The 72,089-nt window shown below is 33.9% G+C and overlaps 2 protein-coding genes across 2 annotated transcripts in view; both read left to right on the forward strand.

The window, feature by feature from the left end:
* The first annotated feature begins 2,506 nt into the window (after positions 1-2,506).
* Positions 2,507-22,816, forward strand: LOC132551479 (homeobox protein Nkx-2.2a-like). The gene is made up of 3 exons (XM_060215624.1): positions 2,507-2,574; positions 13,590-13,842; positions 22,053-22,816. Exons 2-3 carry the CDS (start codon positions 13,590-13,592, stop codon positions 22,814-22,816), a joined length of 1,017 nt encoding a protein of 338 aa, XP_060071607.1. The 5' UTR covers positions 2,507-2,574.
* Positions 22,817-71,892: 49,076 nt separating this feature from the next.
* LOC132551467 (putative serine protease 42) overlaps positions 71,893-72,089 on the forward strand; it is a gene marked incomplete at its 3' end in the record, with an annotated part of 10,343 nt that continues 10,146 nt past the window's right edge. Inside the window, exon 1 of the mRNA XM_060215608.1 lies at positions 71,893-71,926. Coding sequence (XP_060071591.1) covers positions 71,893-71,926 — 34 coding nt within the window. The remainder of the gene's footprint in view (positions 71,927-72,089) is intronic.

The following is a 72,089-nucleotide window of genomic DNA, read 5'->3' on the forward strand; positions in this document are numbered from 1 at the left end:
TAAAAATAGCTGTGTAATACCGTCACGTGTCCGGTTTTACTTGAAATAGGTATAAAAATAGCTGTGTAATAGAAATACCGTCACGTGTCCGGATTTACTTGAAATAGGTATAAAAATAGCTGTGTAATACCGTCACGTGTCCGGATTTACTTGAAATAGGTATAAAAATAGCTGTGTAATAGAAATACCGTCACGTGTCCGGATTTACTTGAAATAGGTATAAAAATAGCTGTGTAATACCGTCACGTGTCCGGATTTACTTGAAATAGGTATAAAAATAGCTGTGTAATACCGTCACGTGTCCGGATTTACTTGAAATAGGTATAAAAATAGCTGTGTAATACCGTCACGTGTCCGGATTTACTTGAAATAGGTATAAAAATAGCTGTGTAATAGAAATACCGTCACGTGTCTGGATTTACTTGAAATGTCGTCATAATTCATATTTATCAATATGTGCCATAGCGTTTAGTACAAATATGCATTGAAATCTAATTTGATGACGTCATGTTGATAGGAAATTAAATAACTGCTTGTAAATTGAATGATATGCAATAACAAGTTTACAATAAAACTGATTGATCTACAGAAAAAATTGGAAATTAGTGAGAAATTATTAAATACAAAATAAATCATTATATAAAATATCACGAGTTTTAGATTTGTATGAAAACAGTACGTGTATTTGTGATATTATTTCTATACTTTTAATTTTCATTGTACAGGTATGAAGGTTAAATAAAACAAACAGTCTATCGACCACACAAGCATCAAAGTAATGTCTCTTTATCTGTAACAGAAATGGTAGCAAATATAACAGTTTACCCGTTTGTAATATAAATACATTGGTTTGGATGATATATAAATGTGCTGTTATGTAGATAATGCTATTGATAAATAGTGTAAGGGTAATGGTGAGAAATGATGTATTAGATAAGCACATGTTACAAATATTAATTATACTGTATTCACTGCATTTTCAGGATTTTTAACTACAAGGAGGCATATGCTTCTGCAATTTCGTTCCTTTTAGTGAGGAGTAATGAAGCAATTTACGTTATTCAACGAAGTATCATGATTTCATTTCTTGATTTCGTATTCTGTAAAATCATATCTTTTCCTGGGACTCAAATTTGATGGTTTCCGAAAATTATACGTTTTTGTTGATATTTTATTTTCTTATTAAATCTTGTTCATGAAACCGCAAGTATGAAAATCAATGTCAAATTTTATCGTTTTGTCGATATATAAATTCGTGAATAAATCCCTCACGAAAATTAACTATTTAACGGTAGTATTTTAAAGTGTTACCAAGCCCTTGGAAAATATATATATGATAATTAACTTGCATAACATATTTCACAAAATATACTCACAGTTACATTTAGTTCAGTCATCATCTTTGACCAGATCTAGTAGAAATCCCAGAAGTACATTATTAGTATTTGCATTTTTTGTTTGAGGTTTAAGTTGCTTACAAATCAAACTACGGTATTGACATGTGACTTTACAAAGCTGAACAAACCTAACCATTTTTTTTAAATGTTGATTGTAAATTGCTTCATTTTATGCAAAGTATATTTGCATGTCAGATTAAAAATCACGACTTCAGCACACAAAAATAGCCAATTGTCTTTAATGACAAATAGAAAAAAATTAAAAGGTTTCACATATACTAGTACGAGTGCAGGGAAATAATCTTTACAGCCCTTCCCTTATTGATTTGAATTTGAAATACCATTTTTTGTTGGTATTTCATTTTTGAAATGTGATATGACATACATATCATATAGACGTATAGCCATAAATGAGACTATCAAATTAAAATCCATCTTTTAAAAATGAAAAAAATATCCAGGATCAATTAGCACATTGTTTTTTGAGTGATATAACTTCCTTTAGATTTCAAATCCGTTCGAGGTATCGGCGAATACTACAAGATTGAAATGACAAAGGTTTACAGAAGACGCTTACTGTTCTGGAACACCTTGTATTACTAACCTTGTACATTTTCAGCGGTCTCCGTGTAGATATTTTTGTTCATATTTTGCTCTAGGTTAATGGAATTTGAGTTTGGATTATGATTATGTTGACCGGTTGTTATTTTCTTGATGTTTCATATCGGTACTATGGAATCACCATTAGAATTTGCAGTTCTGACTGGACAGTCGGCTTACTAAATGACTTTGCAATTTTGCACACACTTCTGTCGCTGTCTATCGACACACGAGCGATACCTTACGTTTGTGTAGACTTATAGACTATATTACCCATTGTAAATAAGCGTTATCATTCCGAGCTCTTTCTCCTTGTAAATCCGTATTTCTCTGTCAACATGTCATACATCAAAATGTCAACTGTATTCTGATCTATCCGGGGTGGACTGGGGCGTGTACTCTCTACTATCAGTAAAGTGAACTAAGGATGAAAACATTACACTACTCTTTGTAGGAAAGGACATCAAAGAGTACCGAAGAGTATATCTATTTCATTGATGATAAGAGAGGAAAACGTGCGAAGCCACGGCTTTATCACATAACTCGTGTCGATTTCATTTAAGCGGAATCTATCAAGGTAGGTGTTAAATTGTCAGCAAGTTCTCATTCGCTTTGTTTGCGGATGCCGTGAAATGAGATCGTCATAATTTGATGATATTGTAATGGAGTTTTGTACAATGAGTAACGATTTAGGAACGTTTTCAGTTGAAGCTAATCTAATACAGCCTGTAATGATTGTCTTCTTTCCAATTAACGCGCGTGTCAGAAATCCAAATGATATATTGCGCGTGTAATCATGATAAATTAAATTTATTAAGCATAAACCTAAAATTAAAATAATGACTGTTAAAATTTACATGTTTATTTATTGGAAATTTTGTTAACCTTTGATTTTTAAAATTATTATTTTTTTCTTGTTATGAATACTAATTAGCATTTTTCGGTTTAACTTCTTTACTGATGGTATTATCTACCACATATCACAAGTATTTACTCATCATCCACTGTTTATCTGCTGTTAATATTGGAAATGAATGTGACGCTTATCAGGAAGTATGTATCGATATATGGGCCTAATGTAACTCCCGATCTAGATTGTGACATTACTTTTTACCATTTTTGATTTCCCTTAGTTGTATAGGTCCTTAGCATCGCTGACTAGTCATAGAAGGACGAAACAGCTGTGTATTACAGTCCAATATTTAGCTTTTTTATGTCTAGTTCTTAGTTTGTATTGATAAGTGCTATTCACTTGTGTGTCTCTTGTGGAATTATTGTGATATACAAGATTTTACAATATAGCAGAGAAGGCCTTGCATGAGTTTCATATGACACTAGTGTAGACTTTCATCTATTGTTTGTCTCAGATTCGACTTGTTCGATAGGTTCGGATTTACTCTTTATCAGTGTTGTAACGCATTATTCCAATCATTACTGATGTCAATATCTCACAATCTGATGACGTGACATTCAATTTGGTGTCATTAACATTTGTTCATAAATTGAAATGTAACGTCATAATCTCACATTCTGATGACGTGACATTCAATTTGGTGTCATTAACATTTGTTCATAAATTGAAATGTAACGTCATAATCTCACATTCTGATGACGTGACATTCAATTTGGTGTCATTAATATTTGTTCATAAATTGAAATGTAACGTCGTCATCCCACATTCTGATGACATGACGTTCAATTTGGTGTCATATACATTTGTTGATAAACTGAAATGCTACATTAATACATATGTATTTTCGTAATATATACGGTAGAGTTTTGATAAAAGAAAATACTGCGATGTAAAAATATTACCATATAAGATTTTTTTATCTTGCAAAATCTGTCAGAACAGATCTTTTTGTTTGCGTTCAGTTATGTCAAGAATTTTTGTAATATTTTCTCTTATTTTCTTATAATGGGAACACACATGTTTTGTTCTAAAATCAATATAAAAATTAATGCATCATCTTATCAAAGGTGTTTGGTTATGTCTTATATAGTGGGTTAACAGTTCTCAAGAGAGTAAGAATAACAGATCAAGACAACACTTTAAAAAATTTAAATGAAATCGTCAGGAATAAGAATTATTGCCCTGAATTGGTACGGTAACTGGTAAATATGAAAATAAATGAGGTGTGTTACTTTATAATAATACACATTGTATGCTAGGTAATATTCATAGAGGATTGAATTTCGGGGGAAATACGATCGTTAAAGATGGTATGTTTTATATGTTTAAAAACGAATTTATCATCTACAAATGTATGTTGTATATCTTTGTACTTATGTATACTAATTAAAAGAGAAGGGCGAAATTTCTGTGAACTAAATAAATGTATTTATAATCGGGGCAACCACGAAATATTAGACCCGTTTAGTTAAGGAACCACAAAGTATTATTTTATGATAATTACATTAATGCTATGTTTCATTCTTAAGTTCTTTTTATCACTAATGTTCATTGTGTTTGTATCAGGTTAAATGTCCTAATGTTGAAAACTTTTGTATTTGTATCAAATAATTGTATCGATATCCATAACATCACAACTACAAAATCAGTATGAGTAAAACTAGGTAATCGATCGTATTGGTATCGATCGATAAAAAGTAAAGAAAAGAAGAGTAAATAGTCATTAAACCCTGCAGTGATATTACCAATTCAGGACTCAACATTGGTGCTAAATATAAGGAAAACTTGTGAATTACACGTTTCGAAATAACAGTCAAAGCAAAAATGGAGAAGCGCTTTCTACCCCTTTCATAATAACAGATATTAAACTTGTTTTTACAACTAATAAATGTTCATTAGATATTTTGATCAAGCTTGCAAAAAAAAAATGTTTATGACGTTACTACTTATCTCAGGGGTAAATACCTATAAATGCAATTGGATACTGATTAATATCGAGATCAAAGTTTCGGTCTGTACCCATCTGCAAACATTAATTCATATAGATGTAGAAAAAAACACGGACATATCAACATGTGAACAGAATCATAATACAAATTCCATAAAACTGGCGCAAAATATCATATAATTTAAGATTTTCACGGAGACCAATGAAAAAGTACAAGGAAAATAAGACCAGGTGTTTCGGAAGGGTAAACGTCTTCTGCTTAAACGACGTCAATCGCCATGTAATTTCTTGGCAATCCAAATAGGTATTGCTATATTCCCAAATGAGAACAAAATTTACAACAACGTAACCAACAGGCAAAGAACGAACACTAAACACCTGTAGCTTCTTATCGAACAAAGAAGTAAATCATATCTAAGTGATATCAATATAACAAATTATTTCATGTAAAAATGTCATTATATAACTTTTGCATATTTTGTACTATGTCATAAGGGTGAAAATTGAAATGATTAATGTTTGATATCAGAGATCGGGTGAATTTACCAACGGGTCAAAAAGGAACAATCCGGCAGAATTATTCCCTGCATATTATTTGTGAAGTGAAATATTATCACACTTTCTATAACTATCACAAATATTTGTTATTACACGAATTTGATGAATAATTGAATTCAAAACATGCATTATAACAGTCCAGGTGATTGTTTATAATATTTCAAACCACCTGGAACGACCAAAGTCTCAATGTTTATAATAAAGAAACAAACTGCAAATATTGACGTGACTTTAAATACCATCATGTGGAGAAGCCGTCCCACAAGCGGCAAGATACCACCCAATCAAATAAAGTGACAAATCCCACTAAATCACAAAGGCCAATGATTTGGAGGAGTTTGGAAAACATCTGCTCCTTAAATGGCACACTTGTAATGATTTTCGGTGGCGTCTACAATGTCACCACACTGATAAAACACTAAAAGATAAAAGTCTTTACGAAGTAGGGTATATGAGGTTATAGGTCAAGATTAAAGAGCTACAAACTACCCCAGAGAGCAGAAGATCCCTGTAGACATGAAATGCCGTGTTTTTGTATTGATCTTGGTCGTCGGGGAGCTTTGCCTGGTGTCTTGACCTTTGCCATCTAACCGTTAAACGATATAGACACATATGTTAGTTTCTAGAACTGAAATGGACGCAGTGGTATTCATTTATCTGTCTGTCATACCTAGGTGTCCGAAAGAGAAACCTATCTATCTGTAGTTTGGAATTTATTCAAATAGTTCTATATTTGTTTGAAAACTTTGGAATGATGATCACGTTAGTTAAGTTTCACTAAATCTGTATATATCGAGTTCCTGCTTCACAGTTTATATAAATATGTTCAGTGAATGTACTGGTTTGTGACTCCTATCAGATAAAATGAATTACATAAATCTTCAAATAGCAGCAAACATCTCGTGAAAGTGCGCGAGAAGTCTTGCTGTGGGAGGAAACCGGAGTATCCGGGAAAACCCATGCGTTCGGGGAGGTAACCCCATACCTTTAGACGTACAATTGGTGAATTGTACCCTAGTCGTTTTGGCGAAAGGCTACATGTTTATAGATACATGTATTTTATATTTCTTAACCTTCTTTCAGTAAACCAATTGATGTCAATGAAGACGATACTGGACTTCAAGATAAAATGATGGAACAGGTAGATAAATATCTTATGTCAATAAAGATGATTTATTGAATCAGAACTAGATAACTCCGATATTGAAATTCTTCATGTAGCAACTGTTTACTTTCTAATTAACCGTTCGGTGATTAACATTATAAACTTAGCTAGCATCTTCACGAATAAGTTGGCTTATAGCAAAAGAAAAAAATAACCATAAAAAGTGGTATTTTAAATCGAAAAGAGCAGTATCACGACAGACTTATTTTTACAAGTTATAAACTATTTGTTCGTACTTTTTTTAGTTTTGGTTTCGGCTAGTTTGGTCACCAAGTACACTTCACAAACATAATGTCTGCTTCAGTTTACATGTCGCCTTATTTGCCGACGATCGTTGCTTTATTTGTTTATAAATGACTCATGAGAGTTACAGTCGTCTAAACTTGACAGGTGCCCAACTGTAAACTCATGACAAACATGAAATGCACATGTCATTGTAAATTTTCCATTCGTCCTTTAATTGTCAACGCATAAGCCAATATTGCACAAGTAAAATCCCGGTACAAGATTGACGATTTCAATTTCGCCTTTTCAAAAGAAGGAATAACTATGATTTAATTCTATTTTACATTCAAATAATGGGTATTCCTTATCTCGAACATGCCGAAACTTGGATTTAGAAAAATATTTAGTCTAATAAGACAACGTATTAAATACTTTATAGAACATCAAAACATCTCTGTAATATAATTGTCCAATATAAGGCAATAAATTAGGTCTCGCGGTGATTCAATAATGGTAGACGTTATTTGGTCATTAGAGGCACACGTGATCAACATTTCTCAAATTCTTTGTTTTTATATCTTTAAAAAAAATCCCACAGTTTGCTACCAAATTATATATGACAAATATTACCATCCAGAATGAATCAATATATTTTTATTTATATTCTAAATTACCTACTTGGTATTATAATTTTTATGATTTTATCAAAGTGAAAGTATAGTTACGACAGAATATCATACAATTGTGTTAGAATAAAGGAGGTTAACTGTTAGATATTTAATACATTTATAATTTCACCAGTTTTTCAGGAGAATGATTCCATCTTTGGAATTACTGTGACCATCAGTGTTTCTACAACTTCATTTGATTGCTAGACTTAATTGATCACCTCTTTATTCCTGATTATAAGTTTTCGGCCACTTTGCCACTTCTCGCTCTTCCTTCCCACTTCCTATCGTATCATATGTCATTATATTTGCTCTCTTTATGCTGTACTTGGTACATGGACTTGCATTTTTCAGGAGTCTCCATGTAACTCTTTCTTTTGGTCATATTGAGCCCTAGTTTTATAGAATCTGAGTTTGGAGTATGCTTATGTTGCCATGTTGGTATTTAGTTTTTTTCTGTCCAAGTTTTGTTGAATTTGTGTTTGGACTATGATTATGTTGACATGTTGAGATTTGCTTCTTGTTTTTGTTCTCGCGCCTCCTTGGTTCATACTATTGACTTTTTTTTGTTCTAGTTCCTCTTCGGCTCACTTTGATTTTTTTTCTTGCACGTTGTCGTTTCTGTACTAGCGCATCTGAAGTTCATGTCCTAGCCCTTTATGTTTTAGTAGTATTTTCTCCTCGGTTAACGTTGTCGTCTTTTTTTTTTTGTTCCAGTGCCTCTTCAGTTCAGGTCGTCTTTTTCTTTAAACGTTAAGTTGCTAGTAACTACACAGGTTTTAAATTATCTGTAGGATGAATTGTCAAGTAACTACGTAGAGGGGTCTTATACAGATTACAAACCATATCTGCAGTTTTACAAACAAAAACTTTCTCAAGAAGACATCTCGACATGTGTGTGAAAAGTATCCTGGGAGGAGAAAATATTTGTAGGTGTTTTAGTAAACGTGTCAATAGCGGAACTGATAAACCAATATCCATTTGATAGCCCCACGTGTTTGTTCATCGTGAAGGTAAACGTTCCTGCTGAACAGATGGTGTCATATTCCAATTTCGGCGTCGTCTGCCGGTAAAGTTTATAATGAGATATTTGCTAATCATAAAACTATGGCATTACATCGTTGTAAATGGACGATAGATTTATAACAGACTGTGACGTTGGTTGGCTGTATCCTACTTTGTTTGTCACTTACCTGTAAAGGTTGTACCGTCTTTTAAACTCTGATAAAAACTTGATGGCGGAGCGTGCAGCCATGACCAAAACAAAAAAGTTACAACATACCTTGGTTACCAGCCATATAGGCAGAGGACACTTCAAAGGGGTGTCTATTGTAATGTAGTAGGTTCCTCGTGGAGCTTATCTATAATAGAAACGATTTAAAAGCTTAGTGTGGTTAAACGGTTGTATGAAGAAGATTTCACTAAGTTTGTGACGGATCAGTATGGGGTATATTTCTTAATCTAAGAGAATACAGTATAGCTTTCCTGGGTAAGCAATACTTTCTCATCCAACTATAGGTCACACTGGGGACTACAGGCAGGTGAAAACTGACTCACGAAAGCATGACATGGAATTTTTCCGAAACTTGTCCATAAAGATGACTTGAAATCTGTACTTTTGTTCGTTTTTTTTTTTTTTTTTAATTTTTGGTGATCATGATAAAATAGACACTATTTTTTTTGTCTTAAAGATTGCTAGCTTTATCAAATATTTGACACAGTACCTTAGTCCCACAGTACATTTGGTATGTCAAAAACCGGGAATCTTACTCGAAACGGTTCACAAAATGTATTGTAATGATTCTCATCTTCGAGAAGTAGTTTTTTCGCGGTGTTCAAGAATAAAAAAAGAGATATTTAAAAAACTATCTTGAAAATAAATCAAACAGAAAAATACCAAAATATCTTTCATCAAAATTAAAAAAAAAAAAAAAAAATAGAAAATGTAGACTTTAACATTCGTCTCTTATTTAGTATGTTATAAATATTGCCTAGTTCTAACTTCTTCCATAATGTAGCCAATGAAAACATGAAAAATTACATTAGAAGTAAATGTAATTTATCACATCATAATTTATCGTAAGCTGCGAGTTATATTTTTAAGAAAATAATTTGTTCATGTCTTAAAGATGAAATTACTGAAATATTGCATGTTGTTATTTGTTATTTAAAACTGGAAATCTCTACTTGAAAAAACACCCAGTTAAAGTTCAAAGACCACTAATAAAACGTTCTGGTTTTAAGTTCTGATTATTTTAATCAAATATATACCCAATTAAATCAGAAATCAGTTTTAACTCTACTACATCAAAAAGGCAACAAAAAGGGACAATTTTCTACTTAACAATGATAATTCCCCATTTCTACATAGTATATTCCTTCTCCTCGTTCCAATGATCACGATCCCACTATAACGTGTCAACATAAAGCTGATGAAAAAAACTTTCAGTACAAGGCTTCGGGAAATGCAGACTGGCGAAGACTATTGGAACAAAAAAAGGCATCACGATGATCTAACTTAATCAGATAATGTTAAGTAAGAGAATCGTTGATGTTTGTTGTAAATCTCATTTGATAATGTGACATAACTTAGTTGGATTTACATACATGTCGATTGAAATGTTGCAGTTCTTCAGTGAAAATCCCTTGTATTTTTTTTTGTTCGGTTTTTTTTTTCGTTTCACCAATTTTTGATCTAAATTATTGTTTGTATTTGGTTATTTTTATCAATTTGTGCTTAGACCTGGAATAGGAGACCACCTAACCAACTTTCTTAGGGTGATTTCTTGTCACAGGTTTTGTTTAAATGTTCATTGAAAATACTGGCATCGACCGCGTCGTTACCATAGCTTGATAATTGACATACATGACTATAATGAATTCATCCTCTGAGAGAGAACATTATTGAAGAGCTCAAATTATATATGATTACACTATAAATAATATTTTAAAACAAAGCTGTTTGAGTTACAGATTCTAAGATATCGCAACTTCTTGTTAGTATAACCAGGTATGCGAATATGTTGCCATTTAATGCAAAACTATCGTTGGCGGATTTTACCTTTGTTTGTTTACATTTTCTTGGTAGTAATATACCAGCATACGCTGTTTTATTTGATAAGCTGCCCAAACAACTACAATGTGAATAATATTCCTCTGCAAAAGGATTCGTTTTCTTAACGTCAGCAACTTACGTCGCCTAATTTCGCCACACTCCTGAAACGTTCCTTTGGATTTCAGGGTTAGGTAAAATATGAGTTGTTTCAATATCTCCCCATCACCCTTTTTTTTGGTCTTTAATTATCAATTTTTTTCCAATTTCGTTTTATTGCAGTGTTTCCAATTTTGGTCACGTCCTTTATCAATTAATTATATGTAATGTGTTTTTTTTCTTTTCTGTTTGCTGACGAGAATCCCTCCACGTTTGTGGTCTGAGTTACATTTGTTTCATACAATATTAGCACAGCGAGTTCTCCAGTCTTGGCGGATGTATCGGATGGATCGATGTATGAGCTAATACAAACCTTTGGAGACTACTTAGTATTTCATTTCAATCGCTTATCTCATTTACTTAATACGAGTGTTATAAAACTCGAGATAATAGTTATTGACCTGTCTCTGCCTAAACAGCTCTAAGATAACGTTTTACCTCGACTATTTACACGAAGTCAGTTGCCCGTATGGTGATAACATGTTAAATTGTGAACTTGTTTCAATAAATAACATAATACCTGGAGACTCATGACCTGATGGGAGTTAATAGCTGTCGGCTACTCCGGGTTCGAGATATCTCAACACGACGTGGATTAGGATGAAATATGAATCTTTGTCTGACAATGCTGACTGTGAAATGTTATTGATCTTTGGTACAGAAATCTTTTCAGTTAATTAAATACGAATGAAATCGCACAGGGAATGTACAGATGTCAGAAGAACTACGGGTTTCTTGTACCAATTGACCATTTATCATAATTATTGAAAATATTAAATTGTTGATTATTACGAATGAGACAAATACAAGATATATATAACATTTATTTATTTATTTATTATTTTCAGATAAAAAGGTATTGCATCTTAAATTTAATTCTTTTTCTGGTTGTCCAACATACAAAACTAATGTATATTTTGTGAATCTGACCAATCTGTAAAATATATCATCTGTAAGTTATTTTGATCAACAATATGTTTTACCTAAATTACATTTAACACAACCTAATATTCCATATTTCTATTGTTACGTAGCTTGATATGTGTGGCTCGATTGGGTGACACACCCTCCCTCATCCCAAACAAAAGAAAAAAAAAACAAAACAAAAAAAAAATATACAAAAAGCACAAATACAAAGGAAAATTAAAAAAATTCTCGTAATCATTGCTCATATTGAGCTTAGTTTCTCAGTCGTCGTTAATACCTAACCGTAACGTCAGTGTATGTTTGTAATAATTGTACTGACATTTATTGGCTGTAAAAATGCGAAAAGACCTAAACACATCTGTACATTTTGTGACTTTATAAAACGGATAGAAGTGGGGGTTAGTAACAGCTAAGTGTGTTATGACAATAAATAATATATAAATCGTGTTACTTTTAAAACGATTATTACGGGAAGGGATAATGCTAGATGAATCGGTGCGATTTCACAGAAGCACAATTTTGACATATTTGCTAATGTGATTGCATACTGATATAAAGTATTACAGCTCACTGGGTGATATCTGTCTTAGTATTTAATGGTATGAGGTGACAGAGCAATGGAAGTCTTTTCTGAAGAATTATTTTTTTCATTTTTAAAAATAATCTTAAACGTGTTGAAATCTATCATTAGTATTTAACCATCATCACTGTCAGTATATACAAATTATTATTTATCCAAAATTTGTTAATATTTCTCCCTGTAATAGTATTTCCTATGACACTACATCATTATGAAACCAAATGAAATTCGAAGTGAATTATAAAAAAAATATATTGTTTATACACTGTAACCTAAATTATCTATAAGATGACTTTCCTTATGGTCAATGATGTAGAAAATCTGAAATGGTCCAAACTGTCATGAAGAAACCTTTGAAATGATATGACATCATAAGCTAGAGGTCATCTGCTCCTCTTTAAAATCAAACTCGATTCATTCTTGTGTGCCAACAGCATCTCGTTAAAGCTACTAGACATCTCCAGTATGGAGTTTGATTGTTGTTGACACCGTGTGTATGTACAAACACTCACAAGTTAGCTAGCCTGCCTCTTCACCCGATAGTGATAACTTACCAATTGTATTGTTTAAATTATCAGCTTGGTTGAAAGTAAAGCCTTTCTACTTGAAGCTAAAGGATGAAATAACCACTCCATATAAAGTGTAATGTACACTAGTTGTTCTATATAATAAGTATCAATCTGTTGGGGTCTTTTAGTGTATTTGATAAGCTTATTTCATCGCTCCAGTCGTTTGTACTCCTATGCTAACATTCAGAGTGGCCTTTGAAGTACCCGTGAAGTGGCCATGCCTATCTCAATACATTCATATTTGTTTTCTTTTCATTTATACAATTCAGAGTATACATATACACAAGCCTCCTAATTATTGATTTGTTCAGTTTTAATTTTGTTTTTGTGTTATTAAGCCAAGTGGCAGCAGTGAGAACAATTGTTTGAAAAAGAGCGCTGTTTATCGGAAAAATTAGTTGTACATTGATTCAGTACTAGCTTCTTCGCTGTCCTGTCAAGTGTGTGTACGATCTCTCATGGACTCCCATCGATTTAACACACAGTCTGGACACGCCCCCTCTGTTTACAATGATAACACGAGAGGGCGTGTCCAGTCTCAGTCCCACCAATCGTCTATGTAGGAGATACGGGTAGTGGATCAAATGTGGTTCCTGCTCTTGATAAAGGTTCACCTACCCTAATTCCACCCTCTTAATTGTTTTGAAAATAGATCTTTGTGTGAAGATGTCATTCCGAAGTTGACAGCTGAAACCATTACGCTTACACGAGTTCTTAATTCAATGCGTGGATCGGTAAGAGGCAATTTAGAAGCTTTAAGTGGCCAGTTTACATGTTTGAGTGTGCACGGATTTATAATCTTAGCATAAAATCAATTTTCACACATAGATGGACTCGCATCTACAAGAAATGAACGGAGGGGCAAAATCAAGCAGTAGCTTTTCCGTGAAGGACATACTGGATCTACCTAAAGGAAAGACTGTCCTGAGTCCCGGGGGCCCTACCACTGTCAGCAGCGCCACCCTACTGTCTATCCCTACGGTCCCGGAAGTACCGGACCTACCATCCGTCACCGGATACTATGACAACGATAATCCATATACACGCTGGCTCCAAACTAACGAACACATGCATTATACTAGTAAGTATACGGTTTTGTTTAATAAATGATATAATGTTAAATTTGGTAGAAATTTTAACAAGGAAGAGGCACTCTAAAATTAATACCGTGATGAAGTAGATATCTTGAGGTTCTAATACCGACACGGAAAAAAGATCAAATCTTTAAATTTCACTGTTTATAATCTTGAAGGAAGGAAGATACGAACAGAACACTCCGAAATATATATTTGTTAGTTACACGTATGATGCGTAAAAAATAGATTGACAATTAATCATTTATTACTTTTGTGCATAAAATTGTGTTATATTTATTCTTCTACTATCTATACATTGTCAACGTTTAAGATTTGATAGAAAATATCCTAATAATGTAAAATAATCATCACCTAACCTTATTTATTGATATTTGAAATCGTTAAAAGCAAATATTTTATTCACTTTTCCAAGAAATAGAGCAGGACGTTAAAGTAATATATTCATTGTAAACAACTAACTATAACTTGATCAGTTAAAAATATATATCTTTAATGACAACTAGATTTCTTCTCAATGATAAGTACACATAAAGAACGCTTGACTCCGGATAGTAATCGTGTAATGATGTCAGGATTTCAACTCTAGAATTAAGAAATATTTGGTGAAAGGTATTACACTTGACACTCCTTGCGGTAGACCTTGTATTGGCCAATATATCATCTGGTTATAGTCCCGGAATTATACTAAGGTAAGCTAGTGATTGCTTTACCTGTTCTATATATCCAAAAGGTTTTCTGGAGTTATATATAAAGTGTCTGATTTAAAAATGCCTACCTCGCTTGGTTGACTGTATAAAGATGATGTATCATTCATTTAAACAAAACCTTTACTGTTCTTGATATGTTTATATATTTTGATATTGCTTATTTTGTTAAAGACAAATACATGACTGTTTGCAATAATGTAACAGGTTATCATACTTTTTACTTAAGTAGTAACGTTTATCACAAACAAAACATATACTTGACGTTCTTTTCATACCAGATATTGAAAACTAAAAAAATATATTGAATTATTCGGAAAGGGCATCTTCTACGGGATTTTTCAAAGTCGCCTTATAGACTTAAGCTCGTGAGATCTCTTGCATCATTGACGAATCCAAGAGGACCAAGCGGATCCTAGATAAACTTTTATTCATTATTTGACTACACCATTGAAATGTGCTATTCACTTATGTATCTTTCATAATTCCTTATAGGAAATTTTACAGAAAAAAAAATTCATATTTCTAAGTTTTTGTAATGTTAAGAGTGAAATACAAATTTTTCGTCTTGTTTTCGACTGAATAATTTGTAGTTTGTTCTTAACATCTCAAGGACAACGCGAAGTGTTTAAGATTCAAGACATGACTTTGTTTGTCGTGGCTTTACTTGAAGTTCATCGCCATTTATCTAGATCTGATATCACAGGGTTTATAATCGCCTAGTATTTGCTATGGGATCATACGCTATCTAACGAAGGGAAGAAAGTAAATACGGCAGTGTTATAGACTATAGGTATTGCGTGAGATAGTACGATCAGAAACGTAAATTTCTAAATCAGTTCGTACAATGTGTTAATTAGTAAATTAAGAAATTTAAATGTCCGATCTTCATTATTTACATCGGGTTGGTCAATAGATGGGACTCCGTATATCCTCTACCTTGTTTTTTGGTGATAACTAACGAAGAAAAATGATATCATTGATAAAAATAGGTAGATGTTGTACTACTGGGTTCAGATTGGATTTGTTATACATGAGTAGTAAGATTGCATATGTAAATCATGTTAAAACCGCTTCAGTATAATTAACTAGGCACTTGTTTACTCAGAACAACAGTAAACAATATCGAGTATATTTACGAGACCCGGTTTGTGGATTCATACCTGGTATGACCTGAAGACACCTTTTCTGCCCCGTCCAGTAAAGGTCAGATTAATAAAGTTAAACTGACTTTGAATGGTATACCACTAATACTTAAAACCTATAAAAATCATAGCTGATAAATTTTGGTGTAAATTAGCATGTGTTTGTAGTTCCTGATTTTTTTTTTTTGCGATAACAGTTGTTAACTATCGTTTGAAAGATCTGGTCATGGCTCAGTTAACTTTCTAAATCATGGAGATGTTTGGATGGAATTTCATTTCAGAACATTTAGACCACGTAGTTTTAAAACAAAGGAAGAAGAAAATAATCGTACCTTAATTGTTTTCCTTTAAATAAAATACAAAATAAAAAGAACTACTTGTAAGATGATCGCTATTTAGAGATATTAAGACTGTATATTACTAAGATTTAGGATTTCACACAAGTATTAAAAAACTGTATTACAGTTAAAATACAGTGTCTATCATTTCATTTTAATGATGAAATAAATACTCGCATGATTTAAAAATATTAAAAAATGATGATAAAATACAAAGTAAACAACTACTCCCATAGCAGTGTCAGTGTTGCCAAACATCAAATACATTATACCGTTAACATAAAAAAAACCTTCAGTTCTTGATTTTTGATATCATCATTGATATATATATATATATATAAAGAAATATTCTTTTGGATAAACGTTATATTCATCGATTTCGAATTTTTTCTTTGGTGTAGTTTTTAAAAAGATAAAACAGTCAAAGAAACTGATGATATTTACCATATTGCACGAGTTACTTATTGTTACACATTAATAAGTACATTTGTACCATATATACTTTAAATATAAGGAAGCTAGTATAAAATACAAAACCAGTATCCATAGTATACAAATGCGTATCTCAATAGCAGATTTAGTTTCCATCACTGAAACTCTTCTTAACTTTGCTGGTTTACTGGAATAATTTGATTACATTTATACCTATATTTCATCTTAAAGTTTCCATTAGTGATGTGAAGATAACTTTTTTTCAAATTTATTTGAATATTGTGGACACATGTTGAAATGGGAGATCATATACATACTCCTTTTGGAAACTTGTATAGATATCTTTCAATTTCAATTTTCACAGTTTATAAATAAAATTGTCAAAGATAGAATTAAAGCATGCAATATTAGTTTACATAACTTTCCTAACAAATTTATATTAAAACAAATATACGTGGATATAAGTGATATGATAATACAACACTATAAACTGCTAAAACAAATGAACAAAACAGGACCAAAGAGTCATTACCAATCTATTCAGCCTTAAGAGAGAAAAGGGCAAAATTCAAGACATGAACTAAGGATTGTGCACAAGTATGTTTTAACATATACGTGCTATTAGGCCGTAGTGTCTGATCAATGTACTTGTGTTTGTTTATCATCTGTCTAGCCTCCTCAGGAGAGGAAGTGTTACCAATCCATGAGAAGTCATTACGACTCAATCCCGATATCATTGCTTGTCACCTGATACAATGTATGTCTCTAATTGGGCGATGAATTAGGGATTTAATTCAAATAAAGGAGTTATATTCCACACATATAAAATATTTGCATTTCATGTTTTCACAAAAGAAAGATATAGGCGGGGAAAATCAGAAGGGAACATCGCTGTTTGTTAAGAGCATATTTCGAAATTGAAAGACCACCCATATTAAAAAGATCAGCAAACAGACATGTAGCATGAACGACCAACCTCCTTTTGAAAGAGGTCATTTTAAACTTCTTTATTTTTAACGACGAAACAATTTAAAACTCTCCTGCAAATATTTGAAAACATTGGAGGATTGTTGGTTTCAGAGACGGGTAAACAATTCCTTATCATGAAATATATTTACACTGCCGTTAAAATTGTATTGATAATTTTAACCAAGTATTTAAAGATATATTTCATACATCTTTATTTTATGGACCCTAAACATAATATTACCTGAAGTAAAAATTTTATAAGCAAAATTCTAAACTCAGTTTTCAATAAATTAAACATTAATTATACATATGATATTTTAACTCAGATACAAACGAAAGAGCAATGCTCATTTTATTTCTCGCTATTGAAATATATGTTTCATGTGTTATTATTTCTGACATGTTCAACAAAATATTTAAAAAGCATCGCGCTGATTTTCAAACATGTTGATGGATTTGGTATATATTGTATTTGTTTTCACTCTGATAGTATTGATTCAGCTTGATGCCGTGTACTGCCTACTATGATACTACTCTCAGAGTAAATATATTTTTGTGTATCGATCCTAACCAGCTGTTACGTAATTTCACATTACCTGTACCTCGAAATCAAACAAAATTGATTCATAATACTTAGAAAAAGTCCGAATCACACGACAGAAACATATGGTAAAATTGTATTTAAATGGAGGGTCATGCGAGGTTCTGTCTGCATTTATTTCTGTTACTACATTCAAATGTATTCTAAAAAACAATAAAACATTTCGTTATTTGTCTCATCCCTTTGAAGATTTTTTTTCTGCATTTTCTTTTGTCCTCTGCCTCTATCACTTCCTCCTCCTCCTCCTCCTCATCCTCTTCTTCTTCTTCTTCTTCTTCTTCTTCCTCTTCTTCTTCTTCTTCTTCTTCTTCTTCTTCTTCTTCTTCTTCTTCAACAAACAACAATAACAACATCAACATAAGAAGCAACAACAAAGTCGACTAACGTTTTCTAAACTGAAATAACACAATTGTATAACACTCATCATTTTATATCATTTATATTAAAAAGATAATACAAATAGCTGAGAACCAACATTTCTTCAAGGGATTAGTCGGTGTCAGTCTTAAAATCTTTGTGGACAACACCTTGTTGCCCTAGGTCCTTTCCACGTATCACTAGACTATCTTATTAACGTAAAAACTATGTCGACACGGGAATTGACAAAATGATTATTCTCAGAGGGTGCTACATTAATCAGAGTCCACGTCCCGTGGTCTTGGTGGTAATTAGCCATTATCACACTTTCTAATAATATAACATGATTAGAAAAAGGCAGCGCCATCAAATTAATATATAACTACATTTATAGTTCAACTCATAATCCTCTTAACTACAACAGAGAAAAGAAATGGATTATCTCATTTACCTTGAAATGAAATGGATGGTTTAAATGCGTTCACGTGTCAGACACATAATACTATTACAGTATGAATTTCTATGTAGTGTATTGACCACAAAAATAAAAAAAAATATATTAATATTACATTAAAAATAAATAAAATGATGTATGCAAACAAAGATATTGTGTAAATAAACAAAACTATCAAGAAACAACATGTCAGCATAATCATAATTCAAACTCAAATTCCATAAAACTAGGGTAAAATATGAACAAAAGAAAGATTTACACAGAGTGAAAAAGTGAAAGGTGACCAGGTGTAACAAGTACTCTTGTATTTCTTGATATTCGAGACTGTATTTAATCTTTAATATGTGGAATATTGTGTTTGTTCAGTGTTGGTATTTTATTATGGTCTATCATATAGAGAGGAAATCTTAAAAAAAGAAGGAAAACACTTTAGAACTTCATCCTAATATATCGATTTGAGTTTGATGATACATTTAATTTTTGATCCGCCCAATGCCGGAGATTTTGTTAGTAAGCTCATTATAGTGAAGTACTCTAATAGTGTGAGTTTTATAAATAATAGTACATTTATCTCATTCTTCTACATCCTGGTATTTCTAACAAGTAAATTCATAAACTTTAATATATTTAAGTGTTTTTTTCTATTCTCATACAAAAAATGAGTTACTCTCTGAAAAATGGTTGTATGATAATTGATTCTTTCGGTATTTTGATCTTCTTCATTACATTTTCTATTGTTTCGTGTTAAAATGCTATATATCCTACCCGAATCAAATCAATCCTCGATTCTATCCTGCTGAAGTTATTTATTATTTTGCGTTTCGACTTAACCAACCATTTTATTTTATTTTTGTTTTCGTTCTTTATCCATTTATATCTGAATGCGGAATTGATATTTAAAGTAAAATCTTTCCTTTTTTGTAATTAGACCGATCAAAAAGAAATTTATCTGATAATTATTTACACTTTCCTTTTAGTTTTATTTCTCTGTTTTATAATCATTTTAACCTGACTGTGAACAGAATATGAATTACTGTTAAAACGGACGGGATATTTTACTTTCATTTAGATATGTGTTTGTTTTCTTGATTGTTTTTCATGCACTCTATACCTTGATTCGTGTCCAAATACATCAACACAAAGTCTCCTGTGTTTTCATCAGAATCACGTATTCCAATATTTCGACATTTATGATGCATCAGCTAGGGAAGAATAATTCCGATTTAATTGGTCTGTCAGTTTAGTAAGACCTTCTGATACGAGATAACTGTAACACATGATAAGAAAATGAAAACATGCACTTATCAAACCGATAATCTAACAGAAATTTTATAAACATTTTTCGCGGAAATGGTTAAAAATCAAAGTTAGTTAACAACACACAAAATACTGATAAAGCCTACCTGAATGTTTTCAACGATCAAACAAAAAGGTGGAAACTAATTTTAAATGATGTTACGGTGCTGATCAACGGATGTGTTATGATGTTACGGGCAATTATGCAAAACACAGGGAAAATCAGCAACTCGCTGATGGTCATCACTAATATGAATTCATATTAATGGCCAGAGTTTATGTGAACGCACTTTCAAGCTGCTATCGTTGTTAATGGGAAATCTGTGAGAGGTTTTCCGTTAAATGATCAAGATGCTTTCAAAATAATATTTGACGTCCACTCTGATCAGAACGGAAACCATTATAAAATGAACCATGAAACCAATTAAGCGTGAAATGTGTATCATTTAAATTCATTTTCTGATAAAATCCAAACTTTAATAATACTTGTTACGCTATAATTTTATTTGATGACTTGGATACCTGTGATCTCGATGACAATGTTTGAAGTCGCTTTCGTTACCCAATGTGTTCGGTGTTTACATAGTGTCGATAGCTGTTAATGTAAACTATGACGCCACAGGCTTAGGTGATGTTGGTAAAATATTTTGTGTTCTGCACATCAATTTTTTACCTAAAAGGGTTTCTATTTTTACACGAATATTTCGAGAACAACTTGGTTTTTGTGATATGAGAATTCTCAGACAAATAGTCTTACGTATGAGTAATTCCAAGCAGATATATGGAGCTATTTTAAGACTAAGAGTTTCAGATGAACAAAGGATTTTAGATTTCGGAATATATTTTGGTACCTGTAGCCAAAGAATTCGAGACAAAAAGGGATATTCTAAACAATTTCAAGATAGATATAGTGTTTTTAGACAAATTTCGAGATATGTTTTTCCTTCGGGGACTTTTTTCCGTTCACATTAATATTCCATTGTGAGATTTACAGGATAATTTCCATATTCAGGTTAGATCTAAAACAGCTGGTTAGGATCGAAACAGGACGGAGTAAAATGAAACCGTTTTGGTTTATGATATATGCCTTTAGTTTTCATATATAAATATGATTAGGTTCACATGTTGGTATTTCTTGTTGTTTTTTGATGTGAGGAAATTAAATGTTCAGTGTTAGGACAAAAATATAACTCAATAAAGAAATGGTTATGCTGTTATCTATTTATCATTCGTGACAATAGAAGACCTACAATAACACTTAAACAGATGACAATTTTAAACATTAGTCACATTTTCTAAAAATAAACCAGCAAATACCGACCTTTTTCTTCCATGATGAAACTCTCTAAACGAAGATAAAAAAAAATAATATTTCAATATGGTTATCAAAATGTCACGTTTTACCTATGGATGCATGAAAGAATAAAACTGAAATCTTAATGTTATTGTGGTAATATAGATATATAAATAATAATTTTCCCTGATAATACAAATACACAAAACTATTTATGTGAATTCAATAAATCAGTACACTGTTAGCGTGGAGCTGTGGGATCTTTGTAGTAAAATTCTGATTTCGTATTTATCCATAACACATTTTCGTCCTTATAAAAACATTATCTTAACATCGTAAGAGCGAAACTTGCGTTGGGTGGGCTTATTTACTGATTTAATTAAATCGTCCATCTATCAAAACGAGCCGTGGCGAAAGCCTCGATCAAAGAGTGATTGTTATCCTAACTGATTGTTGAAGTCTAACCATCGCCATAGGTGAGAAAAGTCGGTGTTGTGTCAGGTTTGAAGAGAAACGTGTGTCCATTTCATGACTTGATTAACTTGTATAGCCCTTCTATACGTTGGTATTATCATTGCTGATCTGTGTTAATTTCCATCTTCAGGTTTACCCCACATGAATTCACCCAGCGACTCGAATCACTCCAGCGATGTGTCCACGACTGAGAATCATTCTACTGTACATAATGACATTACAGCTGTGAAATCCGAATTAAATAGTTCCGAGGACTGTGACAAACTAAGTGACAATGAAGGTGATGATTCGCAAGGATCTCATAACAATGATGGCCAAAAGAAAAGGAAACGCAGAGTGTTGTTCTCAAAGGCTCAAACGTACGAACTAGAAAGGCGATTTCGTCAACAGAGGTACCTAAGTGCCCCTGAGCGTGAACATCTAGCAAGTATAATTAGACTCACGCCAGTTCAGGTGAAAATATGGTTTCAGAATCATAGGTATAAGCTAAAGAGGTCTCGGCAAGAAAAGGGGCTAGATCTGAACCCATTACCGTCTCCAAGGCGTGTGGCTGTTCCTGTGCTCGTGCGGGACGGCAAACCATGCCAACCTGGAATGAACGGCATTGTGAAATCCCAGGAACCCCTACCAATGCAACCGAATATGAACTCTTCCGTGAACATGAACAGCAGTTTGAGCAATATGAACATGAACCCTATGGGCTCTTTAACAATGAATAATTCCATGAACTCGAGTTTACCTACATCGATGAACAGTATGAATATGAGCTGTTCATATAACTCAATGGGATCTATGAACGCAATGAATTTGAACATGAACATGAACATGAACAATATGAACGTGTTGCCTAGTTACAGCCATCCTTTGATGCAGCCTCAGACTAGATGGTGGTAACATAAAATTTTCAGGGAAGTAGTTCCCTGCTATATGGAATTAGTTCTCTATCAAAGGGAAATAGTTCTCTGCCACAGGGAAATAGTTCCTTGCCACAGGCAATTAGTTCTCTACCACAGCGAAATAGTTCTTTGCAACAGGGGAATAGTTCTGTACCACAGGGAATTAGTTCTCTACCACAGGGAAATAGTTCTCTACCACAGGGAAATAGTTCTCTACCACAGGGAAGTAGTTTCTTGCGACAGGGAAATAGTTCTCTACCACAGGGAAATAGTTCTCTACCACAGGGAAGTAGTTTCTTGCGACAGGGAAATAGATCTCTACCACAGGGAAATAGTTCTCTACCACAGGGAAGTAGTTCTCTACCACAGGGAAGTAGTTTCTTGCGACAGGGAAATAGATCTCTACCACAGGGAAATAGTTCTCTACCACAGGGAAGTAGTTTCTTGCGACAGGGAAATAGATCTCTACCACAGGGAAATAGTTCTCTACCACAGGGAAGTAGTTTCTTGCGACAGGGAAATAGATCTCTACCACAGGGAAATAGTTCTCTACCACAGGGAAGTGTTTCTTGCGACAGGGAAATAGATCTCTACCACAGGGAAATAGTTCTCTACCACAGGGAAGTAGTTTCTTGCGACAGGGAAATAGATCTCTACCACAGGGAAATAGTTCTCTACCACAGGGAAGTAGTTTCTTGCGACAGGGAAATAGATCTCTACCACAGGGAAATAGTTCTCTACCGCAGGGAAGTAGTTTCTTGCGACAGGGAAATAGATCTCTACCACAGGGAAATAGTTCTCTGCCTCAGGGAAATAGATCTCTACCACAGAGAATTAGTTCTGTACACAGGGGCGTAGTTCCTTGCGACAAAGAAATAGATCTTAACCGCAAGGAATTCGTTCTGAACTGCAGTAAACTAGTTCTCTTACAACCAGGAACTAGTTCTCTGCTACAGGGAATTAGTTTTTAACCAAAGGGAATTAGTTCCCTGTGACAGGGACTTAGTTTTTAATCAAGGGGAATTTGTTCTCTAAATTTGGTATCATGAATTAAAAAAAGGATCTGTGTTTCAAAAGAAATTGTGAATTTCAAACTAAATCTCAAAGAATCGATAGATTAGTTACTGAGAAAATTGGCACAAAGTGCTATATCGCTTAAGATTTGACAATTAATGATTTGCTTTTAACTCTTGTCTTGTGACAGAATTATGTTTTAACATGACATTTTTCAATAGTGCGAAATGTGTATTTATTGATTTAAACGAAAGTGCTTTATAGAATTTTTTCACGATAATTTTATAGGTTTGTCCGATTCCCATCTGTATTGCACACATCAACTTCATTAACTATGTTCTTCTGTGACGTCATTGTGTTTGTCATATTATATTTATATTGATTCCGAATGAAAATCATGACAAGTTTGTTTAGTATTCGTGTTCTAATTTTCATTACTTAATTCTTCATCACTAAATATAACAAAGGACGAAGAAAACAGCACAACAGCATAGCGGTCACATGACCTGACAAAGTTGTCATGTGATACAGCACAATAATCATGTGATATTACACAGAAGATATGCGACACAACATATGCAGTGATTACATGACGTAATACACAAGTTACATAATGTAGTGCGATAGTCATATGACATAACACAGTTGTCATGTAATACCATACGACCAAGAACAGAAGTCATGTGATATAACACAATAATCACATGACATTGGTGAAGTGACGTAATAGTCACGTGACATCTCTAGGAAGATTTCGAGCATATCAATGCTTTTAATTACGGGCTAGCTGTAAAAGTGGCTGAAACAAATTTCACGCAAACTATATCCATACACATCTAGTGACACATGTCACTGTCCTTCATACACGATCGTGCATCTCTGACAAAAAAGTAGAAATTATCAGTAAACTATAAACGATTACAGACTGAAAGGTCAAATATTCCATACACTGAAACAGACAAAAACATATTTATTCCAATTAAACATAAAGTGAGAGGTCAGTTATTCCTAGTATACTGGTCTTTTATCTATTTTTTTTAAAGGCGAGTGATTTTATATTATCGTTTCGAGACTTAATTATCTAAACTGCATATGAAGAAATTCAAGTGATCCGCTCAGATCAGAACGAAAACCATGCTTGGAAGGTTAAATGCTTCATTTTTTTGAAAACTACTTCCATATTTTTAATTTCGGTATAACATGGACGTCCATATTTCACAGCAAATATATGACGTCACAATGTAACAAAGATGACATCAAGTCACGGATGAAATCGGGACGGATTTCCTTCTCCTAGAAACATGGCTAAGTGCAATACATTATCATGATATTAAACTAGAAAAATAAAACCACCACAGGTATTGTAGTAACGTTTTGGCGATTTCCCAATACTGAAGAAAATATATTAAAATTATTTCACCTGAGATTTCGGTTTCACCTGGTTTTGTAACCTCCTCCGTGTAATATTCCAACAATTCGTAATATTCCTCACAGATTCTTTAAATGTAAACTCATAAGCTCTTTCCTCGACAGCAATTGCATTTTCTGTAGCAAAATAATTAAGAAATCAACAGAAGGAAAGAAAAATCCGGAAAGGAAATGCAAAGAACTTTAGCTAGACACTATTTCTTACTGTTTAGAAATATGAATAGACACAGTCAGAATCCGCAAAGATTCTTTTTAAAAGAATATATTTGTATATTGCCTCGAAAATTTGACAACTAACTTGTCCGCTCTGTCGTTATTACTTCATTAATCATATATATATATATACCCAGTGCTACACTGCATGATGCACTGCACTACAAAACGTTTGATATATATTTTTGTAATCAAACTTCTCAATATAGATTTCGCTGTATCACTGTTTATAAAACTGTCAAAAATCAATTATTAAGAAAATAGCATATAAACAGTTCCATTTTATTGTTGATTAAAAAAGATATTTTATAGACTATTACAAAAATTTATTACAAAAAATATCAGTTTACAACATTTTAATTGATAAAACTGTTAATTAATTCTAAATTATCGTTTAAAATATGAAATAAATGATTGATTGTTTAAGGCCGAACATTCGATTTAAATGCTTAGCCAAGGATAACCTAATGCTATACCTTATCATTTGAATATTGATGGATTTTTTATTCCAAATTTTCAAAACTTCACAATTTATGTCAGTGAATTGTTTATCGCCGTATAAAACTGCTATAACCGATGTTATTTACGACGTTTGGAATGTTTCACAAATAAACAAACATCAATACCAGAACCAACTCGCCAGCTATTGGACGCTATCGCTCGAATTCATTTTTATTGTTTTTATCATGGAGTTAATTAGCCTTGACTAATTAGTAAACCGTTCAAGCTGAATCGTTATATATCACTAAGAAATCACCCCATCATTCACTCATTACACGAGTAGAACCGATACAGAAACCGTACAAATCGACGCTATTTAACAAAAAATACCAAAATATTCATAATCGGATAATAACAGAGTTGAGTGGAAATTCTGATATTTCTGTTTTATTTTGAAGAATGAGTAGGGGCGGGGAGGGGGGAGGGGGTAGTAAAATTGTTTTGAAAAGGTGAAAAAAATGTGTAAATAAATCTTTAAGACAGCTTAGATATTCTACATTATGTTACTGAGGCGAAATTGACAAGCTGACTGACAAAATTGACTATCTCAAAAAAAAAACTAATAAGGACCGCTAACTGTTACTGACGGGACCGGGGAACGTCATTACGGGGTAAAACAATTCTACGGCTATCTCCGGTACTTGTCACTATCAATGGGTGTAATAATATTTTCATTTGTCAGCTTGAAATGAATAAACACAAAGCTTTTATGTGATTTCCAATTTACGCGTTCAACCGCTAAGTCAGCACAGTAGCTTATAGGATCTGATCTTACAAAAATGTATAATCTAAATTCGGACTGGGTGCATATTTCACGTCGTAATGCAATAAAACATGATTCAATATTTTCAAACTATGAGAAAACAGAAAAAAATATTGCTTACATGATTAACGATGGTACAGAGTATCTTTCTATTTTATGATGCCCAAACCAAGCTAACAAGACCGGAACAAAAGATCTCTGGTCGTGTTTAATGAGTTTTGTTTCATCGATTGCTAGTGTTTGTGCCGATAATCTCTCCACCATTAACACCACCACGGGTAGGCTTCATCACTTTGTTTGTCATCCCCACCATGTGCGTGTGTGTTACGGTGGTGTAGCTATATCGGAATCATGTAATTATATGATACTATTAGCTACACCGACTATATTCATATTATCTCTTTCTCTTGGTTTTATATCCTTAATTTTACAAACCGGGTGAAAGTAATTGTCATTCTATGGCGGGGTGACAACGAAAAACGTCACACGACCGTGATAGAACCGGCTCTCCGTCATCGACTCCAAATTTAGAATCTCGTCGGCATGGCATCGTATTAAAAGCAGCACAGGACAAATTAAAAGCGCTTCATGAAGGAACATCGCGTGCTTAGGAGCCGGCGATTTCGCCTAATCAACATATAACTATCAAGACGAATATTATACGATCTTCTAATAGCTTAATTGAATGTCGGATAAACTTTGAAACGAAGGCTTTGGCGGTTTTTAACGATTTTGTAAGAATCCCTGCGAAAATGAGAATTCTGAATAGAACGGAACAGAAATGGAAAAGGACAGGCAAGCCGCACAGATAACTTTTTAATGAGTACCTGTCGCGATCCTGTGACGTAAAATGACCCTTTTGCGTCCTAACAATTGACAGCACAGTGGGAACCCCTACAGCCCAGGTGTTGATAACCTGGAACTTCCCTTTCAGAGCGCGCTAAGGCAATTTTCCGCCGCGTCAACAATAGTTCGAGAATCATTGAATAATATAAGGAATGAAACGGTGTAACTTAGGAATTAGTGACCCGTGCTGAATTTCTACACAAAACATACCATTCAGATTCGATAGAAAAATATTAAATAGATACTGGTTATCTTCATGCACTTTTCAGCAAAGCAATCAAACACGATTCTTTATCCTGCCAAACGACCAATTGATAACTTACACCTGATATATGTCGTCAAAACGACATTTACCTACACCGGACTCCGTGCCAAGCAATGACACATGTTTCCCATCAAATTTAAAGGTGGGGACGATCCAGAATCAAGGTGCTGACATATCATAATGTTCAGAATGTGGAAAGAATCATGCAAATATATGTAATATACACGACCTAAAGAATTTGTCATTCTAAAATCAACATGAATTTTGTATGTTTATACTGTCAAGAAAAATCCATTTATGATGGCACACAGGTGAAATGTAATGCCCCATTAAATTTCAAAACTGCCACGTGTTCCAATCTAAGTTTAAGGACCATTTCCTAAATGATTTTCTGTTTCTGTCAACATATAAGACTTATCCCAAGGCAATGGATGCTTTCAAAGGCTAAAGATAGAAGAAAACTTCCTTCAGTAAACCAATGGCCTTGATGCTATACTCTTTTGTCGTAGATCAAGTCCACAAAATAAAACACAAATAAAACATAAGCAAACCCAAAAATAAATATAAACATTGAAAACTACATATAGAATATCGACAAAAATTCAAAGATGTATATTCAAATGTCTAGTGTAAGAGAGACATTTTAAAGTTCATTTTCCAAAAATCAGTGACTATATAGATTCCAAACAAAAATTACTAGCCGAGAGATTGAGAAAGGGTTGAATTTTCAGGCAATTTTACTAAGAAAGCAACACGACTTCCGGGTTAGTGCTAACCGGATTAACAGGACTGGATACTGAAACCTCTGGATTATATTATCTGGGGTATATTTATATACTGATGACTGTTGTAGAAATATCACATGGTCAAAATCACGGGATATCAGGACGACTATGTTATGAATAGATTTATAGCGAATTAAACACCAATGGGAGTATGATGTAAAAGGACAAAAAACAATAACAATAGTGATAAAAAAATGTAATAAAAATAAGACATTAGCTTCACTTGACGTTTCTATACATATGATCGGGAAGTTGAACCCAGGTCGGCAATTTCGTAGGTAAGTGCTTTCTGAGAGATATTTTCTCTAGAGTTCGCTAAAGCGGAAAATGTTTCTTATCTTGGTAAGATAATTCGTAAACATTGAAAGATATTCTATCTGAAATTACCACAGAGATAACATATTTGCTTTATAAATCAAAATTTAAACCTATTGAAATTTCGTTTCAATAGATATCCTTAAACTTCTAAACAATGGTAAGTTTCCTTTTTAAATCTAATTCTCCGTCATTAGAAAAGCTACTGATAACCAGCTTTAAGCAATGAAAAATATTTTATTGTATGAATACAATAAGTTCAGAAATGGCCGACAAGACTGGTATTGGATAGAATCATATCTATAGACCATTGTACCCTTGACCCTGAATTGTTCAGGTCATTTGATTTCTCAGATCCTCATGCTGTCTTGTTCCTACTGTACCCCAAACCTGAAACCGGTTTGACCCCTTCTTTTCTGATCACAACACATCGACAGTGGTGATATTTCGCATCTTTGGTCGCGAACTTTTCTGGTTTTCTGAAGTGCAATTTTTGGGTATCAATGATAATGTTTATTTTGTTTCCAACATCCAAATCCGTTCCAATATCATGAAATATGACCTTCTGGAAAGACCCGATTTTTGGACTTTGTATCCGATCAGGGCTCTTGTAGTGTGACCTTCCTGTAACTTGATGATTTCGCGGACTTTGTATCTCAGCTCCCCGATCCGTTCACATGCATTGGTGGATGGGCACTCGTGTGCCCTGCTCACTATCTAGATTATCAGGAAGTTTGTTTTGTCGTCAATCAGAGGAGGTGGGGAGTTGTGCCCCCTAATGATAACTAAACCATTGTTTGGCGATAAGAAACCCTGGCAAGGCGATCTGTTTGTTCGGCAAACATCGGGACCCGAAATAAACACGGTGAACGCCGTACCAGAACAGGTGTGTCAGGAAAATATTCAGTCTTCATTTAACCACCTTGTCACAGGTTTCAGGTAATGCAGGCTTTCACTTGGAACCAAAACTCAGTTTTCTAAATCCTTCTTAAAAAGTGTTTTAATCATAGTCCCATAGTCTGATAGTAGAAGGAAATATTTTTAACATGGTCTGTCGAAGTTCTGGCATCGTAGGTACTTGTAGGCTTGTAGTAGCAGTCAGACACATGATAATGATATTTTTAGCAGATAACAGAATCTAACGTAATATATGTTACAAACTAAATATATTCCAATTTTATATGGCATTAATACTGTTGGATTTCTATTCAGTTTTTCAATCTATTAATTTTATATGTAGATCTGACACATTACAGAAACATACTGGAATATAAAATATATACACGTAAGTTTACAGCAAAAGCTCAATATATGAAGCTGATAGTAAGATTGATAAGGCTACAATCAAACATCCGTTTTTGCTGTCATATAGCCAAATTCATACAACATACAGATTTATAATATAATTCACCATATAGGCATCTCGCGGAGCTAATATATATTCTGTATACCTACATCAGAATCTATATATCGTATACCATAAGTAAAATTTACATAATATAGACCTATTCTAGAATGATAAATGCGCTTGTTAAATCATTTTCATCAATATTGCATAAAAACTACATATTGATGAAATGGTGGATACAGGATAAGAAGGGGTATAAAACATTGTTTTATTCACATTTCTAGATTTTCAAAATGTTTGCGTTAATCCTATGTCTAACCCCGGTATTGTCTGAGACATTCAGGATGTTTGCAAGCACCCGAGGTCCAGTATGTCAGTGGATACGGATTCGATTTCTTTTGAAGCACTGAGTATGTTCTAGAAACACTCACAACCTTGAGTATTCGGATTGATACGAACGAGTTTTGCGTAGTGTCCACCAACACAGCTGACACAATATCTTTATTTGGTCTTTCTTTTTTTTATAAATAAAAATTGTTGCATGACACAATTTTCATAAAGTATTTTCAAACTTCAGGTTTCGGGATACGAGCAAGGTTAGACGGTTTTACTGTTGTTTAGAGACAAGCATTTTAATGTTTTCTGTGTAGAAATATTTATTCCAAACCACGATCATCCCACGTTTTATGATAAACACACTTTTGTATAAAACACCATATTTAAGCTCGTGACAAAACTAGACTAAAATCTGTCACACGTTCGCGAGGCGCCTGTCAAACGCGGGTGCGACCTTGTCGACAAAACGTCTGGCAGAAGAAACGGCGACCGTACAAATCCGATCCGTAAATATAATGTCAAGTCACGGAGGTCTCCTCCACAAACAGTACGAGAGTTTACTCAGATGTACCTTTAAAATCAATAGACCTCACTTCCAAATCTTTGTTTAGCTTGTTCATAAATTAAGAGACTGTTAATAGCATATGCTTATTCAAATATTTGAGAACAAGCTATCATATTCATGTTAGGCTTCACTCAATGATCGGGTGTTTCCGTTTGTCTACGGATTTCTCCGTGTTGCCTTGGATACTTAAAGGTTTAGTTCCGGTGTGACCTACACAATAAGAAGCGTGGATGGTTTTTGATCATGCTGAGGAGCCCCACTTAATTATGAACATACAGGCAATATTTGCCTTCCGAATAATGGAGTCAAGCTATGCCGCTGAGTTTTGTGTTCTAACCAAATAGAGAAGAGCTCGTAGACAATGAGTGAAATCCAATGAAATCTAGTATGAGAGACGGGACACGAGTGTCCAGGAAATTGGAAAAAGGACATTCTGTCCGAATTTCCTACATAAACAGTGTTTTTCATTTTATTTCAAGTTCTACTTGAAATTCAATACTTATTCGTACATGTATACAAGATCATGTCCGTTATGTCTTGTTCCTTTAACCAGGGAAAGTATGGTAGAAATTATATACATGTCGTTTGATGAAAACCAATTTCAAATGTCAAAATTTGGGTACCGTAATCTATCTTGAATTCGTTTGTTATTCGAACTTATAGATATTTAAAGTAAAATAGGAAAATTTATCCCGTAACGATCTCACAGTTCCTTTCGGATCAACTACGGAAAGCCTAATTTGGAACTATTGTAAAAAATCTCCAAATACTCCAACTATTGTGATTAAAGGGAAGGGAGATGGGAGGAGGGGGGGGGTCTTCTTTAAAAGAATACAAACACTATTCATTCTCAAACGGATTGACTAAATTACCGAATTATAGTTTTAAAAAATAACTTATTATTTATTTAGCTATATAGAAACGGCCTCGATCTTTTAAGTGAATGATGTTCAATCTTCATTTTGTTTGATCGACGAAAAATGATATGTAAATTCATTATCACTGATCAAATATCTTAGAGTTTAAAATAAGAAAACAAAACCCATTTCTGAAGACACCAAAGATTTTTACTATATCTTCTTTGGAGTTTAATCCATTAGTTTTATGCCTAACATCATTCACGTGGCCTGTTGCGGGAGTCTTTGTCCATCTAATGACACTGGCGCACTGAGGTCCGTATCTACTTCAAGTAGAACTAATGATATGACTCGTTTACAAAGCAAACTCCAGATACACTCAAAGAAAATCGTCAAAGACAAGCTGATACAGTGACAAGTAAACACCCAATGTGTTAGACAAAACGCTTGATAGTATCAAGTTGTTAGATAAGGTGAAGTTTAGGATAAATTATCAAGTATTTAGCTTCAAGAAAACAAATTTTAGAGGTCTGCGGTCCTTGTGGTTGAGTGTTTTGTCAACACCGCAATTGTCTATGAGTGTCCTCGCAAATCATATAACGGTTCAAAATTCTTCGCAAGGAACAAATTGTCCATCGACTGTTCAACAACGAACATATTGTCCATCGACTGTTCAACAACGAACATCGTACTGAAGTATGTGTTTATGACCGTCGTTCTTAACTGTTTACCGACATCCATTGTACTGAAGAGTGTGTTCACAACCACTGTACAGAACTTCCAGTCCACGGCCATTTTACTGAATTGCCCGTCCACGACCTTTCCACTGAACTACCTGTCCACGGCCTTTCTACTGCACTGCCCGTCCACGACCTTTCTACAGATCTGCCCGTCCACGGCCATTTTACTTAACTACCCGTTCACGTCCTTTCCACTGAACTATCCATCCGCGGACTTTCTACTGAACTACCCATCCACGACCTTTCTACTGCACTGCCCGTCCACGTCCTTTCTACAGATCTGCCCGTCCACGACCTTTCTATTGAACTGCCCGTCCACGACCTTTCTACTGAACTGCCCGTCCATAAACTTTCTACAGAACTGCCCGTCCACGACCTTTCTATTGAACTGACCGTCCATAACCTTTCTACTGAACTACCCGTCCACGACCTTTCCACTGAACTACCCGTCCACTCCACGACCTTTCTACTGAACTACCCGTCCATAACCTTTCTACTGAACTACCCGTCCACGACCTTTCTACTGAACTACCCATCCACGACCTTTCTACTGCACTGCCCGTCCACGACCTTTCTACAGATCTGCCCGTCCACGACCTTTCTATTGAACTGCCCGTCCACGACCTTTCTACTGAACTGCCCGTCCATAAACTTTCTACAGAACTGCCCGTCCACGACCTTTCTATTGAACTGACAGTCCATAACCTTTCTTTTGAACTGACCGCCCATAACCTTTCTACTGAACTACCCGTCCACGACCTTTCTACTGAACTACCCGTTCAAGACATTTCTACAGAACTGCCCATCCACGGCCTTTCTACTGAACTACCCGTCCACGACCTTTCTACTAAACTGCCTGTCCACGACCTTTCTACAGAACTGCCCGTCCACGACCGCCGTACTGAACAGTCTATCTATGGACCCTGTTACCGACGTCTGTCCACGACCGCCGTACTGAACAGTCTATCTATGGACCCTGTTACCCATGTCTATCCACGACTGCCGTATTGAACAGTCTATCTATGGACCCTGTTACCGACGTCTGTCCACGACCGCCGTACTAAACAGTCTATCTATGGACCCTGTTACCCATGTCTGTCCACGACCGTGGTACTGAACAGTCTATCTATGGACCCTGTTACCCATGTCTGTCCACGACCGCCGTACTGGACAGTCTATCTATGGACCCTGTTACCCATGTCTGTCCACGACCGCCGTACTGAACAGTCTATCTATGGACCCTGTTACCCATGTCTGTCCACGACCGCCGTACTGAACAGTCTATCTATGGACCCTGTTACACATGTCTGTCCACGACCGCCGTAATGAACAGTCTATCTATGGACCCTGTTACCCATGTCTGTCCACAACTGCCGTATTGAACAGTCTATCTATGGACCCTGTTACCCATGTCTGTCCACGACCGTGGTACTGAACAGTCTATCTATGGACCCTGTTACCCATGTCTGTCTACGACCGCCGTACTGAACAATCTATCTTTGACCCTGTTACCCATGTCTGTCCACGACCGCCGTACTGAACAGTCTATCTATGAACCTGTTACCGATGTCTGACCACGACCGCCGTACTGAACAGTCTATCTATGGACCTGTTACCGATGTCTGACCACGACCGCCGTACTGAACAGTCTATCTATGGACCCTGTTACCGACGTCTGTCCACGACCGCCGTACTAAACAGTCTATCTATGGACCCTGTTACCCAATGTCTGTCCACGACCGTGGTACTGAACAGTCTATCTATGGACCCTGTTACCCATGTCTGTCCACGACCGTGGTACTGAACAGTCTATCTATGGACCCTGTTACCCTTGTCTGTCCACGACCGCCGTACTGAACAGTATATCTATGGACCCTGTTACCCATGTCTGTCCACGACCACCGTACTGAACAGTCTATCTATGGACCCTGTTACCCATGTCTGTCCACGACCGCCGTACTAAACAGTCTATCTATGGACTCTGTTACCCATGTCTGTCCACGACCGCCGTACTGAACAGTCTATCTATGGACCCTGTTACCCATGTCTGTCCACGACCGCCGTACTGAACAGTCTATCTATGGACCCTGTTACACATGTCTGTCCACGACCGCCGTAATGAACAGTCTATCTATGGACCCTGTTACCCATGTCTGTCCACAACTGCCGTATTGAACAGTCTATCTATGGACCCTGTTACCCATGTCTGTCCACGACCGTGGTACTGAACAGTCTATCTATGGACCCTGTTACCCATGTCTGTCTACGACCGCCGTACTGAACAATCTATCTTTGACCCTGTTACCCATGTCTGTCCACGACCGCCGTACTGAACAGTCTATCTATGAACCTGTTACCGATGTCTGACCACGACCGCCGTACTGAACAGTCTATCTATGGACCTGTTACCGATGTCTGACCACGACCGCCGTACTGAACAGTCTATCTATGGACCCTGTTACCGACGTCTGTCCACGACCGCCGTACTAAACAGTCTATCTATGGACTCTGTTACCCAATGTCTGTCCACGACCGTGGTACTGAACAGTCTATCTATGGACCCTGTTACCCATGTCTGTCCACGACCGCCGTACTGGACAGTCTATCTATGGACCCTGTTACCCTTGTCTGTCCACGACCGCCGTACTGAACAGTCTATCTATGGACCCTGTTACCCATGTCTGTCCACGACCGCCGTACTGAACAGTCTATCTATGGACCCTGTTACCCATGTCTGTCCACGACCGCCGTACTAAACAGTCTATCTATGGACTCTGTTACCCATGTCTGTCCACGACCGCCGTACTGAACAGTCTATCTATGGACCCTGTTACCCATGTCTGTCCACGACCGCCGTACCGTAGTTTTCTCGTCCGTCGTAATAAACAGTCTATATACTCTATCATTTCTTTTTAAAACAATTTCTAGCATAACCATTGTCCATGATAACGGAATTATATATATACCCAATCTGTGCTTAAATAGATGGGACAGTCATACCAGTTCACACAAAGGTATTGTTTTACATCAGAAAAGCTGGCTGATTGTGATACATTCCAGACGGCTAGAAACAGAACATGTAGATGAACAATGATAATTTAAATAAATTGATTTATATAAAACAAAGGAATATCCGTACAAGTGACTTTCACATGACGCAAATATCATAATTTTTTTACAAACATTTCGCCTTTTTTAAGAGATCGTTTACACTGAATTTGAAATAATTTGCTGGTAACCTTGATAAGCTCTGAAAGAATGACACAGAGGAAATAGCCATGAATATTTGATTTCATGGACGAAATATGCTTATTACAATTAAATTCTAAAAAATATTGCATAATGCATCTATATAAAAAAAATATCATACATGTGTCAGTTACAGTTCCGGAAAATAGTGATAATTGTTTCCGAAAATATTATTAGTTTTTACTTGGATACAGACAGCTGATGGTTACCATCATTGTGACTGAGTTCACAACCAGTAATCGTAAAATTGTCGGTGGGATTTATAAGCACCTGTATATCTAGCTTCAGGTAAACACGATCATCCGGTGTTAATAGCTTTATGACTGATAGCAAAGGTCGTAAATCACACACGCCAAGAATGCAGAACCGGGCCACGAGATATGCATTTAGTAATAAATTACTGAACATAGCGCATAGCAGCCACTGATCAGTTCAACGGACAGAGGGAATACTTGTAAAATGTATCAAAGCAGATTTGCCTTTAATGTAAAATATATTTGACTCTTTATTTCTTGTTTATCTTTCATCCATATTTTATACGTCAGTCTGTTTGCCTATTGTACAAATTTATTTATTGTTCATTAGGCAGTTTATGTGTCACTTCCTGTTCGTCTAGGCGTCAGTCCGGCCGTCCGTCCGTAGTGAGTTCATTACAAGTGTGAGATTGTATTTGAAATTAAGAGCTAAACAATATAGGCAATAAATAGATAGACTAAAAATATGGACATTTTAGGCTAAACCCTAAACTCTTTTTCTGAACTGTGGCAAAAAACTTGGACAGAAAACGTCTATCGGCAAAGGGCCATTCCGTAATTATCATTTATTGTAAAATAATAGTGAAATTATTCATAATGGAAAACTATTTTAAACTTAAAGTGATAACACGGAAGGTGCTTGTCTTTAATAACACATCATGTTTTTGTTTACCGCTGTCTGAAGTAACCGTCAGATATATACTGAAAAAACCTGACCCTTTTCAGAGTAATTTGTACAGGGATTACGTTATATAGGAACACTTGTTTTTACAGAGGTGACCGTTCTAGACAGGTAAAATTTGTTGTTTATTGATGACCGTTATATACAAGTTGATCTATTCCATTCTCGATAATGAAATCGGATTTCAGCATATCATTGGTTATCAAAGAAAAAAAGTGTTTAAAAAAAAAATATATCACTTTCATTCCATGGTGAAATCTCCTTTAATACGTTTTATGGACTTCGCCCAATTACATTTATTTGTGTCATAAATTTTGTTAAAAAATAGTTCAAATCTGACATAATTTGTACATTTATTTGTGTCATAAATTCTTAAAACAATAATTCAGATCCAACATAATATTGTCTATTTATTTAATTTGCTGTCCTGATAAGTAGTATTAAAACCAGTGCCATTCTATGTGGTGTGTCCCCCCACCCTCCTCATTTCACAATCGAGGTGATTATATGTAGAGTGAAAAATGTATTTTTTAGACACCTGTTTTGTAAGACATCTTTGTAAAATACTGTAAACAAACACAATTTAGCGTTCTCAGATTTCAGCGGATTGTGAGACTTTATTGCATAGATTCAAATAAGTTGGCAACGTACAATGTATTTTTAACAGAACACGAATATATACAAAAATGTTGCTAGCGAAATCACAAACTAAAGAAAGAAAGAAAAAAAACCCACAAAAACAAACAAGAGGAAATAATCGCCGCTTAAATATAAATATATACAGTATCTCACAAGGCTGTATAGATTTCAAAAATATTACATTCGGTTATTCTCACGGTTTATAGTCCAACTACCACATTCGGCTCTTCTCGCGGTTTATAGTCCAACTATCACATTCGGCTAGATATTAAAAATGTCTGTTAAATAACGGACTATTTTTTACCAGTCTGGATTGAATACTAGGATGATTTGATGTAATCACGAACTGAATTTTTAAATTGAACCTGTTTCGATGAAATTTAAATGATGTTTACATAGTCATTTTCATGCCTGACGAAGGGAGTATTCTACATGTAGTACAGTTCAAATGTATTTTTTATTCCGTTTCATTTAATGAAACGTACGATATCCAATCAAAGGATTGTCACAAATGGGATCTTTTTAATCTGGGTCGGTATCTGTAACTACGTATTGTTTATAACACATTTCCAATATGGTCAATATTAAGTTAATCAAAAACATATTGAATGGACCTTTTCACAGCTTTACATAACGCTAAGAGGGATAGAAGTTTTTTCTTAATGTCTTTGTACATAAACAGTAATACCATCACGATCATTTAGACGCTTTAACATGGTGACAAATATTTAGATAATTTAAATGGTCTGACGGTAACTAGGATCCATCACATTTTCTTTCTACCAACCTATGTACTAAATCACCTAACGTCGTTTTAACATGACCAAAATTTCACGTGCTAGCTATAATTCGCTTCACATCAAATCCGCAAAATGTGACTGCATGAGAGAAATGTTTTTGAATGAGCTGGCGGCCATGATTGATTTGCTTCCAATAGGTTGTAAGTGCGATTCAAGGGGATTAGTGATGCACAGAATGTTCTAAAAGCTGCTTAAGCGAATCTAAAGCTATTCAACTACTAAAACCGTGCTGATTCTCCAGTACTGATACAATGGCAATGTTTAATGCTTTGTCGCTACGGTCCTATATCTGCCTCAAAAATCACAAAATTTTCCATTAACCAAACTAGCTGACAAGCACAAAGACCGCAATGTGTAAATCGAAACGCCCTGAAATTTTGTTCTGACTGTTGAATGTATCTTTTCTTCAAACTAAAGACATCATGATTTTATGGTCAAGAATACATGTAAATTTTGCCACATTATTACAGGCTTATCAGAGTCCCGTTTTCAATGAATTTTAACATGAAATGGTCATTTCGATTTGATGAGGTGTATCACAATGAGTTGACCAGCTCTCTTCAGATACTTTTTGTGGTCAAGACGTGTAGACATATTGAAACAGGAAATGAGAATTTTATTAGGTCTTTCTTCACACAGACCATGAAAGGAACTAGATTCTGTATCTTTCGTCTCCAAGTTTAAAATATTTTTGACTGAATAGATTTCTAAAAAAAAGACGGTTAGAAAACATGGTTTCATTATTTCAAATGTTAAGTTCTGTTTCGTCAAACTTGCCGTGTTTAAATTTTGATGAAGCTATTTTTCGTAAGATTTCCCGCCTTTTTAATAAAATTCTATTTTCAGAAGGTGGTCAGTAAATAATGAAGCTCGCTTTTCATGCGTCCAACTCATCGACTGTTGGTGATTTGTTGATTTGTTGATTATTTGTAATTTTATGCTTAAATTCTCCAAGTTTTATTCAGAACTTTTTAACGAAGTTTAAAATTTGCGATTCAGAAGTTAATTCTTATATCAGAGTATCCTGCCCATACAAAAATACAAATATTCTACATTTACATTACGTACGATGCATCCACAATGTCTGCCAGCCTTCCAGCAGAAAGAAGGCTCTCAGGAATTTGTAACTAAAGATGTACTTACGCTAGGTTATATTATTTGTATATAACAATACCATAAAGAAAAGTCGAGAATAAAACAGGATTTCACTGAAAAAAAATCTTGCTATAATAAACCCCCTCCCAACTCCCATCCCCCCTCCCCACTAAAAAAATACTTTTATGTTCTAAATAGAGTTTTATCTTAATGACAATCTACATTGAATTAATGTGGTTGTATTAATTAGATTTAAGTGTTTCAGTGTGAGTGACACCCGATGTTTGTCTTGTTGAAGGTAAGTGCTTCAGTTATCTTCATGCTATCAAAAAGCAAGAGGGAAACACAAAAAGTCGACATGCAATATCAGACTGACATCGGACCTGGGTATAAAGTGTGTGACACCTTGTGTCGGCCGAATGACGTCCGGTAAACATGTCACCCGAACTTGTCCGTCAACATCGGCATCATATTACGCGATCAGGGTCCAACATTTCCCTGATACCGGCACGATTGCCTCCCCAAGCACATCCATCCGGACACCTCGGTCCTTATCGGGTCAGGATTTTAGTATGTCAACAGACCGTATAATAGATAAAGAGGCGAGCGGTTAGATATAGCCGGAATATTGATTGTAGCCCATCATATTAAACCGAATTGGTCAAATACAATTATGCATTATAGAGATTAAGTTATCAAGCGTGTAACAGGTAATTGGTCTTGTTAAACGGACGTTATTGAGGCGAGCCCACGTGACCACCTAATCTAGCTAGGTGCACTATAATATTTATGGCTGGCGGGAACGTGCGCGTGTCAATGATGATATTTTATATATCGTATCATTAACTTGATATTGATGCTTTGCAGCTAAGTTTTATTAGTTAAGATATTAGTTAGTAATAGACCATTCATATTCTGAAAATCAAATATTCGAAAATGTTTATTTTCTCTCTCCAATTCTTAAATGTTATTGAGTACTTTTGCCTGCGTTATTTATTGGAGTTTCCTTGGAGATAACTTTCGTTGTTATTTTTTTTATTCATTTTACAATAATTCATTCTAATTTATATTAGATACAACCCATATCAATCATTTTTCTTGGCTCGGATGGAAAACCCGTGGTAAACTCTCATGGTCGGGCCGGTGACCTCCCATACCTTTCGACGTTCGTTCAGGGAATCGAACTCAGGACGCTATAGTGAAACTCGAGTCCGTTACCACTGCGTCAACCGGCCACCCATTTTGCTTCAAATGACTGCAGTAAATCTTGTTTCATTAAAGAAGTTTTGACAAAAATGATTTAAAAATCTATGGCTTTGATTTGAAGACGAATATTTTCCTGACATCGATGGGACACGTGTTTCCATTACACATGGAACACATTGCATGTTTTATATATATATATATATACCTGACCAATACCTGATCAATACCTGACCGATACCTGACCGATCTGACTTTCAACCCAATCTTACCGATCGCTGTTTCACTCGACCGACTTAGTTCCCTTCAGTGACGATAAAGACAGGTTATCTGATATATCAGCACTTCCAGAACCTTTTGATGTCGTTATGGACAGGTTTCCGATATATCAGCACTTTAATCCTTTTGATGTCGGTATGGACAGGTTTCCAATATATCAGCACTTCCAGACCCTTTAGATGTCGATATGGACAGGTTTCTGATATATCAGCACTTCCAGGCCCTTTTGATGTCGGTATGGACAGGTTTCTGATATATCAGCACTTCCAGGCTATTTTGATGTCGTTATGGACAGGTTTCTGATATATCAACACTTCCAGGCCCTTTTGATGCCGGTATGGACAGGTTTCTGATATATCAACACTTCCAGGCCCTTTTGATGTCGGTATGGACAGGTTTCTGATATATCAACACTTCCAGGCCCTTTTGATGCCGGTATGGACAGGTTTCTGATATATCAACACTTCCAGGCCCTTTTGATGCCGGTAGGGACAGATTTCTGACATTCGGTATCCTACTTGATATCATTTTTTCATTAACTTTTCCTTGGAATAGGAGCTTTACCGGTTACAATATGATCGATATTTTGGTTGAGAAATATTCTTTGTTTATTTTCTCACCGGAGTTTCAGCTGATACAGAATAGCATTGTGACGTACAAGTCACGTGGTACTTCATTAAGGTAAAACATTTACAAAACAAAACACAACCTGGCAGGTTTGTTTTTCAAAACACGTCCATCATATTATTAGCTAGCGATCGTGGTAAAAGCCTCACCTGAAAACAGAGCAGTTTATTTCAACGCCGAGATTCCAAACATAAATTTTAAGATTATATCGGGGAGTCCTGAATGTCTATCTTTGTTGTGTAATGGACCCGGAATACGGAACGTAGGTCGCGATTTGTATATATACAGGATCCGTACCCGGAATACGGAACGTAGGTCGCATAGGTACACCCAAGATATTCGTCAGCGCAGAGTAAAGTTTTGTACATACCTGGAATAGTTGTGAAAGGCGTGGCTGTATTTCACACTTATTTCTTTACTCCCTTAAAGGGTAATAATAGTTAGATATTCATTTCATAATTGATGAAAAGCATTGCAACATTTACAGCTGTGTTTAAAATTCTGTACTTTCTGTTAATTATAGTATTTTAAAGTTTGCATAATCATTATGAACAACGTCAAGAAATTAAAATAGAATAGGAGCGATCCGACACTCATATCATTATCGTTCATAGAGTGTGAACAATGTCATTGCACATGCAATTTCATAATCAGATTAATTCCATTTATTTCGCTTTGTTATGTGTAAAGCGTGAAACAAGAAATCATTTTACAAAGTAAAAATTGAAAATGGCAAATTAAGTTTTGTCTAATTACATAATTTTAAATAGTAAGAAATCATGTCAAAACGGTTGCTTAAAACGAAAGATCACGTGATGAACTCGACTGCCTCCGATCAAAACAGCGATGGGTGGTAAACACAACAACGAGCGTCGACTAGCGTTAGTTTGAAGCTGATAATCTTTATCAATTTCTCTCGGAGAGTGTTATAACTTTGTGAAGAGTCTAATTTTAAGTATTACAATGTTTGACCGAAATCAAACGCATGGGAAAAAACAAAATCTAACTATTTAGTCCCTTCCATGATGTCTGATAGAAATTATATATTTACGCTTAGGAGAAATATATTTATTCTTTTAATATCAAGGTTGTGTTCTGTGGATATCTGACAACATTGTATAAGGTACGGTATGCTAGACAGATATGTATATATATATACACACGGGGGTGTGATTACGTACATGTATGTGATGAGTAACTGATGAGATATTGATTAAAATAATTCAATTTTATTTTTTTTACAAAAATTACGAAACGAGAAATTTCAACTTATATCAATCACTGTTGATGACTCGGATGAAAGTATGTGAGAAATTTCACTATGGGAGAAAATCGAAGAACTCCGGGAAAATCCACGTGGTCGGGCAGTTGACCCCTTACCTTTTCACGCCCGTTCCGGGAAACGAACCCCGGACGTCTAGATGAACGGCATGTGTGTTACCACTGCGCCACTTAAACACCAACACAGATTTTAATTGATGACATGTATAAATTGTAATAACAAATCACAATTCAGGTAACATATGCTGATTTACACCTAATAGTCAAGGACTATTCAACTACTTTGGCTACATGGGTTCTTGGTTTAAAAAATAAATGGCCAACAGGCATTTCATCGTGGCAAAAAATGGTGGACAAACAGTATGACATGTTTTTGATACATTAAGCTTTTTTATTTAGCAAACAAATATTCCTGCTTCTTTTAGATAAAAAATCTCAACTAGAAATTACAGAAGGAATTTATTGTACTATGGGACTAATGCACCTTCCCAATTGGGTTTTTTAAAATTTCTTTTGATCACTTTGAATTTTCCTCTGTCGCCTCATAGGCTTTAAAATTTAGGCCCTTAGCATCATTGAAGTCATAGAAGGCCGAAACAGCTGTATGATGTAGCATCACTGACGAGTCCTAGAAGGACGAACCAGCTGTATGATGTAGCATCACTGACGAGTCCTAGAAGGACGAAACAGCTGTATGATGTAGCATCACTGACGAGTCCTAGAAGGACGAAACAGCTGTATGATGTAGCATCACTGACGAGTCATAGAAGGAAGAAACAGCTGCATGATGTTACATCACTGACGAGTCATAGAGGAACGAAACAGCGGTATGATGTAGCATCACTGACGAGTCCTAGAAGGACGAAACAGCGGTATGATGCAGTTTAATTCATTATTCAGCTATAATGTATCTAATTCTGAATTTTGTTTTAAAGGGTGGTTTTCCTTTGTATTATTTTGCTGTAATTTCCTCTTTACATGTTGTTTTCTTGTGAAATAAATTAGCAATTCTTCATTTCTACAAACCAATTAAAATTTACGTTACAAATGACATCGCTATATTTTGTTATTGTACAACATAATAAATTCAGCTAATAGAAATGTTTATTTCAAATATGTTTCAGGTTATCTAAGATATCGAGAAACCTATTGTGTGATTATGATGCTTTTCAGTTGACTAAAAAGACCGTTGTGTCGATAGAGCGAAAGGAAAACCTTATTTTCCTTGTAAATGTTTCAGGAGGAAAACCTGGTCTTATTTTCCTTGTAAATGTTTCAGGAGTTTTGATTGTAAGTCTTTCCTTTGTTCAATTTGGTCTTTATTTTCGTCGATTTCAATTTTAATTATTGAATCGTTTGCGGAAGATGAAGTGAAATAACATCCATTACATTGTTTTATTGGTTCGTCTGTCTTATAAAGACAATTGACGATATAGCCTCGGTTATTGATGCTACAAAATAAAACCCCTTAAAAGCAACTCATTAACGGACTCTGCGGCTAATGATATGTCATATCTCTATCCATTTTGAAAGGTTAGAAACCAAACCACACTTTCTTTACTTTATACTGTGTATGACTTTTGTCCGATCAGTTGAGCGCCTTAATGACTCGTCTTCAGATGGCGGTCTTTTATTTCAAATAAGTTGTATTCACAAATATTGTAAAACATCATCATGGTTGATAACAGTTGAATGATATGATCGTATCTTCGGGTCCGTGCGTTTATTCTAATTCCTGCGTGCATGATCTTTTTATCCTGTTCTCGGCAGCTGCCCACACTTGTGTGATTTCTTTGTCCTTGTAAGAAGGCAAAGAGGCGAAAGAAGAATTGTGGTAAACACATTTGTTCATACAAGATTATAAGAGACTTGCTAACGCTACACAAATACGTAAAGAATGCTCTGACGATTCGTTGTTTATGGCAGGCATTTTCATACTTCAGTTTTACAAATTGGTTTCTAGGTAGCTGTGCTGCATGACTACGACTTTCATTAAAGTTAGATTTCAATCAATAACAAGATGCAAACAAGTTTAAGACTTCGCTTTTCGCTTTTCTGAAATGTGGCTGTATAATTTCTACATTATTCTCTTATCTCGATTTTTACCTACAACGGAACCAACATGGATAACTTTCGACCCATCTGTATGATAAGCATGATGATTTCAATTCCCCTATCGTGAATTTTCCATTTCTAGATAGCAACATCTCTGCACCCCCAATGTATGGCGATTACATGTCGCAGTTGATTCAATATTCAAAGGCCTGTTCCAATTCAGGATCTCCGTTCAAGAAGTCAGCTGACGAATTCGTAACACAGGATTTCAAATTATGGCGGTCGATGAAAGTCATGGAGAAGTTTTACAGTCGTCATAGTGACGTCATTGCGAAATATTTGATATATTTTTACGGCATGAAGCTGGACATGTTTGATGGTCAATAATTTGCTTATTGGTTCCATTGTTGTTTACCTTGTTCTCATCTGAGAACGTGACATCACTTACTTGGATTGACCAAGGTTTACATGGAGTATGTCGTCAATGAAGCAGAAGACGCTCAATCTGTCGGAACACCATGTCTTATTTTTGTTGTACTTTTTCGGAATCTTTCTTTTGTTAAGATTTTGTCCTCGTTTTATTGAATTTGAGTTTGAATTATGATTGTCTTGACATGTTGGTATTTTTCTTGGTGATTTATAGAGAAAGATGAACGTAAATAAATACAGATTAGCAGAGTATTATCAGAAATACATAGACTAACTATATAGATACAGAGATTAGCAGAGTATTATCAGAAATACATAGACTAACTATATAGATACAGAGATTAGCAGAGTATTATCAGAAATACATAGACTAACTATATAGATACAGAGATTAGCAGAGTATTATCAGAAATATATAGACTAACTATATAGATACAGAGATTAGCAGATTGATTTTTACGCATATTATCATCTTTTTAAAACTCATTTCCAAATACAAGTGCTTTCGGTTGATGTACCCATTATGTTAACAGCGAATTTCATTTCCGCGAATAAATGCTACAATTATGATTCGAAAACGTATTAGAATATAAAATCAAAGTGAATAGTACTACAGGTAATGGAAATGAAAAGCCGTGTATGTATAGACATTAGTGGTAGGAAGTAAGAAGGTAAATGTTGAATAAAACAACATCACATAGATGTTTTTTCTATAACGAGACAGTAGTCTATGAGATAGGAGGCGAATTCATGAGATACACATATTTGAAAGTGCACTTACGTGATAATTCAATAAAACACATATTTGGATACAAGATTTTGAAATAACGCTATTTCAGTTACATTGCTTTTGACTGGCGCTTGTAAACCTAGGAATTTATGACAAATGTAAAATATTCGACCTTTGTATTAAAAACGATGATATAAACGTCAGATTCCTCATAGTGACAAGCAATCAACGAGTTATGAAGTAGTCGTTGCCATGACGATAGTAAGAATCCTTTTCAAAGACACGCCCATTTATATCATCGTTATTTTTGGATTTTCCATCTATCATGGATATGTATATCGGATTTCATTTTCAGTTGTCATTTTTGAAGGTAGGTCATAAATGTTTATACTTCTTTTTAAAATCTACTCTCCTTTTAATGTTATTTACTTATCTTAAAATACAATTAAATTGGCATTTCAGCATCCTTCGATTTTATTGTTGTTTTTTCTTTCTGAATATTTTTATCTTATTCTTTATTTTGAATTTTTATTATTTTGTTTGTGTTTGGTTTCTGTATTTTATATTGCTCTATTTGTCTATTTGTTAAACTCAACAAAAGAAATGAAAGTGTACCAATATGTTAGTTACAAATTGATCTGTAGATGTTTTATAACTCACTAAGGATCAGTCAATAATCTTATACCTCTCTGTGTAAAGGTTATACGTGTTGTCGTGAATCCCCCTCCACGTCTGTTTATAAACTATGATTTAAGTTCGGATGTACAATACTGAAGTCAGAGCTATCCATCAGATCAGAAGTTAATCCAGAAGGAATACGTCGTGTCTGTGTTCCCTCACGTGAACCGTGCTACCTGGGTACGGACGTTCCTATATATCACTGTCCTATCAACTAGGACGACCATCGCTCTCGGACAACAGCACGCGCGGAAGACCATGTACACATTAAGGTACCGGGATTACAGGGTACCAGAAGAGAAAAACGCATTTCTTCAATACTTTATGATATATACCAGATTTCTAAATAGGATCTTATAACTATGTTCGATCAAAACTTTATGTCTTACTTACCTTTGTGTTTACAAAGTAAAACGAATAGAATTAAAGAAAAATAAAAGTAAATATATTATAAGATTGCTTTGTAACAATGAATAATTTATATACACCGTGTCTAGTGTCCCTAATAAATACATTATGAAATGCGCTCGAATTCTCTCGAACTCGTCGAAAGTTAAATCGTTTAAATAAGTATTTTGTCTGTCCCGGATGAAATGTTCATCAAATATTCGATCTTGTTTAAATCGAATGTTCGGGTAACTCGATGTTTTCCAACAGTTTTTGATTTAAACATATTTTATTGCCACAGAATAACAAAGGGATTGGGCACAAGTTATATCAACATTATCGACACCCTCTCCCAAAACAATTACAATATACACAATTTGGCAAACAAAAGTACAGGTCACATTAAGAAAAATACAAAACATATAACTGTTGGCATTGCTCTCCGAAACTAAAATAATAAGATATATAACTATAGATATAAGTATAACCTGTCCAAACTTGATCAAAATGCTGGCTGGTTTGTAACAACTATAAGTGAGAAAAGTCTAACAAAAGTAAGGCCGGAATAGACAATGATCCGAAATAGACAGGGGTCGGTATGGACCGATTATCCTGTATTACTTAATTACAATTAAAGAAATTAAAATCTGTTGCTGGTTTTAATAAAATGGTGCACATTTCTAAAAATCATAATATTTGTGTCTATGAGTAGATTTTTGTTTCCTGAAAGTAGTAAATTTATATTGATATTGACATGCATACCATCAAGACTATCAAATAGAACACGCCTCTGAAGGTCAAAACGAGGACATTCAAAGAAAAAGTGCAATGCATTTTCACACGGGTTACCACATACACATTCAGCAGTCCCACCGAAATAACGAAGTTTGATTCCCCGCAAGTAAACTTGCAAAATGAAAAAAGTAATATCACTGTTTTCCAAAGGTTTCTGCTAGAGATAGAATTCAAATCCCATTTTATGAGTTATCTCCTTTTGTATTTAAATCTAAATGCATAATTAAATAATAAACACAAGGAAATTAAAACTGAACACTGCTGTAGTTCAGAACCACAAGGATCACAATGAAAGCAGTTTGACGCAATTGTAACTTTTTGCCTTATGCGTGAATTTCTATGTAATGATAAAAAAATCTATAATTAATAATTGATTTAAACAGATTTTATTATCAGTAGCAGATAAATGGATCAGAGAAAAGTTCTAGAAACTTATGAACTCTTCTCAATAAATAAAATTACAAATAATTAATATACTGCACGTGACACATATTTATACTATAAATATGAAGATAAGTAATTCGTAGCGTACAATTGTAGTTTAAATGATTTTGTCAAAAGGAGGAAAAGATCAGATGATAGGATAGAAAGAAAAGAAGAGAAAAAGAGATTTTATATCAATCTATAGTTGTTTCTTATCCGGCTTCTCGCTAATCTGTCTAAATGGGATAAAAAAAAAAAGAAAAGAAAAAAATAACTTTTAATGATTGACTAACACGGGCTATGACAACTATGACCTTGTATTATCATTTTTAATGATTTACTAACATGGACTGTGACAACTATGACCTTGTAATATCATTTTTAATGATTTACTAACATGGACTGTGACAACTATGACCTTGTAATATCACTTTTAATGATTTACTAACATGGACTGTGACAACTATGACCTTGTAATATCATTTTTAATGATTTACTAACACGGACTGTGACAACTATGACCTTGTAATATCATTTTTAATGATTTACTAACAAGGGCTGTGACAACTATGACCTTGTAATATCATTTTTAATGATTTACTAACAAGGGCTGTGACAACTATGACCTTGATATATCATTTTTAATGATTTACTAACACGGATTGTGACAACTATGACCTTGTAATATCATTTTTAATAATTCACTAACAAGGGGTGTGACAACTATGACCTTGTATTATCATTTTTAATGATTTACTAACACGGATTGTGACAACTATGACCTTGTAATATCATTTTTAATGATTTACTAACACGGGCTGTGACAACTATGACCTTGTAATATCATTTTTAATGATTTACTAACACGGGCTGTGACAACTATGACCTTGTAATATCATTTTTAATGATTTACTAACACGGGCGGTGAAAACTATGACCTTGTAATATCATTTTTAATGATTTACTAACACGGGTTGTGACAACTATGACCTTGTAATGTCATTCTTAATTATTTACTAACACGGACTGTGATAACTATGACCTTGTAATATTACTTTTAATAATTTACTAACATGGCTGTGACAACTATGACCTTGTAATATTACTTTTAATAATTTACTAACAAGGGCTGTGACAACTATGACCTTGTAATATCACTTTTAATGATTTACTAACACGGACTGTGATAACTATGACCTTGTAATATCACTTTTAATGATTTACTAACATGGCTGTGACAACTATGACCTTGTAATATCACTTTTAATTATTTACTAACACGGATTGTGATAACTATGACCTTGTAATATCACTTTTAATGATTTACTAACATGGCTGTGACAACTATGACCTACATTGGTTATGACCGATGACATTCCGTTCCATTCTAGTAAACTATAGTATTATTACAAAAAAATCTGATGCTGTCTGGTTAATGTGTAATTATCATATTTTGAATTTGATTAATAATAATTTCTAACACTTCGAATGGTTTCACGTAGTGTACTTTAAGCCATTTTGCCACTTTTCCGGAAAATTAAACTCCTGTTAATTTTTAAAGTTTATAATGCTGAATGGGTGTCTGTACCTTAATAGGAAACATGAAATAAATCAACATTGTCCTTTAAAACTTCCCATACTTCATAAGTTCGTCAATTGCCAATGAGAAATGAAGGCCAGCCTGAGAAGTGATGTACAGGGAATTTGCGGTAAGAAATATTGCAGAAAAATTGAAAATTCAGAAACATGTTGATTTAACTATCCGGACGAGAGAGATTAAAATTTTAGAAGATCTGTATAATGTGACCAAGTAACTTGTCATACTACTGTGTCTGTAGTCAAAATGGTCATCGACTGACCACAATGTCCGTGAACACCTTCAAAAATCGAGACGGCTCTTGTAAAAAAGCGATGGACAATTTAGCACGATAAGCCTCATCAAGTATTGTTAATTAGTAATATCATAATGGTAGTACACGAGAAACGAGAAACAGAATTCCAGAATACACTCATCTTTTATCTTGTTCATTTAACACGTCAACTCATATCGTTTCTAAACATGAATATAACATTTGATAACGAAAAAAAATTAAGTTATTAATTTGTTTGTGATTTTGTACTTTTATGAGACAGCTATATTCCTAGGGAGACTACGTCTGGAGTAACCTGAAGGTAGGCGGAGCTTCAAGTGATATCGTCCTTATGGAATTATATTCATGATTTTTTGTTAAACGTATGTAATATTCATCGTCGTTTCTATTTGCCTGCTTAACAAACTATCTAATTCTCGACCTCTCCCTCTGTCCTGTAGTGGCGTTCTGCTGGGCGCCGTGTTACGTCGGTAAGGAATCTAGAATTCCTGCCTATCCCTGCTAAAAGCAAATATGTCATTCACAGAACTAATACCCTGTATTCCTAAGCTCTGTAATATTACCTAATTGTGATATATTGCATGATTGCAAATATTGTAATTAATTTTCCAATCCATCATGATGTTTGTACATGTAGATTTTCAAATAAATGTCTTTGGACGCTACCCAGAGGCCAGCTACAGGGTGTTGTATAACGAAATCGAAGTTATTTACTTTTCTATAGGTAAACCGCCTTTACCAATGACAACGGTTAATGTTTTGACTTATGTAAATGTTTATAACTTAAGTAAATGAAATATTTCTTGGGTAGTATTTTTTCTGCATATTAAACGAAATCCCATGTGCAGCCCCTTCGTGATGTCAGTTCGAGGTAAAATCCACACGTATTGAAATAATGAATTCAATGAAAACACACAAACTCGATTTGCCAGTTATCTGTTAAACCTGTTTGTTTAATATTTTTGATTAAAGACATGATTATGACAAATATGTATACTTCCATTTTAAATTTTCGGTGTTAAAAACGTGCGTGTTCTGTTAGATAAACACGGAGCTTTGTTAGAACGTTCCACCACGACGTATCCCCAATATTTAAGGGTGTGCTTGAGCAGGAGATTGATGAGAGTACGTGATCACTGATATTATATAATCTGCATGCATTTCATAAAAAATTTAAAAAATGATTGAAATATTATTCTTAATGTTGGGATTTGCATTCATTTACATACCAGTTCGATCACATTTCTATATATTAATTGTTTCAATGTGTTTCGATATTATGTGGCTCGCTCAAGGACACCCCAAATGTTACTCAAGTACTCAGTGTTGTATACTGTGTTTCGAAGTTTACGCTACATTTCCACTCAAGATAAAGTAGGTTTGGTATTATGTTTACAAATACTATAAAAATTAATAATATTGTTTTCAAAATAACATTTCATTTTATTATAAACCAGTTAAAGATGAGATTATAAAGCAATTTACGAAATGTCGTTTATTTTAACAAAATTTACTTTGGGAGGATCATATTCATATATTTGTTTCAAAATCAATTTAAAAATTATTCTGCTTGTCTTTAGTATTCTCGATATTGACCGTAAACATTATTTGGCTTCTGAGAACTGAGATATTATTAGAGTTATGGATCGGGTAAAGTTCGTAAGAACAGAAGAAACCAATGACGTCTTCATGAATCCATGGCTATTAAAAAATTCTGATAAATATTCTAAGACTGCAAGCTTGTTAAATACAGGCCCAGGTTGTTCAAAGGCTGGAGAGATAACCAATGGCCAAGCAAACTTTTCCAACACGAAGAATAAAAACAGGAACAATCTCTATCATTTCATATCTGTTTATCTATCATCATCATCATTATCATTATAACTATTGTTATTATTATTATAACTATTATTATCATTATAATCATTATTATTGTTATCATCATCATCATTATCATTATAACTATTATTATTATCATTATAATTATTATTATTATCATTATAACTATTGTTATTATCATTATAACTATTATTATCATTATAATCATTATTATTGTTATTATCATTATAATTATCATTATAACTATTATTATTATCATTATAATTATTATTATTATTATATTTTGGGCGTCAATTTTGCCTTTACCGTTCTTTCTTTTTCATTCCCAAAAAATATTTTTTCACTAACCACTGTATTTTTTCCAATTTACCTTTGATTAATCGGAGCCGGATGTCTGAACAGAATAGAGCTGTAAAACAGGGTTAGATATTATATAGTATATAGCTATTCCTTTTTCATCATAAAAATGTTACATGTTGTACTGGGGAAGATTTGTATACGACTCGAGATACAGCCATTATATTATGATGTTGTGTGACAACAAAAGCCGTTAATGTTATCATCTACGATCGTATGACTATCATACAGGCTTTTCAACAGCATTAGCAATATCAAACTAGTATGAAACGCTTGGAAAATCCTCGAAGCGATTTATTTGATTTCATAGACTTGAAGAGTTCCACTTCTAACCCTTACCGATATGAGGAGACATGATGGTATCCATTTCAATGCCTACTTCTGTGTACCTGTCTTGTTTACAAACTATTGATTATGTAAACATCAAACTTTACTGCAACCTATCCAAGTCGACACATGTGTCACATATACTTACACACTATCCTAACGGGTCAATTGAATATACACAACGGTGTTGACAATGATATACTTAGATCGCGAGTCTTGGGGACGTGTTTAGATTATCACTCTTTAACTGAGATGTATTTCTATCTACATCACCAGATCTTAAGCATCATTGCTGAGGCTTAGGGACAGCTGTACGATTCAACCTGATTCACAGTAGTATCGTTATTATCCCTAATATTATAAATTTACAGCTAATTCCTTTCTTTTAACCAATCAAAAGTTGCATAAAGAACAAGAAACTTCCAGCAATCTTAAAGATAAAAGACGACATTTTTTTTTTTTTTGTAATTATATGTCGTTTAAATATTTCCTTGATTTGAATAAATACAGCCGAACCATGCTATGTCGAACTCATATAAGTCGAATATCCCGCATAATTAGAAGTATTCCGTCGGTCCCGGTCGAATTTCATAACAAATGTTCGAACTCACTCCTTAGTATTGTGATCTGCAAATAGCAAACAAGTTTGTCCTAGATAGTCTAAGTTGATTCGTTCTTTACATATTGACGTTGGAATTACAAACCATTTTTATCAATTAGAAGAAATGATTGGTTAAAACACACAAGTTAATATCACATTTCAATAAAAGTTTAGTAACATATAATTACAAAAAACAGGCTGAAAATATATAAAACTGTTGTCCTACATTTCGTTATTTCCGTAAAATTCATTACTTAATTAAGGAGAATGTATAAAAATATTTTGTTCAATTTTTTCTTGGCAGGCATCCACTGAAGCGATTGCTTAAAACTTAGATGAAGCCTGCCTTGAAACAGATGAATGTGTTTGGTCTGGCCTATGTTTGATCGACACTTTATCCACAGCTAATGTTTACCCTCCGCGTCAATTAACTCAACCAAGCAATTACATGATATTTATTTCATTATTTTATTTTCAATATCTGACGCGACCTCCAATGAACGTCTACAAGTTAATGGTCCCTAAGGATACGGTGAAATTTATTGGAGATGATTTAAGCGGCAGTTGTCTGAATATTGTAAACAGCACAATCGGAACTGGTGTCAGGACAAATTATTAACCTTTTATAAGGATATACAATTACATGAAAGGGGAACAATGAGTTCAGTGACTTTATGAAATAATTACATTATTGATATGGATTATTTCAGTGTTATTTATGTAAAGTTGATTAACGAGAAACCATAGATATGTTAAAAAAAACAATTACATATACAAATGTATGTAAAATTTTAATGTCATTAAAAAACGGATAAAAGTACAAATTTTAACTTCAATGCTCAGATATTAAAGAATTTTAAAAATATGATTAAGACTCGGGCAGTTTAATGATAAAGCATTTTTTTTCAATGTGAATAAAAACACGATTTGCATGGAGGATCGTTGGAAATACACGGATATTAACACAAAGTTCATGTTTTTACTGTGCCCTATCTATGAATCCACATAGTAAAATGCAAATAGATGAACAGTTATATGTTCATAGACGATGTGAAAATTCTTTCATTTGAGAAAGAATGTTTGACAGTTGTTTGAAGGCAAATACTTGATATCGCTTTTTATTTCACACATTTACTTTTATTTCAAGCTATGAAGGGGTACAGAATGAAAATGTTTGGCATTTTCCTTTATTGATTCGAACTTTTATCTTTAGTAATTTGGTCAGAAAATTTTGTTATATAAAACAGAATAGAGTGGGTAATTAACGAGGCAAACGTTCATTGTGTCCATCTGTAACCCGCACAAGTCAAAAGAATTATGGTTTTCCATGCTTTTGACACGCGCTCAAATCATTGCCTCATAGATATTGCGGTATCTGTCACAATTCATAAATAAGCGATAAAAAGCCGTTCACTGTCCACAGTTGCCTTCACGGTGTTGTTAGCTCTGACGACTAATTAACACTGATAGGTCGTAAATAGACCGTTCCGAAACTGATAGCGAAGCAAACTGAAAAATTAAGTAGTCTTTCTCTTAGCGTGTCTAACACAGACGCAGCGTCACTTATAGTTGTGTAGTGAGAGGACTGGATTTAATCGGTCTAGTAGTTTTACGCTTTTCAAATCATATATTCAGTAAGAGATTAGCCCGTCTTCCTATTCTGAGAACGTATCGATCTCATGACTTACGAAGGAGAACGCGCGGAGCCTATTTCCTGAGGAAGCCCAAGTCATGCTTTAAGTTTATATGAACCAATTAAGGAGGGCAATATTGGAAGGGATTATTGAAGAGAAGCCGGATATGGTCGCTACTTGCTTTCAGAGAGTTTGTTTATATGACTCTTCATAGAAACAAATTAGAAACACTTCTGTGTTTGAGAGTCTTGAATGGAGACCTTTCCATTAAATAGAGAGATGAGCTAATGCTGGACTGAGAGTTTTCTTAGCTATTAGGGCTAATTCTTTACCGTTATTGGAAGAAAGCTAAGTATTTCACCGTAAGAAGTGCTCTGAATCACCTAACGGCATGAGTAAGCAAATATTGGTTTTCACGGCAAAGAGTTCTATTGTAAATCACGTGTTGTCACGTGAAATTACGAGATGTATCTTCCTTCCCTTTAAGCTTGGATAATTATAAACCATTAGTGTTTTGTAACGGGTAGGCGGTTACGTACTATGAACACTTAGCACGATTACTTTACGAAGGCAACAAATTGAAGAAGATATTATTTACAAACACTAACCTAGTCATATCAGTCTCAGATTCTTGAAAATAAGAACCAGTAACTTTGAAACCGTTTATTTTATTTACATATTGATAACAAAATCAAAGGCATACTAGAATTACTAACATTTGGTCAAATATTACTGTAAATTTTACACTGAAGCTGAAATTATGACCCGGAAATGATGATGCTGACTGTATTTTATGTACCATAGAAATGTCGATACATATTAACATAATTGAGTTGAATTGTCATAACGTCACATAGATATATCACATGGGTCTTTTCTTTAAAATTCATGAATGGGTTTTAAGTTTTCCGGAATAAAACATCCGGATAAATGCTTGTTTACTGTTTTCGTAAAAGGAAAACTATGTTTATTGTGTGTATTGTTATTACTTTCGCAACATCCGAACAAGCTTTGACAAGAGTGTACCCACACACAAAATTCTTATCACTGTTATTTGGTGCCCTTTGTGATATTGAAGGATATATTTATTGCGGATAACGTCGGATTATTTCTGTTCTATATAAAAAAAAACTGGCATTAGCCACCCCACTTTTTATCAACAGCATATTGTGATTACCGGAACTGCTTAATTATGTTAATATGCAAATTTTATCGACAATATTTCTGCTTGGTTGAGTTATAGGATAATATTTTTCCATACCAAAACAAAGCGACTATTTCTGGTTCGACTAGACACCCAGTTTTTCTGCTTCTAGCAATGTAAACGGCATCGTTTTGAGCGCGTGTTTTGTTACACAGGGCTGACATGAAAGCAAACCGCCTCTCTAGTTTTCGTCCGTTAAGCGACATTCTCGCTCAATTGGGTTCAAAAGTAGTTTTGTAATTTTCCACGGTAATAAAATCATTTCGGGACATAAAGTTTTAATATTGTGACGACGTTTCGTGTGTAGGCACATGATGGATGTTGGATTAATTGAGCCATCTTTCTTTTTATGCAAAAAACGCACTTCAAGTATGAAAGGGAATGACAAGGGCAACCATTTGGCATCATCTGTATGGTGAGATGTGTCGTCCGCTGTTTTCGTGAAGCATGTCGTCTGATTCTCTTTCTAACATGGATAAACTGCATATGCGTGATCATGTCATAAATGTTGGGATTAAACGTTTTACACGTGAATTTTGTCCCTAATAATTCAATCAGCACGTGCAAATGTTAATTCTATAACTTGAGCATTATAACGTATATGTGATTGTATACACAAATGTTCGGTATGTATTTGTGAGGCTCTGTTTGCTATTATTCCTACATCTGGGAATTATAGTGAAATCAAGCTTGTGAATTATCAGAAATTTTCTTGTTTCCATTGCTTTCACGGAAACCACGGTATACAGATAACAAACATATAAACAGTTAACTGTTATCTAGATAAACGGAAAATAATTAGAACAAAATTAATTATGTTGCAATTAAAATAAAGCTTTATTATTACAGACTGAGGATCAAGATGGATTCATTTAGCAAAACTGCATATAAATTCGTTGTTTTGTTTTTGTTTTTGTAAATTTTTTTTTTTGGGGGGGGGGGGGCGGGGCGTCCGTAGATATGTCGTAAAAAGGAATGGGGTTTGACAATATCAGTGTAAAAACAATGTATTATAGTTTCTTGTTTACAGTAAGTGGCTTCATTGTCATGGTTCGACCATCTGCTTGCGACAGATCACGTGCATTATCAGTCAAATCAAAATGTTCTGATTTCATCACGCTTACTTTAATTTACATAATGTGAACAGCGACGAAGTGTTTTTTTTACTACTTCATACATAAAGTGCCTGTGTACTACGTTACATTGTGTTGTCTTGGTGACCAATACTATTAGATTATAAACATATCATTCACGAAACCTCAGCGTGATGTTGACCCTTTGATTCCGTTACAGTAGAATCATACTGTGAATGTGTAATACTGTGACTGAGATTCTTCACTGGATGTCTATCTAAAGTGTGTGAGGTGTTTCTAACTGTGATAACAATGACCACAGTATATGTATGTTCTTTGTGTCTATCTCGTATGACACTTCCACCACAATAAAGTCCAAGCTGTCTGTTATCATTTTTGATACGGAAACTGCAATCCACATCAGGTCCTATCTATTGCGGGTAGTTAAAGATAAAGGGTAAACAGTCGGATAGGAATATCAGTAAATTATGACAGTCAAACCTGACAAAATACTGATAAAGAGTCACTCTATTTATCTTCTTCTCCCCCACGTCGTTGTGGTAAAGACAGCCCGGATGAGGAATGTGTGCTGATGCTCCGGAAGTGAGAAAGAGTGTCACACGGAAGGGTGTGACCTCCATTCAATTAAATGGGTTAAAGTAAACAAACAAAAGACACGTGATGTAATCAGATTTAGTATCAAGGATTAGCGATATCGGAACCCATCATCAATTTCATGAAATTTGTTCTTATCTCCCAGCTAAGTAAGGCACTTATTAGTATTTTAATAATTTGGTTTTAATTACTTGAAGGCATTTAGTTGAATGTTCATTGACAATATATTTTCTATATTTTTGTTGAGAAGAAACGAGATTCAAAATGGAATGTCATGTGTCCATTATTGTTGCTTCATTTGCAATTGATCGGTCATCCATGGCACTCTGTGAAAACCGCACAAATATGGTAACTTAAAATGGTTGGTGAAATTTGGTCCCAGCTTGGTTAAATGGGGATAAATACATTCTTTTGGGGCAATATCTCAGAAGTATTACAAATAGATGTAGGCATGAAGTCTAACACGGAAATTTGGAGAACTTCTATAAAAGAAAAATATCTTCAGTATTAACAACGAGAATCGGATTGCTAGTATTAAAATAACAAAAATAAACTAAATATAGACAAATGATATCAATATCCTAGAGTGATGACGTCACACACATACCATGATGATCAGATGATACGGATGGACCATAAGTTTAGGAGGTTGCTAAGCGCGAATTGGATTCTCTCGTGAAATAATGAAATGAAACTTTTCAAACAATATATCAGTAACCATAGCAACCTAGTCTTTTACTGATTCATATTCAGCCCCTATATCGTTATAAATATATATTCTTATAACGTTTTAGACAAGAGACTGCAATCAAGTGAACACGACATGGGGTAGCAGTCAATATCTTACCATGGGATTAGAAGTGATCTTTATATTACTTGGTCTGGATAAATTGTGATCCCATTTCCATTTTTTATGTATGTGTATAGTGTTTGTTTATAGCTTAAAGATAAAAATAAATTCATTGTTTCTTGTTTAATTAATCAAATCCAATTGTTGAAAAAGGACAAAACTGATCGACAGGTGTATCGAATTCAAGCAACATTTTATAATCTTAATGCAAGCAAAGAGTTTATAAATGCTTTACATCAAAATACATATCGAATTTTAAATCTCATAATAGGTCTCTTCTTCGAATCTTGTTGCTGGTAGAACATTTAAGCCAAATCCTGAGAAAATGTATGTCCAGCTTAATTTAGGATCAACAGCATTACGATTATGACAGTCTGCACATTTTTATGTCATTTTTAGCAGCTGGTTTTTCTTTATCGATTTCATGATGCTTATAAATTTCAATCAGTATCAATACTGCTACAGGTTGTGTCCCTCTATGTCGGCTCACTTGTTTTTGTTTTCATACGAGGCTTAATTTATCGACAAGCTTATCAAAAAGACCTTGCAAAATCCTTCATTTTCATTTTCAGATATATTGATGACGTCTTGTCTTTTAAAAAGGAGATTAGCTGATCACGTCCGTCGTGTTTATCCACGATATTGGAAATCAAGACACGACAGACTCTTCTACATCAGTTGCTTATCTCTATCTTTTCCTACAATGATACCCAACACAGACAGCTTTCCACCAAGCTTTATAAGAAACATGATGGTTTCAATTTCCCTAATGTGAATTTTCCATTACTGAACAGCAACATTTCCCTACATCCCAGGCCTGTCCACATTATCATAATTTTCGTGCAAGAAGTCGTCAACTGATAATCAAACTAACACGGGGGTTCAAAATATGCAAGTTGGTGAAAACTATGGAATTATGGGAAGGTTTCACGGTCGTCAGACTGATCTCATTGAGACATGGTTTCGTTTTGCTATATGCCGCTGGACGTGTTTGATTTACATAATATGCATGGCGGATGACGTCGATAAAGCAGAAGGCGTTTACTTTTCGGAACACCTGGTCTTATTCTCCTTGTACTTTTTCAGAAGTCTATATACAAGTACAACAACTGATCATAAGAATGTTACCTACCTCAACAAAGTACCTGCAGATGCTAAGAAAAGAATAACACTATAAGTTTATTTACAACAATTTATTGCCAATAATGAGACAGAAATTCCACAGCTTTGATATATATATGCATATTATTGACAGACAATAGAAGTAAGTTATACAATTTCCCTATCCAAGAATGATAGAACTTTTTTTCTTCTTGTTTCAACGTATGGCAGATAATGAACTAACTTGTAAACATCGAAAGGCTGACTTTGGAGTATCAACAAACTGCCGAACAAAATCGGATTAAAAAATGTATATGCCTGATACACTACTTAAAAGGAGTTATACAATAAATGAGAAAGGTTGAAAAAATTACACAGTCAACAAAAATACTAGTTGAATGTTATATGTTAATGTCAACTAAATGTTGTGACGAATATATTCACACATAATATATAGATGTAAAACTATTTCCAAGTGTCATTGTTATGATCCGTGCAGATTGAACGATTAATTTATCAAATGTTGAAGTACAGAAACAAATATTAATTTTAACAGATTATTTTTAAATTGTTCCGTTTGAAGAAGCATTGATTTATTATGATAATATCAACAGATCAGTCCAACTGAAAATTGCCACTACCAAATATCTGAAAAGGGGCGATTTAGGTAAAGAATCAGGATTTCGCGTCAATTTCGAGAATACTGGTTCAAGAATGTGGAGATAACTATTGATAGAAAGGTAGAAGGTAAGTAACTCTTTTTCAAATTTCAAATACCTTTGCTTTGTGTTAAGGGGAATAACTCTTATTCAAATTTCAAATACATTTGCTTTGTGTTAAGGGGAATAACTCTACTTAGCTAACTATTCAAGAGTTTAATTATAATAGTCATTCTAATTTGAACAAAATGTCAACTTCAAATATTACAAAATATGAACCTCAAATATTACAAAATGTGAACTTTTTTAGATATTATGAAATGTGCTCTCAGGATATTCCAAAATGTGAATGTTTTAAGATACGATGAAATATGTACAAAATGTTAATATAAAATACTGCAAAAAATTAAGTTTTTGAAACGTTACAAAATATGAACTTAAGATATTACAAAATATTAATGTAAAATACTACAAAACATGAACATTTTAAGAAATTATGAAATGTGCAATATAAAAATCATAAAACGTTTATATAAAAAAAACAACGAAATGTGAACTTAAGATACTAAAAATGTAAAGTTTTTAAGAAATTATGAAATATGTACTTAATATATTACAAAATGTTAATGTATGTTGCTGTAACAATATGTACATGAACTATTACAAAATGTTAATGATGCTGTAACAATGTGTACATGAAATATTACAAAATGTTAATGATGCTGTAACAATGTGTACATGAAATATTACAAAATGTTAATGAGGCTGTAACAATGTGTACATGAAATATTACAAAATGTTTATGTATGATGCTGTAACAATGTGTACATGAAATATTACAAAATGTTAATGATGCTGTAACAATGTGTACATGAAATATTACAAAATGTTAATGAGGCTGTAACAATGTGTACATAAAATATTACAAAATGTTTATGTATGATGCTGTAACAATGTGTACATGAAATATTACAAAATGTTAATGATGCTGTAACAATGTGTACATGAAATATTACAAAATGTTAATGATGCTGTAACAATGTGTACATGAAATATTACAAAATGTTAATGATGCTGTAACAATGTGTACTTAATATATTACAAAATGTTAATGATGCTGTAACAATGTGTACATGAAATATTACAAAATGTCAATGATGCTGTAACAATGTGTACATGAAATATTACAAAATGTTAATGATGCTGTAACAATGTGTACTTAATATATTACAAAATGTTAATGATGCTGTAACAATGTGTACATGAAATATTACAAAATGTCAATGATGCTGTAACAATGTGTACATGAAATATTACAAAATGTTAATGATGCTGTAACAATGTGTACATGAAATATTACAAAATGTTAATGATGCTGTAACAATGTGTACATGAAATATTACAAAATGTTAATGATGCTGTAACAATGTGTACTGAATATATTACAAAATGTTAATGATGCTGTAACAATGTGTACTTAATATATTACAAAATGTTTATGCATGATGCTGTAACAATGTGTACATGAAATATTACAAAATGTTAATGATGCTGTAACAATGTGTACTTAATATATTACAAAATGTTTATGTATGATGCTGTAACAATGTGTACATGAACTATTACAAAATGTTAATGATGCTGTAACAATGTGTACATGAAATATTACAAAATGTTAATGATGCTGTAACAATGTGTACATGAAATATTACAAAATGTTTATGTATGATGCTGTAACAATGTGTACATGAACTATTACAAAATGTTAATGATGCTGTAACAATGTGTACATGAAATATTACAAAATGTTAATGAGGCTGTAACAATGTGTACATGAAATATTACAAAATGTTTATGTATGATGCTGTAACAATGTGTACATGAAATATTACAAAATGTTAATGATGCTGTAACAATGTGTACATGAAATATTACAAAATGTTAATGATGCTGTAACAATGTGTACATGAAATATTACAAAATGTTAATGATGCTGTAACAATGTGTACTTAATATATTACAAAATGTTAATGATGCTGTAACAATGTGTACATGAAATATTACAAAATGTCAATGATGCTGTAACAATGTGTACATGAAATATTACAAAATGTTAATGATGCTGTAACAATGTGTACATGAAATATTACAAAATGTTAATGATGCTGTAACAATGTGTACTTAATATATTACAAAATGTTAATGATGCTGTAACAATGTGTACATGAAATATTACAAAATGTTAATGATGCTGTAACAATGTGTACTTAATATATTACAAAATGTTTATGTATGATGCTGTAACAATGTGTACATGAACTATTACAAAATGTTAATGATGCTGTAACAATGTGTACATGAAATATTACAAAATGTTAATGATGCTGTAACAATGTGTACATGAAATATTACAAAATGTTAATGATGCTGTAACAATGTGTACTTAATATATTAAAAAATGTTTATGTATGATGCTGTAACAATGTGTACATGAACTATTACAAAATGTTAATGATGCTGTAACAATGTGTACATGAAATATTACAAAATGTTAATGATGCTGTAACAATGTGTACATGAAATATTACAAAATGTTTATGTATGATGCTGTAACAATGTGTACATGAACTATTACAAAATGTTAATGATGCTGTAACAATGTGTACATGAAATATTACAAAATGTTAATGAGGCTGTAACAATGTGTACATGAAATATTACAAAATGTTTATGTATGATGCTGTAACAATGTGTACATGAAATATTACAAAATGTTAATGATGCTGTAACAATGTGTACATGAAATATTACAAAATGTTAATGATGCTGTAACAATGTGTACTTAATATATTACAAAATGTTAATGATGCTGTAACAATGTGTACTTAATATATTACAAAATGTTAATGATGCTGTAACAATGTGTACATGAAATATTACAAAATGTCAATGATGCTGTAACAATGTGTACATGAAATATTACAAAATGTCAATGATGCTGTAACAATGTGTACATGAAATATTACAAAATGTTAATGATGCTGTAACAATGTGTACTTAATATATTACAAAATGTTAATGATGCTGTAACAATGTGTACTTAATATATTACAAAATGTTTATGCATGATGCTGTAACAATGTGTACATGAAATATTACAAAATGTTAATGATGCTGTAACAATGTGTACTTAATATATTACAAAATGTTTATGTATGATGCTGTAACAATGTGTACATGAACTATTACAAAATGTTAATGATGCTGTAACAATGTGTACATGAAATATTACAAAATGTTAATGATGCTGTAACAATGTGTACATGAAATATTACAAAATGTTTATGTATGATGCTGTAACAATGTGTACATGAACTATTACAAAATGTTAATGATGCTGTAACAATGTGTACATGAAATATTACAAAATGTTAATGAGGCTGTAACAATGTGTACATGAAATATTACAAAATGTTTATGTATGATGCTGTAACAATGTGTACATGAAATATTACAAAATGTTAATGATGCTGTAACAATGTGTACATGAAATATTACAAAATGTTAATGATGCTGTAACAATGTGTACATGAAATATTACAAAATGTTAATGATGCTGTAACAATGTGTACATGAAATATTACAAAATGTTAATGATGCTGTAACAATGTGTACTTAATATATTACAAAATGTTAATGATGCTGTAACAATGTGTACATGAAATATTACAAAATGTCAATGATGCTGTAACAATGTGTACATGAAATATTACAAAATGTTAATGATGCTGTAACAATGTGTACATGAAATATTACAAAATGTTAATGATGCTGTAACAATGTGTACTTAATATATTACAAAATGTTTATGTATGATGCTGTAACAATGTGTACATGAACTATTACAAAATGTTAATGATGCTGTAACAATGTGTACATGAAATATTACAAAATGTTAATGATGCTGTAACAATGTGTACATGAAATATTACAAAATGTTTATGTATGATGCTGTAACAATGTGTACATGAACTATTACAAAATGTTAATGATGCTGTAACAATGTGTACATGAAATATTACAAAATGTTAATGATGCTGTAACAATGTGTACATGAAATATTACAAAATGTTTATGTATGATGCTGTAACAATGTGTACATGAAATATTACAAAATGTTAATGATGCTGTAACAATGTGTACATGAAATATTACAAAATGTTAATGATGCTGTAACAATGTGTACTTAATATATTACAAAATGTTAATGATGCTGTAACAATGTGTACATGAAATATTACAAAATGTTAATGATGCTGTAACAATGTGTACATGAAATATTACAAAATGTTAATGAGGCTGTAACAATGTGTACATGAAATATTACAAAATGTTTATGTATGATGCTGTAACAATGTGTACATGAAATATTACAAAATGTTAATGATGCTGTAACAATGTGTACATGAAATATTACAAAATGTTAATGATGCTGTAACAATGTGTACTTAATATATTACAAAATGTTGATGTATGATGCTGTAACAATGTGTACATGAAATATTACAAAGTGTTAATGATGCTGTAACAATGTGTACTTAATATATTACAAAATGTTTATGTATGATTCTGTAACAATGTGTACATGAAATATTACAAAATGTTTATGATGCTGTAACAATTTGTACTTGATATATTACAAAATGTTTATGTATGATGCTGTAACAATGTGTACATGAAATATTACAAAATGTTAATGATGCTGTAACAATGTGTACATGAACTATTACAAAATGTTTATGTATGATGCTGTAACAATGTGTACATGAAATATTACAAAATGTTTATGATGCTGTAACAATGTGTATATAATATATTACAAAATGTTAATGTATGATGCTGTAACAATGTGTACATGAAATATTACAAAATGTTAATGATGCTGTAACAATGTGTACATGAAATATTACAAAATGTTTATGTATGCTGCTGTAACAATGTGTACATGAAATATTACAAAATGTTTATGTATGATGCTGTAACAATGTGTACATGAAATATTACAAAATGTTTATGATGCTGTAACAATGTGTATATAATATATTACAAAATGTTAATGATGCTGTAACAATGTGTATATAAAATATTACAAAATGTTTATGTATGATGCTGTAACAATGTGTACATGAAATATTACAAAATGTTTATGTATGATGCTGTAACAATGCGTACTTAAAATATTACAAAATGTTTATGTATGATGCTGTAACAATGCGTACTTAAAATATTACAAAATGTTTATGATGCTGTAACAATGTGTACATGAAATATTACAAAATGTTAATGAGGCTGTAACAATGTGTACATGAAATATTACAAAATGTTAATGATGCTGTAACAATGTGTACATGAAATATTACAAAATGTTTATGATGCTGTAACAATGTGTATATAATATATTACAAAATGTTGATGTATGATGCTGTAACAATGTGAACTTGGTATACACATGAACTTGTTACGTCAATACATCTCATAAGGTATACTAACAGAGGGACACATCTTCATAATTTACAAAATTGTTCATTCATTATCAACTCTACGATTTCTACATTGGAAGGAACATTTAACAAGTTTTTATCATATTTGGTACCGTTACAGTCTTAAACATTCAGTATCATAGATACTGTACGGTTGTCGGTGTGTTATGCAATGTTATACTGTACGGTTGTCGGCGTGTTATGCAATGTTATACTGTACGGTTGTCGGCGTGTTATGCAATGTTATACTGTACGGTTGTCGGCGTGTTATGCAATGTTATACTGTATGGTTGTTGATATGTTACTCTTTGTAAGCATGAGTGTGTGTGCACCGCGGGTGTCACGTGTATGTGAAGGTGTATATATGTGTACAAGATTATCTTCCTGTTTCAAACACTAAGGACACAGATGTTCTATATCATAAAACAAGTAGACCTTCCGCTCACTTATGTGTTTTATTATCAAATAGTGGACATTTCCTCAAGAACCAACAGATGTTGACGGATTTATTACATCACTGTTTGTGTCTACATAGTGTTATGTCAACACGACAGCAGTACTTCATTATAAAATTTATATCAACTTTTGATCTTTATTAAAAGGTGTAGACCTAATAAAATCGAAAACAAAAACACACCACCAGCCCCAACCACCCCCTCCCCAAAAGAAAAGCCCACACTGAAAGCCATCCCCCTCAGCACCTGCCCCCCTATTTTTATGTGAAATGGTGTTATATCTGTATATCTATAATATGCATATTCTCATATTGTTTTTAAACCCTTGTATTCAACGGGTTCAGTGGAAATTACAATCATCAATACAATGTGATCTCTGTAGACAAACGGGATTAATTAGTACATAATGACCGTAATAACAATATAAGTAGCAGCAACTTTGGTGAATGAAGTCATCAACAGTATGACTCTAGTCTAAAATATCTTGCTGTTTCTTAGAATTCACAATCTTTTTTCACTTAAATATCTGCGATATTATTGTAAAGGTACAGTCAACGACAACTTGTCAAATAATCTTCATACGTGTTTCGTGGAATTCAAAGCCAGGGTAAATTGTGCCGCGGATTTCAGAAAATACGTAGAGAATATATAATGTCTTGAAATATAAGCTGTATTTTAGCGAGGGTGAAGTAAGGCAAACGGTTCTAGCAAGCAACTGTTGACACTTGGTCAGGAGCCATAATGCTGTGGTGTACAGTTTACATATCAAGACACTCATCGTGTATCCTATTTATTCCGCATTTCTGCAATAAATGTCACCGGAAAGAGAAAGAGGATACATCTAATTCGCTGAAACATCAGGTAACTGGTTAATTAAGTTTTGTTTTTAGATATAGATATCGATTAATAGATAATATTAATTGGATGGAGAAAACAGAAAGCAAACATTTAGCTTATGAATGCAAGCACTTGTTACCATGATCATAATGAAATCAGATGTCTTGTAATATCTTTTCAGATATATAAGGCCCATGCTACGAAAAAACATGTTACATGATTATAATTTTTTTTTACGTTGGAGATATGGAACCGGTAATGATGTCATAATCATTTAGATCCTGATCGATCCTAGGTTGATATGCAGTGTCATAATCTCCTTCTAATTTGTTTTTAATGCTGAAAGTAGTATCATACTCCGAATCGACGATGTCATTGTTGGAAGGTTTAGCCTTTTTGTCGAAAACGTCGTAATGGTTGTCACCGCCTGTAAAGGCAGCAGTCACGTGATCATAGTTACTGCAGTCACGTGTCTCTATGGACCAATCTTTTTTGTGGAGTTTGTGATACAAGGAATCGTCGTGATCGGATGGATGAAAAGACTCACCTACAGTGTGGTATTCATTTTCAGACGTGGCTTCAGCAGGCGCAGCGTTTGCACAATGCGGTGTTTGTATGCCTTCATTTTTCGGGTGTAAGGAACTAACTTCATCACGTGTAGGCGATCTTGCATGACTACTTACCTCCTTTGTTTTCGACTGTGGCGCCCTCCGTACGTAAAGATAAAGCAGAACTCCAGTTAAAATACAGAGCACGCTAATACCGGCAACGATTCCCCACATGTAGTTCGATGTTTCATAACCTGAGTTCGAGGACTCCTCAAGGAGTTCAGAAGTTTTCTCTGTACTCCTCTCCGTGGCTGTTGTCTGGTTTGCATTAAATTTTGTGATAGTTCTGTTTATAGAACCGGTTTGTATACATAGTGAACGCAATGAAGAATTACAGGAGGTTGGAGAAACCTTCCTAATCTTTCCATCTACGTTTAAAACTCCCGCTAGACATCTATTTTCCCGTAATGGACGTCGAAAGGTTGCAATCCAGTATTGCGTGCCATTTTCTACTGACGCACTTACATTTTTACTGTAGTTAGATAATGCCGTATAGCTCGTAAACCTGAATCCACTATTTTCACAGTTTACACCACTATCTAACCAAGGAGATTCTTTCGAAGTTTTAATCTTATCAGCTGAAAAACTTATACATAGTGCTTTTTTGTTTTCTGAACAATTATCATTAGTACTCATAACCCTGTCAGTTTTCAGTACAGATAGGCAATTTCCCTGTAGTTTTTCATCAAAATATGTATCACTGATAACAGCTGGTACATACATACACATTGCATCGGTATGTGATCCGACAAAACTTGAATTCATTGTCTTCACTGGTACTTTTTCAGGAGTCTTAGTTGTATTAGTACATACACACTCTTTCTGTGACAACCAAAAAGAAAATGACAGACAGAATTCGTAGCAATCTAGAAATGGATCAGACACATTAATCTGTTTTTTTTTCTCATTCCATTCGATGATTGAGGAGAGATACACCCGAGAAAGTCCATCCATTTGGTATACCTATTTCGCCATCCAACCCAAACCTGTTCCTCTGAGGTGACCTTCGTTACAACGTTGAGCTCATCAATAGATCTCCGATTGCCAGGTATAAGTGGAAGTTTACAGTCGACATCACCGTTCCAGGGAATCAGTGTTTTGTTATTTGTAGTTACATACACGTCAATAGGAAAAACTCCAGTCAGAACACACATGTAGAAAAACACAATGAAAAACCGTTCCATTTGAACTAATGGATTATTCCAAACGTAATATTTGTGTTTCTGTATCATTGATGTCAGAAAGCCAGCCTCAATGAAATCAAAGTCTATCCGACGTGATGGCGTTCTTCCGTTGAATGTCAATTATTCCATCGTAGGTTTTGGTCATTACTATCGTACGTTTCGGACTCGTTGAACAGTTTGTTTATAATTAATATAATTATATATCTCTGGGCTTAGATCCGTCAGGAATGGCGTTAACAGCTATACACATAGCGATACTTGCACTTTGTATTTGATTCTGTTCAAACTCCTTCTTCTGGGAAAGTGTGACCACATACACAATCCATGTATGTTAGAGTGAAATAGGAAGAGGTTGAGTGGTGTTTAAAACACGATAATATATCTATGTATGTTTATGGGTATTGTATTTGTGTCTGTTGAAGCTGGTGTATATACTTCCCTCATCCGTAAAATATCATTAGTGTGCTTAGAGTGTACATAGATTGTCCCAGCAAAAATACAGCCTGATGGAATGAAACCGGATCCACTTTTAAGAAAACTTTTAATCGAATTCATCGACAAGGATTGACATATATTTCATTTATGAACATATTCAATGATATATTCAACGCTTTTATTTATTTATCTATGTGCTTATCATAAAATAAATCCTTTTATTTTGAAGAGAATATATATGACTGTTCAAATATCGACTGTTCAAATATGTATGCATCAAATCGACGCCGAACAGTGTCTTGGGATCGAAATGGTGTTCGGGAGTTTAATTCCGTCATGACTGCTCATACTTTCACACAGCATAGCCGCAATTCTAAACAACGTGTTTCACTACAGTGGGTTTTCAAATATTAAATTCTCTTTGTGTATGACAACAGTCGAGCTTCGTTATATCGAAGTCAGTGGGACCTTTCGAAAACTTCGAGTTATCCAAGTATTCGGTTTAAATGAGACCGAATGATTGGTCAGGACAAAATAAATGCTTATGATTAATAGGGTGTCCGAGTTAAATGAGTTTGAGATAACGATGTTCGACTGTTTTCTGTTTTTTTCCCCCAATAAAGAAAAGGTCAACAACACGAAAAGCTATAAGGCAAAGAGCGACTTATGAGAGAGTGAAAAAAGAAACGTCGAGATAAATCTGTGTTAACTACATTTATCGACCGCGAACAGCCAGGATTATTTTGAGTGGGGATCTCCTATTTGCATATGATAGCTATCCTACTGAACAACTTACAAGAAGTCCGCCACATGCCGTCCATGGCAATTAGGGTCAAGTTTATTGCTCGTGGGCAAAACCACGTCAATATAGCCCAATCTATGTACTAACTTCCTGATAAAACAAAGACCGTAAAAGTAAGGGAGAGTAGAACCATACCCTTCGGATTCCCCTCTGAGTCTACGTAGACCAATAAATCATAAATCGTCAAGGTTAGGGAGAGTCGAACCATACCCTTCGGATTCCCCTCTGAGTCTACGTAGACCAATAAAACATAAATCGTCAAAGTTAGGGAGAGTCGAACCATACCCTTCGGATCCCCCTCTGAGTCTACGTAGACAAATAAAACATAAATCGTCAAGGTTAGGGAGAGTCGAACCATACCCTTCGGATCCCCCCCTGAGTCTACGTAGACCAATAAAACATAAATCGTCAAGGTAAGGGAGAGTCGAACCATACCCTTCGGATCCCCCCCTGAGTCTACGTAGACCAATAAAACATAAATCGTCAAAGTTAGGGAGAGTCGAACCATACCCTTCGGATCCCCCTCTGAGTCTACGTAGACAAATAAAACATAAATCGTCAAGGTTAGGGAGAGTCGAACCATACCCTTCGGATCCCCCCCTGAGTCTACGTAGACCAATAAAACATAAATCGTCAAGGTAAGGGAGAGTCGAACCAATCACACGAGACACGAGGACAAAACACGGAGACAATTGAAATACGATGGAAATAACATCAGATATATATAAATGAGAAAGAAATCTAGAGACGAAACCAAACCGAGACACCAAAAGACACGCACGAGACACGAGAACAACACGCGGAGACAGCATAAGAATGACAGAACAATTCAACGAAGACACCAAAATAAGCAGCAATGTCGACAAAAATCAAGAAAACATACCAAAAAGCGTTAAAACGGCCAAAGAAAGAAGATAAAGAATGGAAACACTGATTCCCACTATACTCTTACTACATACCAACCTTTTTCCAAATCCGTAATGAAAAATAGACTATTTTCTTTCACTACAGGATCTGCAAGTCGGGATAGATATTTATATTAATCTACCTGTTAATTTGAAAATGGAGAGAAAAGAATAAATTGCATGAACCCAAATCTTAAAGTAAACTCAACTTCTCATTTAAAAAAAACCCATCCGACCGTCTGTTTATTAGACATGTTTCTGCTATGTATTGTATTGAAGTGCTATGTTAACACTAAAAGTTTGAATTTGAACACTTTTCTTTATAATATTTCATTATTATCAATCGCTCCTCCGTCAGTCTTTTATTAAATAAAAAAAGTAAAGCTTTTTACAGTCTTGTCAAATGTTAATAATACGTCATTATTTTTATACCACGAAATAATACACAAGGTGGTATTAAGCCATAATTTTCTCTTCAAGTGCACTTCTCAGTCACGTTTTACGTGTTAAGTGGAGAGAAAGTGTCAAATGGCCTCACCAGCATAAGTATTTATAGGTCTATTCTCAAGGCATTCTACCTTCAGAAGGCATCAGTATGGAAGTGTGGATGCTGTCTCTTGTGATCAGTGGTAAGGAAAAACGCCAAATTATCACTATAGTTTAGTTTTATAATGTATGAAATTTATTACATTGATATTTTCTGTAAATGACGCTGTTAATGTCGTTATATACCTGCCACATATATTCTTGATTCGACAGTGACGGTAATTTTTTTTAAGCACTTGCATAAAT

This window comes from Ylistrum balloti, unplaced genomic scaffold, assembly GCF_031769215.1.
Source record: "Ylistrum balloti isolate Yb309-2 unplaced genomic scaffold, AGI_CSIRO_Ybal_v1 Utg370200, whole genome shotgun sequence".
In the NCBI taxonomy this organism is placed as follows: domain Eukaryota; kingdom Metazoa; phylum Mollusca; class Bivalvia; order Pectinida; family Pectinidae; genus Ylistrum; species Ylistrum balloti.

Bases quoted from the DNA above. Each gene is read 5' to 3' on its own strand.
- LOC132551479 (XM_060215624.1), top strand. From the start codon at position 13,590: ATGGACTCGCATCTACAAGAAATGAACGGAGGGGCAAAATCAAGCAGT. The intron at 13,843-22,052 runs GTAAGTATACGG...TTCCATCTTCAG, and splicing joins CGAACACATGCATTATACTA to GTTTACCCCACATGAATTCA.